Raw genomic sequence first — 72,089 nt, 5'->3', positions numbered from 1 at the left:
GTAATTTTAATTCAAAGAAGGTGCTCCAACCCATTAAAGTAGGGCCTCTCAACCTTTGTGCTGAAGCGCATGTCTGCCTGGGATTGGCTTGATGTGACTTTGCAAAACACAATGTTGCCAAAGACCTATTTCAAAATCCCTGCAAGAAATGCACTCCAAATTGTTCATGTTGCTTGTAACAAAACTTTTCTATTGTTCTAATAACTCCGTAAATCTTAAAATTTGCATTCCAGGAAGCCATTTCTCCTGAGACGTGTGTAACCCCTGCTGCACTGCTTATTTTTCTTGCGTTGGGTGGGGTATGTGTGTGCACCTGTTTGCACCCGTTATCTTAGGAAACATGGAGTCATTTGCTTTAAAATATACATAATGTACACATTATAGTCACTTGCTTTAAATGTACATAACGTTTACACATAATCTGCACTACAGCATTATACTTAAGGATTATTACAGTAACTGAAGAGGATGTGTTCCAGGAAATTTGCATCCAGAAGAGGCATGTGGAAGATAATGTGAGAAGCGTAGCTGTGAGTTTTGAAATGTTAAAGAGAGTTACAATGCCAAGAAACCAATTAAATACTGTCCAGAGTTAAGTAATGGCGAACATACTGGAAACCTAAGCCTCTGAAAGTCGAGGAAGGCTAAAATGCTGGTTTTATAAATGTTGCCTGTGAATGAATGGCTGGATGGAGGAATGGGTTTGGTTAAGGCCGTGGTTCTCAGCTGGGGGTTTTGTCCAGGAGACACTGGTGATGAAACATTTTTGATTGTCACTCCTGGGAGGGTGTGGTGTTTAACTCCTGGTGTATAGCTGGTAGAGCCAGAAATGTTATGAAACATCCTACAGTGACCAAGACACTTTCCTACAACAAAGAATAATCTTGGATCAAAATGTTAGTAGGGCAGCTGTTAGGAGTGTTGGATGAGGGTGCTGGGAAAGGAGAAGAAAAAGATGAAGAGAGAGAGACCAGTGGATCAGCATATGCTTGCTTAGAGGGTACTAGAATGGATCCTGGGAACCATAGCCTTTAGCTGCGACCTGGGGTTGGTGGTGGGGTGTAGTGGGGAGACAGCAGTTCTTTTCTAGCCAAGACTGAAAGGATTTCCTATTAAGAAGGCCTGGTATAGTTTCAAGGGTCTCCTTTGCTTCCCTGAGTAGTTTTTCCATATTTAAAATTGCTTCGACAGAGGAAGACTCATTCCAAAAATAAAGAGCTAAATTGAAGGTGACAAACATTTTTGTGGGAAAAGACTGTCAAGCCAACAAAGAGAAATGGCTCTTAATAAATGATTTCTGGTTTTGATTAGGAACAGAGAAGGACTTTGAGGGCTTGAAGTTGGTAGTGGGCCACCGCAGAGCACGGAAGGGGATACAGAGAGAGGCTTCACATTGTTTCCTGGGGAAGTCCCTATTTCCTTGGAACTTGTATGAGCAAGTGAACCATGATCAGAAGCAGCTTTGAGGTGAATAAGTTTAAAAGCAGCCTAGCATTTGTGTAGGAATATCTTTTCCCCTGGAGAGATTTGTATTTATGAGTTGGGTGGAAAAAGATGATTAATATTTCAGACTAATAGAGTCCAGAAACGTCTTCTAACAATTAAAATAACTTGTGTTGAAATCTTCCAGGCTTCCACCTTTTCTTAGGCTGATTGAGAGGGTGGTGGGGAATAGCTTTGGAGTCTGTAGGAAGGACAAGCAAATCCACACTTGAAAGGCAACTGTGTTCTTTTAATATTCCAACTTCAGGACAATGTTTCTGTTTAGCTTCTTAAAGCATGTTTTGAGGTTTCTTTGAGCCAGGAAATGTGGAGGCTAACAATTGTGAAGATGTATAGTGCAGTTCCTGCATTCAGGGAGCTTATAGTTCCAGTTAAACAGCACAAAATAGTAAGTCCTGGTGAAAGAAGCCTAACAAAGGGGGCTACAGAAGTAGAGGGTGGGGCATTGGCTCTAAACCCTTGAATATAGGATTTTTGGTAAATGGGGGAGGAAGATTGAGGAGGCAAGAGGAACAAGGATTTCGGAGATGGGAAAGTACAGAGGAACAAAATCTCTGATAATTCCTGCAGGGAAGGATCATTGATGAGAGGTGTCTGGGAGAGGGTGGGAGGAAGAAGGGTGAGTGATGTGATGGGAAATGGGCTGGAACTCTAGGTTGGAGGGAAGATGGTAGAGGGCATTGAGAACTGAGGAACTGGTCTGCATGCTATGGATTAATAGCCAAGGAGGGGCTTTGTACAGGTGAGTAGCAGGATCAGATCTGGGTTTTGAGGTGATTTGGCTCTAGCGAGGGTGTTGGGGGGCTGGAGCAGAGGGGAGGCAGAGGCTCTAACAATATTTTGGTATCCTCATAGCATCTCTTATATCTTTGACCTCAGAGACAAACACACAGTGATTTATGCGGTTACAACTCAGTGTCAGTTTCTGTGGTCATAGTCCCTTTATATTCTGGAGTTTTCTTTTACTTCAGGGTTTAGATTCATGCTAAAATTTACATTCCCTTAGAATTATCCTCCTTAAATAGTCTCATGTTTACAACATAATTTTTAACCCTTTGGTATCATTTAAGTTTCTTTCTGTATCTATTTTCTGCTCATTGGCTAAGGAGCCTGCCTTGCCCAGAATACATGAAATTCATTGTAATTAAAAGTATCTGGAGTTTTAGCATAATTATTCTTGGTGGAGGTTTTCAGCTGCACTATGCAGCTTGCTAGATCTTAGCTCCCCAGTCAGGGATCACACCCATTCCCTTTACAGTGGAATGGTGGAGTTCCAACCACTGGACTGCCAGGCAAGTAAGTCACTCTTGTGTTTTGTTTTTGAGAATCCATCCTTGCCCTTTGTGACCCAGTTAAGGACATAATCGTGATAGTCTCTGGGGACAATACTCTGTATCCTATGAATATTGATTTCAGGAATGATACAGCTAGGTATTTGTATAGGGAATTAATTTTTCTTACTCTAAGGAAAATCATATGATGGATATTAAACTGATTACTCTCTTGGACTGAACGAGAACTCAGTACAAGTATGCTGCTGCTGCTGCTGAGTCGCTTCAGTCGTGTCCGACTCTGTGTGACCCCATAGATGGCAGCCCACCAGGCTCCCCGTCCCTGGGATTCTCCAGGCAAGAACACTGGAGTGGGTTGCCGTTTCCTTCTCCAATGCGTGAAAGTGAAGTATGAGTAGGACCTAAAAGCCTTGTCCTCCTGAAACCTGAAATCTTGATTAGCCTATACTGAGCTGCCCGATACATTGATGTATAGATTCCCCTCTCCCATAGCGGTCAAGATGGCGTAATACACTCGCTTTCCTCAGGAGAATAATGGGCAGCGACTAAAGGCTTCTCAGTGGCCCCTCACGACAGTGCTGTACGTCTCCATCTCTTACTATCCCAGAAACTTCTGAAGATCATTTGGTTAGAAGACGAAAACCATGTTACGAGGGAATTCATGGTTCTGGCCACAATGGAGTAACAGACCTAACTAAACTTTCTGAATAGATAATTAAAAGTAGACGAAATTTGTGAAACAACTACTTTGAGAAACTGGACAACAGGCAGTACAGGACTGATCCCCAAGAGAAAGAACATAGCAATGAACCACCACTTTCAGACTTTCTCCTGAGGGTGTATCTTAGCTGACGAAATCCCTCAGACTGGGTGGCTTGAGCAACAGGAATTTAGGTTCTCACAGTTCTGGAGACTGGGAAGTAATCACGGTGCTATCAGGGTTGGTTTCTGGTGGGCCTCTCTTCCTGGTGTGTAGACGACTGTCTTCTCATGTGTCCTCACGTGACATTTCTTCTGTGCCCATGTGGAGGGAGAGAGAGAGCTTTGGTATCTCTTCTTAAAAGGACACCAACCTTATAGGATTAGAGCTGTACCATTATGACCTTGTTTAACTTTATCTCTGTAAAGGCCCTGTCTCTGATATGTAGTCACACTGAGGGTCAGGGCTTCAACATATGAATTTGGGGGAACGCAGTTTGTAATGGGCACTTTCTGTGCTCAGATGCAGAGAAGGGGGGAATCCCAGTCAAAGCACAGTCCTGTTACTCAGTTGAGGTGGCAGTTCACGGAGGGGGCTAGAATTTGCAGGGCAGAAAGTTGAGGAAAGAGTTACGCAAAGGAACAGCCACACAAGTCTCCACAGGTGTTCTCTTGAGTGTTCTGCTGAAACCTCTTAAGGCTGGGCAAAGAATAGGGAGTTGCAAGCTGAACACCAGAGTGCAAAAGGGCTGGGAAACATTCATGTTCTGAGCTGCCAGAATGGAGAGAGAAATTTAGGGCATTCAGTAGACACCTCAGAAAGGTCGCATCTTGGCAGTAGAGCTAAACTAGCCCGGAGTGAAGATTACCAAACTCCCACCCATAAGCTTAATAACAAGCCCTGAAAGCAGCACGATCCAGAAGTAACCTGTCACATTGAACAGTCTTACACCCTGAAGGAACTAACAAAACTAAACCCTTCACAATGTAGAGTTTGCAATGGCAATCCATTTAAAAAGTTACTACTCATTGAAGGAATTAGGAAAATATGAATCGTAGCATAAACACTGATAAGTAGAAAACAATCAGAAATGACTGCCAATAGGATTAGAAAAGATTTTTAAAAATAGTTTTTATCCATCTACTCAAATACTTAAGGAAAAACATGGATATGGTGATGAGAGGATTTGGAGATACAAAAAAAGAACCAAATGGAGATTGTAGCAGTGAAACAATGCAATATCTTAGATGAAGAGTTCACTGGAGGGGCTTAAAAGATTGGACACTGATTAAAAGATCTATGAACTTAAAGACATTGCAAAAGAAACTAAAGAAAGAAAAATCCAAAGTGGTTACACTATTTTGCATTCTTAACAACATTACTCCAGTTTGTCAACATCTTCACCAACACTTATTATTTGACTTTTTGATTATAGCCATCCTAGTGTTTTGTGAAGTGGTATTTCATGGTGGTTTTATCTGAAATTTTGATAGCTAATGTTATTGAGCATATTGTCATGTGCTTATTTGCCATTTGTATATCTTCCTTGAAGAAATGTCTTTAAGTTATAAGCGTTCTTCATATATTCTGCATATTAAATTTTATCAGATATATGATTTGCAAATGTCTCATTTTGTGGGTTATCTTTTTATATTCTTTTTTCTTTTTTTAGGCAGCTTAAAATTTTATTGGAGTATAGTTGATTTACAGTGTTGTATTAGTTTCAAATGTACAGTGAAGTGAATTATTTATATATTACATTTCAAGGGTATAGCAAAGTGAATCATTTACATATTACATATATCCACTCTTTTTTAGGTTCTTTTCCCATATAGGTCATTACAGAGTATTCAGAAGAGTTCCCTGTGCTACACTGTAGATCCTTATTAGTTTTCTATTTTGTATATAGTAATGTGTGTATGTCAATCTCAGTCTCCTAATTTATCCATCCCTGCTTCTCCATAAATTTATTTTCTATGTCTGTGAGTCTGTTTCTGCCTTGTAAGTAAGGTGTGTGTGTGTTTTTTTTTTTGTACTAGGTTTTAGATTCCATGTATAATTGATATCATGATATTTATCTTTCTCTACCTTAACTTCAACCAGTATGACAATCTCTGGGTCCATCCATGTTGCTGCAGATGGCATTACTTCATTCTTTTTATATTTTAATATTCCATTGTATATATGTACCACATCCTCTTTACCCATTTCTCCGTCAGTGGGCATTTAGGTTGCTTCCAGGTCTTGACTGTTATAAATAGGACTACAGCGAACATTAGGATGCATATATCATTTCAAATTATACTTTTTCTGGATATATGCCTAGGAATGGAAATGCTGTATCATATTGTAACTCTATGTTTAGCTTCTTAAGAAACCGCCATACTATTCTTCATAGTGGCTGTACCAATTTACATTTCCACTAGCAAGTGAGGAGGGTTCCCTTTTCTCCACACCCTCTCCAGCATTTATTGCTTGTAGACTTTTTGTTGTTGTTGGCTGCACTAGGCAGCTTGTGGGATCTTAATTCCCTGACCAGGGATCAAACCTGAACCCTCAGTATTTAAAGCATAGAGTCCTAACCACTGACTGCCAGAGAATTCCTTGTTTGTAGGTTTTCTGATGGTGGCCACTCTGACCAGTGTGAGGTGATACCTCATTGTAGTTTTGGTTTGCACTTCTCTGATAATCAGTGATGTTGATAACCTTTTCATGTGCTTTTTGGTCATCTGTATGTCTTTGGAGAAATGTCTATTCATTTTAAATTGTGGTGTGTTTTTTTTTTTTTTCACATTGAGCTAAATGAGCTGTTGGTTTATTTTGGAGAATCCCTTGTTGGCCGCTTCATTTGCAAAAATTTTCTCCCATTCTTTGGGGTTATCTTTTTGTTGTGTTCATGGTTTCCTTTACTGTGCATAATCTTTTAAGTTTATTTTTGTTTTTATTTTCATTACTTTAGGGGGTAGATCAATAAAGATTGTGCTGCAGTTTACATCTGAGAGTGTTCTGCCTATGTTTTCCTCCAGGAGTTTTATAGTATCTGGCCTTACGTTTAGATCTTTAATCCACTTTGAGTTTATTTTTGTGTGTAGTGTTAGGAAGTGTTCATGTAAGTGTTCATATAAAAGTGTTCTTTTACATGTAGCTGTTCAGTTTTCCCAGCACCACTTATTAAAGAGATGGTATTTTCTCCATTTTATATTCTTGCCTCCTTTGACGTAGATTAGGTGTCATAGATAAGTGCTTAGATTTATCTCTGGACTTTGCATCCAGTTTCATTGATCTATATTTCTGTTTTGGTGCCAGTACCATACTGTTTTGATTACTGAACCTTTGTAGTATAGACTGTAGTCAGGGACCCTGATTCCTCCAGCTTCATTTTTTTTTTTCCCCTCAAGGTTGCTTTGGCTCTTAATGATGTCCTTCAAAGCAGAATTTTTTTTTTTTTACTATTGGTGAAATCCAACTTTTCTTTTTTGTTGTTGTTACTTTTCCTATTGGTATCATATCTGAAAAGCCATTGCCTAATTCAAGGTCATCAAGATTTATGCCTATGTTTTCTTATAAGAGTTTCATAGTTCTTACAATTGGGTCTTTGATCCACTTTGCATTAATTTTTGTAAATGGCTTAAGGAGGCTTCCAAGTTCATGTTTTGCATGTGGAGTTCAGTTGTCTCAATACTGTTAAAAAGACTGTTTTTTCCTCACTAAATTGTGTTGTCACCTTGTCAAAGGTCTACTGACGATAAGTGTAAAGGGTTTATATCTGTATTCTCATTTTTTTTTTTTTTTGCCATGTCACACAGCTTGTAGTATCTTAGTTCCCTAACCACGGATCAAACCCATGGTCCAGCAGTGAAAGCGCAGAGTGCTAACCACCAGACAGCTAGATACCGGGGTCCAGCCCTGGCTGTATCCAGGGTATCCAAAGCGTGGACGGCGAGGCAAGAGAGATATATAGATTTAGAGAGAAATAAGGAAAGAATTTGCAGTTAAGAGAATAGAGGAGAGAAAGAGGCTTATATTCCTTGGTTTACGCAGAAAATCAATAAAGTCTCGAGACAAGAGAGTTGCACTGTCTACATAGGCCGCAGGCGCCCTCCCGGTCTCCTGAGGGAGTGAAGACGCAGGGCGCCTTCCCGTTCAGATCTTAGAAGCCCAGGGAAATAAGCAGACACGGTGGACCTCTGTGCTCCAGATGGGAACTAGCCTGAAAGAAGAGTAAGAAAGAAAAGACAACACGGGGAAACCAGACTTTCGAGAAACTGGCCCGTCTCTTTATTTTTCAGGAAAGCTTTTATGCTTTAAGCTGTACATAGAGATAAATGTAAGAAGCAGAGTCACCCAGGGTCAGCTGCTCTGACTCTTATCTAAAGACAGAGTGTTCTTTGCATACCTTTGTTCTTACAAGGGTCTTACATTTGTTTACAATATCTTCTGGTCTGAAGACTGATTAACATTTTATGGCCCCATTTTTCTATTGATAAAGGTTAGTCAATCAGAAAACTTGTTTTCCCTTAAGATCTACTTAGTCTTAAGATAGTAATAAAGTTATATTCTTACATGGCAAGGATACAACGATTTATAACAAAGAGGAGTACAGTGATTTATAATAAAGAGAAAATTCATTAACTCAAAAGTCTAGTATTGCTAACATCAAAACTATTCTTTTTCTACATTCCAATTACATTGATTAATACAATCCCAGGTGCCTGAGGATATGGAGGCCTGGCGGCAATCATTAACTCAGCAATGAAACCCTTCACCAACATGATATTTATCTTTAGAAAAACTCTATGCTAACTAAGACTTTCAAAATACTCCAAACTCTCTGTGCTGTTTATGGTTGAGAGGTTGTAAACAATCATGTGCATAGTAGCAAGAGTGTGGATAATCCTGTCACACAAGCTAGTCTGCCAGCAGAGAGGTTTGACCTGAGACACTCCTTTTATATGCAGGAGACTGTTAACTGGAGTTCTAAGTTAATTTTCCAGAGAAAGGTGGTCAAGGGTAGCCCCTGTTAATGTCAGAAGAGTGTAGTATAACAGACAGATTTTGGTTTCAGGGGTAGATGCTCGAGCAGATCTAGGGGACTTCTTGAGTCTTGATCTGCCTCGCCTGCATGACCTTGTCATGGGTGGGGTCAGGGAGTCACTTTGCCCATTAGGGCTCTTCCTCATGACCTTTGCCATGGGTGGGATCTCCTGTGCTGGCTCCCGGCAGCTAGGGAATTCCATGGATGTTCAATTCATTTCTAGCCTTATGCCAGCTTGCCCTCGTCTTCTATTGCTGATGATCTCTTTGCTTATATTTTTCATTTCTTCGTATATCAGTTTAGTATTTTGTGTTTGCCTGGTAATCTGTCCATCTCATTTATCTGTTTTGTTAGCATACAGTTGTTCATAGTATTCCTTTATAATCCTTTTCATTTCTGTAAGTTTTGTAAATGTCTCTTTTGTTTCTCTTTTAGATAATTTGAGTCTCTTTTCTTTTCCTTGGCCTGTCTGGCTAAAGACTTGCCAATTTTGTTGATTTTCTCAAGGAAACAACTTTCGGTTTATTGATTTTTTTTTTTCTGTTGTTTTTCTATCTGCTGAAAACCGGTAATAAAGAGAAGAATCTTATAAAGCAGCCAGAGGAAAACAAGACTTGCTTGCTTTCAGTGGAAGACTTGCTTGCTTATAGAGGAAGAAGAACACCTACTAATACAGAACCTAAGGATACTACACTTAAAATAGCTGCGTTGAATTTCTTTTAAAAGTTTTGTTAAAAAAAACCATGTTTCCTTTGAGTCTACATACTATCAGTTTGACCTTTGCATGAGACAGTACACTTTCCCTGTCCCCAAATTCTCAGATGATACCATGTCCCAGAGTTCATGGTAGAAGTGATGGTTTTTCCTTCAAGCACAAAAGGAAAAAACGAAGCAAAGCATAGTGCGCCGTGGTCCTAGTGTAAGCAGGAGTCTGCACTGATTATGACACTTTTATGGAATTTTTTTCCTCCTTCCTTTTAGCCTTAATCCAGTCATTATCAGCCTCAGCTGTGCTTTCAAATCAGCTGGGGAGTTTTTAAAAAACCACTGAAGCCCATTTCTATCCTGCTTCTGTTGCTATTTAGTTGCCAAGTCATGTCCAACTCTTTGTGACCCTGTGGACCATAGCCCACCAGGCTCCTCCGTCCATGGGATTCTCCAGGCAAGAATACTGGAGTGGGTTGCCATTTCCTTCTCCAGGGTATCTTCCCAACCCAGGGATCAAACCCACGTCTCCTGCTTGTCAGTGTGTGTGTGTGTATGTGTGTAAATACATATGTGTGTATGTGTATACATATAAATGTAAACTATATGTGTATTGTATATGTATGTATATATGTATGTTGTGTTTTTTTCACTATTATGTGAAAATTTTTAAATATATTCTGAAGTGAGAACAGTGATCTTTAAACTGAGTGTATGAAGAACCCTGGGGGTGGAAGACTTCTCCAGGGAATCAGCTTTAGCTGAATATCCAGGGTAGAGTTGACATCCCAAGTATACTTTGTACAGTTTCTCTATCATATGAGGTGCAAAATTGAGGTGGTTCTTGGTCATGAAACAGATACTGTTACACACACACAAATACACACACATACAAACACTGTTGGAAGAAAAAATTTTCCCGTTACCTTATGTCCTAGTGGTTGCAGCCTGGGTGTTAATTGACAACTGCCTGTTTGAAGATCATGTCAAGGGGTTTGCAGTTCTTTGCTTTCAATAAAATTTTGAAAGGGTAAGTCATGAATGTCCACTAAAATTTTACTTTCAATTATCAAAATTTGTCATTTTAATCAACCATGTGCTACTAGTAATTGTAATGTTAACTCAGTCAAAATGTTATTTGAACACTTTAGAGCCTTAAGATCATAGGAAGTTAAGTTTAAACATTTTTAATGTAAATATATACTTTGGTAGTCAAGAAATATGAGATGATCAGTAATAAATCTTTAGGTATAAAAATGTTTCAATAACAGTCCAATAAACATCTTTGAAAGAAGTAGGGCTGAAAGTGTAAGTTCAAGATGGGAGCTGGGAGGGAGGTTCAAGAGGGAGGGGACATATGTATACCAGTGGTCAATTCATGTTGATGTATGGCAGAAAACAATACAATATAAAGTAATTACCCTCTAATTAAACAAATTTTTAAAAAACAGTGTAAGTTCAAAAAGAAAAAAAAGAATGTTACGAGTGAGCTCATATATTTTTTAAGGGAAAATGACAGGTCATATTGCTGTGGCCTTTAGGTTCCATTGGATTCATTTTAGAAAGTAATGTTTTACTTCAAAATGTCAAGATTCATAGTATATTGGAAATTAGGTCCTTCACAACTGCTTAAACTTATGATGAATCATAGATGTCAACTGAAAAATGTAGAAGGGAGAACGTGTACTAAAAAAATTTTTTTTAAGGGCTCGAGAAGGGAAAAGTGAAAATCATTGGTCTAGATTTCTTTGTTTCCTTCTGGAGGGCCAAGGACCATTCACTACAAGGTATTTTTATTTTAAACTTTGTCTTCATAGTTAATGAAGCAGAAACTGATTCATACTTTACAACTTCACCTGTTTTAGGACTGATAACTAATAAATGCTGCAAAAAACAAAGTACGTTTAGGGAAATTGTGTGGGTAGGTTTTGTTTATGCACTTTCTATCCATTCCATGTCCTTGGAGGAGAAACAAATATGTCTGTGTAGTACAAAGTTACTTTTGCTGTCGTTAATACTTATCAATACAGTTTATTTCATAGGAATAATGAAATCATTCCATTCTGACGTCAGCCTTCATTTCCTGTCAATTTTTAGTCTAATTTACCTAACTTAACTTTATAATTTATTTCTAATTCTATGAATTCTCAGGAGAAAGGTGGGTGCATTCTTTGGTTTGGTCAGAGGGGCTGTGGAAACGTGGGGCTCTGCACAAGCTTTGCAAGGTTCCTGTAGCAGATGAGGGTTCCCATCACTGAGCACAACCTACTCCAGGCTACACACTGTACGCTTACTCTAATGGCCACCAACAGCCATGGCAAGTTGATTCCGTCTTTTTCAGTTTACATCTGAGAGAGCTGAGGCTGACAGAGGTAAGTAGCCCAAAGGCACACAGCTAGTTGGTGGAGAGCTAGGATGTATCCCTGGGATGGTCTATTGGATGACTTCCACTTCAGCATACTGCCCTCTGGGCTCTAAGAGCAAAGAAGAGCACTCAGGTGAGGAACGGAGGGAAGAATACTGGATGGAATCTGAAGTCCTGGGCTTACTTTCCAGACCTGGGCTCACCTTCCTGGCTAGTTGTGACATCATGAGAAGTCACCATCTTCCTATCTTAGTGTCATTGGAACTTTGCAGGATTATATGAGATTTAAACTGCAAGCAATACAGGATTATGTAGAAGCATTATTTTGTACTGTCTCCTAGCTCTTACTTTGTTATAGAATTAATGGGAAACCATCATATCACCTTTTGGTCACACAGTGTTCATAAAACATCATTCAGTTTTGTGGGATTGGGGCCTGGGTTATGTTTTTCTGCCTCTGTTAAATCCTACAGTGATTGTATTGTCAAAGCTTGGAAGTGTGTAGAAGTGTGGAGTATTCCTCCCTGATTTTTGCATTGGGAAAAGAACCCAGGTAGTGGATGGATATTAGGAAAATATTTGCACATCTTTTTAGATAAATATTACCTGTGTGCATTCTAGATATTGATCTAAAATAAACAGACTGCCAGAAATCTCTCCCACTAAAATGGGTTTATTTGGGATGAGCAAAGAATTATAAATTAGAGTCCGCAACCATGTTGGGCCATGTGCAGGTTTCCACCCAATACAAGGTAAAGAGAACTGTTTTACAGATGGGGAAAGGATCCTGGGAGAGTATAGGAAATAAAAGAGTCCATGGCTTTTCACTGGGTCTTTGCCAGGAAACAATTCTTCTAGTTGGGCTCCGCTACCTTGTAGGATGTGAGAGCTGCCCTTTTTGTACAGATGACCCATGAATTGAATGAACTTGGGTAGAAAACATCTATGTTGTTTGTGTTGAGCTCTGAATCTGGTCTCTAGAATTATGTAAGGGTAGAGTTACAAAATAATACAGTGTGTATTAAAGGAATATCACTTGTTCCTTAAGGAGAAAAATTTCTAAGTTCCAGTCTGGTTTCCCACTCTACTTTCAAGAATTCAGTTAAAGCTTTTACTGACTTATAGAATTGTTTCTCCCCAATAACTGCTTCAACTGTCTTTCCTATGTTTGTTTGCCTGCTTCTGGATAGTCTTTTTTCTTTTTTAAGAACAATGTCAGATATTATAAACATAAAGAATAATTAATGAGGGTCCATAAACTTACCACCTTACTTAAGCAATAGTCAAAGGCCCTGCAGTCCTCTCCCCGTACACACACCTCCAGTGGCGAGCACCAGCCTAAAATTTGACATCTGTAAATCCCATGCCTTTCTTTATACTTTACCTGCATGGATATGCCTAACTAAATGATATAAATGGTTGCTTTTGCATGCTTTAAAACTTTATATAAATAGAATAATGCTAAACATATCCATCTGCCCTCTTGATATTTTCATTCAAAGTGAAGAGTTTTTGAGGGTTGTTCATATTGATTTAGGTAGGTCTAGTTCATTCATTTCACTGCTGTATGGAATTCCATTATATGGAATATGTCAGTTCAGGTTGCTTAACTAAGTGCCACTGACTGGATAGCTTACAAACACAATTATATTTCTCACAGCTCTGGAGACTGGAAATGTGAGATCAGGGTTCCGGCATGGTCACATTTTGATAAGAGCCCTTTTCCAGCTTACAGACTAATTTTCTCTTTGGATTGAAGCCCCTCTACCCTCAGTGCCTGGAGTAAAACCTGTGACCCTCCACCCCTCTCTTTGCATGTTTCTGGAAATCATTCTGGCTTCTGTAAGTGCTTGGTCAAGGGGAAGGGTTTGCTCGAGTCATCTCTGGCCGTCTCCTGCCAACCTGATGGGGTGGAAAATTCCTCAAAGGCCGCTGAGCACATTTCACTTACTCATCATCTGCACACAGTGACTCTATGGGCATCATTTGAATTACCTGTGATTTCTGCAGTCACCCTGCTTAAGGATTACTAGTTGCCTTAGGCGGGGGAAATTCTGTGATTATTCTGAGACTAGTTAGCTGACTCGCTCACCTTTGTGCCTCCCTCTTCTACCCGACATGACATTTAGTTCCTGGGCTGGGACAGGTGATCTGTTTTTGGTGCTCCCTATAATTCTGCCTCTGCACTTAGCTCATTGTTTTGTCATGGTCTCTTTTCCCTTGAGGATAGAGAAATGTGATTTTTAGCTTTGTATCACTAGTGCATGGCACAGTAGGCATGTAATAAATGCTTATTAAACAGGTGAAGAAATGAATGAGTGGTATGACCTCTAGATCTGGAATGAAAACCTGGTTTATTAGCACATTCAATCTGAAGAGAGACAGAGTGTGTGCCAGGTGTTTCTGGTAGAAATTTGTAATCAGTGGCTATTCACTCTTGAGAAAACCAGATTTTCCACAGGCTGGTAAACTGAACTACACTTGGGGCAGAGTCAGTTTTAGTGTATTCTCAAACTCCACCATTAAGTACAAATAGAGCAGTGAAGAGACACCCAGAATTTTGCTCCCTGGCTATGTACATCCCAGGTAGAGACGTCATTCATTCAGCATTCATCAGGTGTAAATATGTTTTCACATAAACAAGAGAGAAAGAGGCTGGTTTTTTCCCCTAGTGTGTTGTCACTTTGCTTACTAGTTTCCCCACAAAAAGCCTGTGTTATTTGGAAAATGACTCAATGGGGCATCATCTCTGAGGAGTCTGGATGGATGTTACATAGTCATTTTCATTTCCCAAGACAAGTATGTAAAAAGTGGATGCAGATGGTAGAGTCATTCTCCCCGCCCCCCATAGGACTGACTCCTCTCCTCTATGCATTGGTCAATGCTGGGTCACTACAGGTGTGACAGAGAAATGTACGTGATTCTCTTCCTGGCTGTGGACACAAGTTAAGTCTTTTTATCACCTGAGTTTGATTTCCCAGTTTGGCTCAAATCAAGGTTTTCCTAATTCTTGGATTTTACTATGTGTCATGGGGGAAAAACTGACACAGACACTCCCTCCAAGGAAGCATATAATTTGAGGAGTTCCCACTAGCTCATTGGCTATCTTTCCATTATAGGTTGTCTTGGGCCAGCCTTTAACGTAGGCTTCGTCAAAGAGATGCATTTAAAATAAATTATTATGCATTTATATATTTGGCTGTCCTGTGTCTTAGTGCAGCATATGGGATCTAGCTCCCTGATTAGGGGTTGAACCTGGGCCCCCTGCATTGGGAGCACAGAGTCTTAGCCACTGGACCACCAAGGAAGAGTCCCAAAGGGACGCATTTTGGAAATAATTTTACTCGTACTATTTTCTTATTACCTGAATTATATTCACCTATTTAAAAATTGTTTTTCTATATTGACTATATTCTGAAAATATTTCTTATATTGTTTCTGGAATAAGGTAGAGTATAAACAAAATATACATACATGACCTTTGTTGTCTCACAGGAAAATGAAACAATAGAATGATCATGATAAATTACTTGGATTAAGTAAAATCTTAACTACCCTTTGGGTATTTTCTAACATAATTTTAAAAAAGGACTGTGCAGTTTCTATGTTTATAAAAAATTATCATTAAACTATAATACTTGCTTCTTCAAAACATAACATTGGCATCCAAAATGTTACCAATTTTATTTAGATACATCTATTGAAACAACTTAGACTCTGAAAGCTTTTGCTTTATTCATTCACTCATTTTTTCATAAAGTGGTAGTACATTTACCAGTGAAAATGGAAATACTAAAGTTTCACGAGATATTTGTTTCCAGTTCACTAAGAAATAGTGTGCATTTAATTTTTTGACTTATTTTGTAGCTCTCTATTTAATAGAGGTTAACTTTCTACAGCTTTTCTTGGGGAGTAGAAATCCAGTTTTCTTCCTCTTTCAAAATTCTTATTGGCAATGACTAAATTCCCTTGTTTGAGAGGCTTCTGTTTTCGTTTTCCAAAAACACACCCATACACAAATACAGGAAAAAGACTGGAAAGAAAGCACGACATTAGAGATGGATATCTCCATCTAGTGAGACTGCTTTCAAGATCTTTATGCTTCAGTGGTGATCACTTTGTAACGTATCAGTCAGTCAGTCAGTTCAGTCGCTCAGGCGTGTCTGACTCCTGCGACCCCATGAATCGCAGCACGCCAGGCCTCCCTGTCCATCACCAACTCCTGGAGTTCACTCAAACTCATGTCCATCGAGTCAGTGATGCCATCCAGTCATCTCATCCTCTGTTGTCCCCTTTTCCTCCTGCCCCTAATCCCTCCCAGCATCAGAGTCTTTTCCAATGAGTCAACTCTTCCCATGAGGTGGCCAAAGTATTGGAGTTTCAGCTTTAGCATCATTCCTTCCAAAGAAATCCCAGGGCTGATCTCCTTCTGAATGGACTGGTTGGATCTCCTTGCAGTCCAAGGGACTCTCAAGAGTCTTCTCCAACACCACAATTCAAAAGCATCAATTCTTCGGCGCTCAGCCTTCTTCACAGTCCAACTCTCACATCCATACATGACCACTGGAAAAACCATAGCCTTGACTAGACAGACCTTTGTTGGCAAAGTAATGTCTCTGCTTTTTAATATGCTATCTAGGTTGGTCATAACTTTCCTTCCAAGGAGTAAGCATCTTTTAATTTCATGGCTGCAGTCAAAAAGTCATATCAATTCACTGTAGAAATGATGCAAGATTACAGAAAAATGTAGCTGACCCCTGAGCAGCTGGAATAAGGGGCGCCAACCCTCCACATACTGAAAAAAAAAAAGGAGGGAGAGTATTATTTTTAGTCACGCCTCCCTACCTTCAGTTTCTCTGCATCCAGCGTGCCTCAGGAGCCACAGTCCCTCTGGATCGGCAGTTCTGCATCTGTGGATTCAACACACTTGGGAACAGAGGAGTTTGTGGTGGTACTACTGAAAAAATTCCCCACACAAGTGGGCCTGAGTAGTTCGAACACCTGTTGTTCAAGGGTCAACCATATAAAGATTTTATGTGTTTTATTGACATAAAACATTGGCACATGCGCCTGGAACTAACATAGTATTGCAGGGCAAATATATGTCAATAAAATAAAATCCACAGATGCAGAACTGCCGATCTAGAGGGACTGTGGCTCCTGAGGCACGCTGGGTGCAGAGAAACTGAAGGTAGGGAGAGGTGACTAAAAATAATACTCTCCCTCCTTTTTTTTTTTTTTTTCAGTATGTGGAGGGTTGGCGCCCCTTACTCCAGCTGTTCAGGGGTCAGCTATATTTTTCTGTAATCTTGGATCATTTCTACAGTGAATTGATATGACTTTTTGTTTTTTTTTTTGCCCACCCCTTGTGGCTTATGGCAAAACTCTATTAGTCTTTGCCCTGCTTCATTCTGCATTCCAAGGCCAAATTTGCCTGTTACTCCAGGTGTTTCTTGACTTCCTACTTTTGCATTCCAGTCTCCTATAATGAAAAGGACATCTTTTTGGGGTTTTAGTTCCAAAAGGTCTTGTAGGTCTTCATAGAACTGTTCAACTTCAGCGTTACTGGTTGCGGCATAGACTTGGATTACTGTGATATTGAATGGTTTGCCTTGGAAATGAACAGAGATCATTCTGTTGTTTTTGAGATTGCATCCAAGTACTGCATTTCAGACTTTTGTTGACTATGATGGCTACTCCATTTCAAAAGTTGGCTTAAAGCTCAACATTTAGAAAACGAAGATCATGGCATCAGGTCCCATCACTTCATGGGAAATAGATGGGGAAACGGTGGAAACAGTGTCAGACTTTATTTTGGGGGGCTCCAAAATCACTGCAGATGGTGATTGCAGCCATGAAATTAAAAGACGCTTACTCCTTGGAAGAAAAGTTATGACCAACTTGGATAGCATATTCAAAAGCATAGATATTACTTTGCTGACTAAGGTCCATCTAGTCAAGGCTATGGTTTTTCCAGTGGTCATGTATGGATGTGAGAGTTGGACTGTGAAAAAGGCTGAGCGCCAAAGAATTGATGCTTTTGAACTGTGGTGTTGGAGAAGACTCTTGAGAGTCCCTTGGACTGCAAGGAGATCCAACCAGTCCATTCTGAAGGAGATCAGCCCTGGGATTTCTTTGGAAGGAATGATGCTAAAGCTGAAACTCCAGTACTCTGGCCACCTCATGCTTTGGGTTGACTCAATGGAAAAGACTCTGATGCTGGGAGGGATTGGGGGCAAGAGGAGAAGGGGACAACAGATGATGAGATGGCTGGATGGCATCACCGATTCGATGGGCGTGAGTTTGAGTGAACTCCGGGAGTTGGTGATGGACAGGGAGGCCTGGCGTGCTGCGATTCATGGGGTCTCAAAGAATCGGACACGACTGAGCAACTGAACTGAACTGAACTGTGGCTTATGGAATCTTAAGTTTTCTGATCATGTACAGAAACCACACTCTCCACAGTGAAAGTGCAGATTCCCAACCACTGGACTGCTTCGAAATTCCCTGGTGTGACTTTCGTTAGCAGGAAAACCTAGCAAGGAAATGCACTCTGGAATATGCTGCTCATTCACTATTAGAGCTGCATGGAGGCCAATACACTGGACGTGTCTCTTATGTTTCAATCCCCTAGGGCTTTGCTGACGCTGCTGCCAGCTTTACCTGAAGCAAAAAGTTTTCTTCTTTTTTTAAAAAATAATTTTTTATTTATCTTATTATTTACTTTTGGCTGGGCTGGGTCTTCGCTGTTGCAGGCGGGCTTTCTCTAGTTGCTGTGAGCAGGAGTTATGGTGCACCCGCTTCTCACTGTGGTGTCTTCTCTTGTTGCAGAGCACAGCTTCTAGCACGCTGGGGCTTCAGTAGTTGTGGCTCTTCGGCTCTAGGGCACAGGCTCAGTAGTTGTGGCACATGGGCTTAGTTACTTCTGGGCATGTGGGATAGAACTAGTGTCCCCTGCACTGGCAGACAGATTCTTATCCACTGCACCACCAGGGAAGTCCAAAAGTTTTCATTTTTTTACTCATCTGTTACAGTGATGTGCATATATGTATCTTCTCAAAGATGATAATTTTATCTGTTCAAAATTGTGCACATAAAATGTAAAATATGCATAAGCAAAATAAAATGATAATCGAGATCAGGAATAAAAGAATACAAGGATTTGTAGTACTACTGTAAGCTTTAAGTATATCAATAATTCCTTTGAAATTTACAAATGGGCAGACCTACACATTTAGTGTTTTCTTCTCCCTCCATTTATGCAGTATTACTATATGACAACTTTATGGCTGCTGCTGCTGCTAAGTCACTTCAGTCGTGTCCGACTCTGCAACCCCATAGACGGCAGCCCACCAGGCTCCCCCATCCCTAGGATTCTCCAGGCAAGAACACTGGAGTGGGTTGCCATTTCCTTCCCCAATGCATGAAAGTGAAAAGCGAAAGTGAAGTCGCTCAGTCGTGTCCAACTCTTCGCAACCCCATGGACTGCAGACTACCAGCCTCCTCTGTCTGTGGGATTTTCCAGGCAAGAGTACTAGAAGAGTTTAATTTTTTTCTTATGTCAAACTGTAATTGATTTATAATATTTTATTATTTTCAGATGCAAAGTGATTTGGTTATATATAATCTATACATTTATGTATATTCTTTTAAAAAATTATTTTCCATTATAGGTTATTACAAGATATTGACTATAGTTCTTTGTGAAAGTGAAAGAAAGCGAAAGTGAAAGAAAGTGAAAGTGAAGTCACTCAGTCGTGTCCGACTCTCTGCAACCCCATGGACTGTAGCCTACCACGCTCCTCTGTCCATGGGATTTTCCAGGCAACAGTACTGGAGTGGGGTGCCATTTCCTTCTCCAGAGGATCTTCCCAACCCAGGGATCAAACCTGGGTCTCCCACACTGTAGGCAAATGCTTTACCACCTGAGCCACCAAGGAAGTCAATAAATCCTTGTTGTTTAGCTATTTTATATATGGAAATGTGTATCTGTTAATCCCATACTCCTGATTTTCTCCTCCTTCCCCTTCTCCTTTGGTAATCATAAATTTGTTTATGTCTGTGAGTTTGTTTCTGGTTTGAAAATAAGTTGATTTGTACTATTGTTTTTAGATTCCACTTATAAGTGATACCATATGATATGTGTCTTTCTCTGATTTGCTTCACTTAGTATGATAATCTCTGGGTCCATCCATGTTGCTTGCTGCAAATGGCATTTATTTCATTCCTTTTTATGGCTAAGTAATATTCCATTGTATATATGTACCTTATCTTCTAGGTTGCTTCCTTGTCTTGGCTATTGCAAATAGTGCTGCTGTGAACACTGAGGTGTATGAACTTTTTGAATTAGAGTTTTCATCTTTTCCAGATATATGCCCAGGAGTGGGACTGCTAGATCATATGGTACCTCTGTTTTTAGTTTTGTGTTTATTTTTTTTAAAGAATCTGTATGCTGTTCTCCAGCATGAAGTGGCTGTACCAATTTATATTCCCACCAACAGTATAAGATGGTTCCCTTTTCTCCACACTTTCTCCAGCATTTATTATTTGTGACTGGAGTGGGGTGACACCTCATTGTAGTCTCAATTTGCATTTCTCTAATAATTAGTGATGTTGAGAATCTTTTCATGTGTTTCTTGGCCATCTGTATATCTTCTTTGGTGAAATGTCTATTTAGGTTTTCTGACCATTTTTTTTTTGATTGGGTTGTTTGTTTTTTGATATTGAGTTGTATCAACTATTTGTATATTTTAGAAATTAAGCTCTTGTTAGTTGCATTGTTAGCAAATATTTTCTCTCAGTTAGTAGGTTGTCATTTTGTTTATGGTTTCCTAGGAAAGTTTAATTTTTTTGAAGAGGTTTTTCTTGTGAAAAATGAGAAAAAAATACCCTATGAATTAACAGAGTAGATTATTAAAAAAAAAAAACACACCAAGCTTACTTTAAACAGCCATGTGAAAAAACAGGCATTGATAAATAAAATCTATGGCATATCCCAATATACTTTGGGATGCCGATATCCAAAGTAAAAATTATCACTGTTGTTTTAACAACTGAAACCCTTAAATAACAACTGCCTTTAAAAAAATTTTTTATAGAAGTTAATTTACAATGTTGTGTTAGTTAATGGTATATAGTAAAGTGACTTGGTTATACACATATGTTTTCTTTTTCATATTCTTTTCCATTATGGTTTATTACAGGATATTGAATAGTTCTCTATACTATACAGTGAGACCTTCCTGTTCATCTATTTTATATATAATACTTTGTATCTGCTAATCCCAAACTCCTAATTCGTCCCTCCCGCACCCCCTTCACCCTTTGGTAATGTGTTTGTTAAAGGCAGCTTAAAAAAAAAAACGTGGTGAATGGATTAATACCAAGGCCAGCCCTCAGTCTCCAGTAGCTCACCCCCTTCCTGCGGCCCAGCACTCAGCCCTCCCTGGGACACCTCATCCTTCCACTCCTCCTGTGCCCTTCAGCCCTCCCCCATGCTTCCTCAGCAGCCTCTTAGTAGGAAAACAATATGATTTAGTCCTCACACTAACTGATGAATAACTAGCGGCTGGATTTACTTCCTCTTGCTACACACACTTAACACCAAATCTTTTATTCACTGTAAGGAATGGCCCCCTCCAACGAGATTCCTCCCTCTCCCAAGAACAGATACCTGCAAGTCAGGGAAGTTCAGGAGAGGGCAGGCTGGGCATTCGTCTTTAGGGTTCTCCATCTAAAGACTCTCACCTCTGCTTTCTGCTCTTAAGTAATTTTATCACTGAGCAGAGGCTGCTGTGCTGTGCTGTGCTATCCCTGCGGATCCAGCAACATCCCTCCTCCCTCCCCTCAGAAGGGGAAAGACACGTGGTCCCATAATCCTTTGCCAGTGGGATCCCATTATATTTCCCCAGGGAGAGGCCCCTGCCTGAGGTGTGGGAGGTGGGAGAGGAACAGTGGCCATTGCTCACTTGTGGCAGGAGGGTGGTCTTTGGAGGATGGCAGTTGCTTGCCATTTCTGCATTGGAGTATGGGTAACTCCTGCCACTCTCTCCCTTGGTGCTGTTGGCTTTGTGGCTTCCTGAGATTCCCTCATTTTCCCAAACAGCAGGGCTGTTCCTTGACCTTCACTTTCCCAGCCTTTCAGGAGGTTGTGAAAGCACCTGCTCCCTCCCTGCTTTCTGTTTTCCTGATGGAACTCTGACTGAAAAATAAGGCCTTTGGCTGACTTACTCATTCTCTGTTGTCCCCAAAGTCAGTGGTCTAGTTTTCCGACCAAGAGTGCAAACCAGGGATGACTCAGGATGTGCTCCAAATCTGTATTTCCTAGTCATTGTAGACACTTTTCTTGAGATCTCCCACACTGCCTCCCAGAAAAACACAACAGAACAAATGAAAGCACCATCGTCTTCGTTAAATGTTTTCATTTATCATAGCTGCTATTGTCGTTATTATATCTTGCTTCATACCAGAATTGTGACAAAGGGCAATTAGTTTTAGAGAAAGTGAAGAAAGGTAGGAAGGTTGCTTTAATTTTTCCCAAACCTGGCTGGAGGGGAAATTCACACATCCTTCCAGTTTATGAAACAGGCGTCGGATCTTTATTAAACTGGCCAGCAGAAGAAGGTCATCCCCGTTCAGGTATCGGAGCGCTGGAATCTCCTTGGCATTTAGCAGCTTTTCAGCAAAGAGAAAGAGAAAGGGAGCTCAGGGTTCCGTGTGGAAATAGTGACTGCAGAAGCAGGAGGTGGGAGGAGGCGAGAGGCAACACTAGTTAGGGGCTGGAGTCCCCTGTGAGTCTGCTGCTGCTGCTAAGTTGCTTCAGTCATATCCAACTCTGTGTGACCCCATAGACAGTAGCCCACCAGGCTCCCCCGTCCCTGGGATTCTCCAGGCAAGCACACTGGAGTGGGTTGCCATTTCCTTCTCCAATGCATGAAAGTGAAAAGTGAAAGTGAAGTTGCTCAGTCGTGTCCCGCTCTCTGCGATCCCATGGACTGCAGCCTACCAGGCTCCTCCATCCATGGGACTCTCCAGACAAGAGTACTGGAGTGGGGTGCCATTGTTATCTATAAATAGGGGCAGTGGTATTAATTCTGATCTGAACAGGAATGAGCTCTGGAGATTTGAGAGACTAGAGCAGACCAGACCAAACAGAATTTGCATACTTTCTTTCAAATGCTTACAATGCATTCAAGTCATTATAACAGCATATACTATTTCACCAGCATCTATGGAGCAGGGCACAGAAATGCTATAGTTATCCTGTCCCTGGGACACACCCAGTGTGGAGTGAGTGCTGGCCTGGAGGCTGGGAAGGCGGTGGGGAGCACCTGAGCTGGGCTTTCCAGAAGGCCCTGGGATGACCGACACTCCTTTTCTTCTCCTGAATGCGCCCCCACCTCCAGGAGCTGCTGCACATGAACATTCCCAAGACCCTTCCTTGCCCTCTGTGCCACCCATGTCCTCTCAGCCTTGGGTGACTCAGGCTGATGCTGTCTCCTTGAGCTGCAGGAAGGTCAAGGGTCCCAAGCCTTGCCTGGAATGTTTCCAAGGCTGAGCTTTAGGACCAGCCCAGGAGGGGCATGTAGTTTCAGTGGGGTGGGCTAAAAAGCAAGCCCATCTGCTACCTCCTGCAGGCAGAGTGACCACTTATTCACCTGCCAGAGATGTGAGATCACAGTATTCTTCTGCATTTTCACCCCTCCCCACCTTGGAAGGAAGAGAGAGAGAAAGGAAAGAGGGATGGGGGAAGGAGGTTGAGATAGCTGAGAAATAAAGGGTTAATCACCATTTTTAGTTTTCCTTCAAATCCCATAAAATGGGAAACGTTTTCAGAGAGTAAATCAATAGGAAATAGGAAAGATTTTTATCAGCAGGAATAATCTTAAGGAATTCCTGAAGATTGAGAAGCAGCTGGGACCATATCCACTGAGAGATAAATGATCAAATGAAACCACTAGTCCAGAACACACATATTCTGAGCTCAAAGTCAAGTTTATATTAGGATGGCATTTCAGGCAAAGAGCATTAAGAGAGACACATATTGATGATGTTAAATTCTTTTTGTCAAAATAGAAACAAAACCCCTCAGTGATACTCTGAGTCACATAATGGACACAAAGCTGAAGGGCCAATAGGTGAGCTGGCCCAGGGGTGAAAGGTATAACTCACCATGAAGACAACACTTTGAATTTCCTAACCACAGAACTTCAAGACAAGACAAAGCAAAACCTGATAGGAATTATAGAAAAAAATGGACAAATTCACAGTTGTACTGGGAGATTTTCAAACATCTCTCAGAAATAAACCAACAATATAAGAAGAAAAGGATATAGAGAGAAGTATGAATAGAACAATTAAACATACATTATACAATTTGCGCCAATAAGCATTCAACCATCTGGGGGGTCAAATATACATGGAACAGTCATAAATTATGTCGTCAGCTACAAAGAAAATATCCCTGCATTCTAAATAGCAAGAAAAAATACAAGCCATATTCCTTGACCATTTAGAAGTTAACGAGAAAAGGTAGCAAATTTAAAAAACCTTATTTGAAAGTTCAGTAACTACTGAGTTGAAGAAATCAAAATAGCACTCATAGACTATATAGAAGTGAAAGAAAACAAAAGCACTATATGCATGCCACGGTAGGGGTGGGGTGGGCTGCTGGGAGTTTACACAGGGTGGTCAGGAAAGGACTCTGAGAGCAGAACCTGAGGGAAGTGCTAAGTGGGGTATGGGGCATTTTAGGTTGCGGGAACAGCAAGTGCAAAAGCCCTGTGGCAGTGATGTGCATGGCTTTGTCCACAGCAGCAAAAAGGCCACAGTGGCTAGAGCAAAGTGGGTAAGAAAAGAGGACTACAGAGAAATATTTAAAAAGGAAGTCCAGATCATGCATTGTAGTGTAGGTGTTTTATAGGCTCTTCTAACATTACTCTGAGTAATGTTAGAAGTCACTAGATAGACCATTTTCATTAGTCGCTAGGTATTTTTTGATTTCCTCTTTGATTTCTTCAGTGATCCAATGGTTGTTTAGTAGCATATTGTTTAGCTTTCATGTGTTTGTGTTTTTTACAGTTTTTTTTTTCTTGTGGTTTATTTCTAATCTTATAGCTTTGTGATTGGAAAAGATGTTTGATATGATTTCAATTTTATTAAATTTACTGAGGCTGACTTTGTGGGCCAGCAATCCTGGAGGATGTTCCATGTGTACTTGTGAAGAATGTGTTTTCTGCTGCTTTTGGATGGAATGCCCTATAAATATCAATTATGTTTTCAAAATATCACCCTTACTATCATGATAGAATTGACTTTGGGAAGAGTGGATGCTGGGACCCTTGGGAGGAGGCTATTGTAATAATTTAAACAAGATACATTAAGTAGATACATGAGGCAGATGAGGTAACAGTAATGAAGGATGCAAGGAGTGTTGGAATCTGGTGACATCTTGGTGGTAGCATTTAGAGGACTTGCAGATGAAAGACATGGACAGAGAAGAGAGAACCCACCCCAAAGTTTTGGGTCTGAGCAAATGAAAGAAAGGTGTTGCCACTTCCTGAGACGGAGAAGACCGAAGGAAGAACATGCCTTCCAATGTCAGTTTGCTCTGTGAAGTTCCTAATACCCTTTAGATGCCAGATGGAGATGCAGGATTGGAATCAGAGATATTCAAGTTTAAAGTTCCTGGGAGATCCACCTGGAGATCAAAGGAGGGGTTATCAGCAAGCAGATGGTATTTCAGGACAGAAAACTAATGAGGGAGTTAGTACAGAGAGGGAAGAGGTGAGCCCAGTGACAGGCCCTGGAGCCTTTCAGTATTTAAAAGAGGGGAGGTGAAGAAAATAGGAAAGGAAAAATGAGAAGGAGTAGTCCCTGAGGTGGAAGCAAAATCAAGGCAGAGTAATTCCTAGAAGCAAGAGAGGAAATGCTTCCAGGGGGAGAGGGGTGAGAAACTATGTGTGCCCATTGTCACTGAGAGGGCATTAGATTTAGCATATAGTAACCGCAGTAAACGTGTAATACTATGCAACAACCAAATGGACAAATTTATTTGGATATCTAGACATGAAAGATATTCCATTTAACTCGTGGAAAACAAAAACAAATAGAACAAGTCTAATAGTACAATCAGTGTAGTCAGATGCAATTTTTATTTTTAAAAAGATGTATATGAATAATATATGAATATATAGAAAAGAGAAATACACACCAAATTTTCAATGTGATTACCTTTGGGAAGAGGATTAGAATAGAAGAAAGGATGGAAGGGAGGAATAACGTTTTTAACTTTTATGTCTATATTATTTGAATCTTCAAATATAACAGTGTATTCACATGTCACTTTTGCAATTTTAAAAAACTGAAAGGGTCATTATGAGGATAATGAGAAAAGCAAACTTTTTAACATCAGATTCTTTCTTTTGCACCAACTGTCCTTCTGATTAAAACTCATTTCAAAGGAGAGAGGCGAGGAGAAAGAGACAGAGCATTTTTGACATCTTTGCTAAGGATGCATTTACCATGAATGTATCGAACCCAAAAGAGGCTATATTGTAGATTTCTAACCAAGGAAGAAACTTGTTTGGACTTGCCAGCTGACTGCAGTAGCTAGATCGACTGGAAGCAGCTTGAATATTGCTTAGCACAGTGTGGACCCTCGCTCTCTGTTGACTGAATCTGAAGTCTCCCTTTTGTTTGGTGTTTATGAAATATCCCTGCCTATATGGAACCCTGAAGTCATATTTCCACTTACTTAAATGTATAGACATTTTAGAAACTGAAGATGTCTTTGGAGTTTGGAGCCACCTCTTCCTTGCATGATTGATGAAACAAGGTCCTCGGAGCTTAGGATACTTATTCAAAGTCACATATTATGTGTGTTCTATATATAGTCCCTCAGTCATGTCCGACACTTTGTGACCCCATGGACTGCAGCACGCCAGGCTTCCCTGTCCTTCACTGACTCCTGGAGCTTGCTCAAACTCATGTCCATCGAGTGAGTGATGCCATCCAACCATCTTATCCTGCGTTGTCCCCTTCTCCTCCTGCCTTCAATCTTTCCCAGCATCAGGGTCTTTTCAAATGAGTCAGTTCTTCCCATCAGGTGGCCAAAGTATTGGAGTTTCAGGGTCAACAGCAGTCCTTCCAATGAATATTAAAGTTTGACTTCCTTTAGGATTAACTGGTTTGATCTCATTGCGCTCCAAGGGACTCTCAAGAGTTTTCTCCAGCAACCCAGTTTGAAAGCATCACTTCTTCAGTGCTCACCCTTCTTTATGGTCCAGTTCTCACATCCATACATGACTACTGGAAAAACCATAGCTTTGGCAAGATGGACCTTTGTCAGCAAAGCAATGTCTCTGCTTTTTAATACGCTAAGTTGGTCATAGCTTTTCTTCCAAGGAGCAAGTGTCTTTTAATTTCATGACTGCAGTCACCATCTTCAGTGATTTTGGAGCTCCCCAAAATACAGTCTTTTACTGTTTCCATTGTTTCCCATCTATTTGTCGTGAAGTGATAGGACCGGATGCCATCTTAGTTTTCTGAATGTTGAGTTTTAAGCCAAGTTTTTCACTCTCCTCTTTCACTTTCATCAAGACACTCTTTAGTTCTTCTTCACTTTCTGCCATAAGGGCAGTGTTATCTACGTATCTGAGGTTATTGATATTTCTCCTGGAAATCTTAATTCCAGCTTGTACTTCATCCAGCCCAGCATTTCACATGATGTACTCTGCATATAAGTTAAATAAGCAGGGTGACAATATACAGCCTTGACGTATACTATACTATACTATACTTCTTTCCTGATTTGGAACCAGTCTGTTGTTCCATGTCCAGTTCTAACTGTTACATCTTGACCTGCATACAGATTTCTCAGGAGGCAGGTAAGGTGGTCTGGTATTCCCATCTCATTAAGAATTTTCCATAGTTTGTTGTGATCCACACAATCAGAGGCTTTGGCCACAGTCAATAAAGCAGAAGTAAATGTTTTTCTGGAACTCTCTTACTTTTTCGATGATGTTGGCAATTTGATCTCTGGATCCTCTGCCTTATCTAAAATCCAGCTTGAATATCTGTAAGTCACAGTTCACGTACTGTTGAAGCCTGGCTTGGAGAATTTTGAGCATTACTTTGCTAGCGTGTGTTAAGTCGTATGGCTCAGATGGTAAAGCGTCTGCCTGCAATGACCTGATTGACCCTGGGTTCAATCCCTGGGTCAGGAAGAACCCCTGGAGAAGGAAATGGCAACCCACTCCAGTACTCTTGCCTGGAAAATCCCATGGACAGAGGAGCCTGGTAGGCTACATCTATGGTGTCACAGAGTTGGACACGACTGAGCAACTTCACACTTTGCTAGCATGTGAGATGAGTGCAACTGTGCAGTAGTTTGAACATTCTTTGGCATTGCCCTTCTTTGGGATCAGAATGAAAACTGACCTTTTCCAGTTCTGTGGCCACTGCTGAGTTTTCTAAATTTGCTGAGTGCAGCACTTTCACAGCATCATCTTTTAAGATCTGAAATAGCTCAACTGGAATTCCATCATACCTCCACTAGCTTTATTCATAGTGATGCTTCCTAAGGCCCATTTGACTTTGCATTCCAGGATGTCTGGCTCGAGGTGCGTGATCACACCATCGTGGTTATTTGGGCTATGAAGATCTTTTTTGTACAGTTCTGTGCATTCTTGCCATCTCTTCTTAATATCTTCTGCTTCTGTTAGGTCCCTACCATTTCTGTCCTTTATTGAGCCCATCTTTGCATGAAATGTTCCCTTTGTATTTCTAATTTTCTTGAAGAGATCTCTAGTCTTTCCATTCTATTGTTATCCTCTATTTCTTTGCATTGATTACTGAGGAAGGCTTTCTTATCACTCCTTGCTGTTCTTAGAAACTCTGCATTCAAATGGGTATATCTTTCCTTTTTTCCTTTGCCTTTCACTTCTCTTCTTTTCTCAGCTATTTGTAAGGCCTCCTGAGACAACCATTTTGCCTTTTTGCATTTCTTTTTCTTGGGGATGGTCATGATCACTTCCTCCTGTCCAATGTCACGAACCTCCATCTATAATTCTTCAGGCACTCTGTCTATCAGATCTAATCCCTTGAATCTGTGTATATACATGTAATCCCTTTTATATACATGTAATCTATTTATATACATGTAATTTTTATACATCTAATCCCTTGAATCTATACACATACATGCATATATATATATTTCAGCTTTACTGAGACATAATTGAGAAATTCTGCATCTCTACTGGGGCTTGCTTGGGAAATTCCATGGACAGAGAAGCTTGGTGGGCTACATCCATAGGATTGCAAGACAGTTGGACAGGACTTAGCAACTAAACAACAACAAACATCTCTATTGAGCTATCATTTATTAAGTAGTTGGTGCCAAGAAACATGCTAAGCACTTTATATTCTCATTGAATCGTCACAGCAATCAATAATATAATAGAGGAATCATCCCCATTTTATAGAGGAGGGAACTGAAGTTCAAGTTCACCAGCTTAGCTAAGTGTTGAGGTTTGAAACTATGTCCTATAACCTGAAGTCTGTGTTCTTAACCATCGTGCAGCATTGCTGGTCACTGAGAGTGTTCTTTGGGCCATGCCCTGGGCGGTGTAGAGAAATCAGTAAGAAAGAGACTATCCTGCAGGAGCTCACCAGCCAGTAGGAAAGGCAGCCACGAAGGCAAGTAAGGCGCATAGTTCAATAGTTCAGCAAGCACACACATGGACAGAGATGAGTACATGGACAACCTAGAGAAGGACATGATTGACCTTGTTTGGACAAAGGGCAAGGAGGTCTGGGAAGTGTCTCTAAGGAAACAGGGCTTGTGTTGGGTCTTGAACATGGTCAGAACCCAGGTCTCCTGACTCAGCCAAAGGCTTTCAGCTAGAACACAGAGAAAAACAATACAAAATACTAAAACCCAAACCTCAAAGCTGCACTACCCTGGTGGCTCAGATGGTAAAAGCGTCTGTCTACAATGCGGGAGACCCAGGTTCGATCCCTGGGTCAGGAAGATCCACTGGAGAAGGAAATGGCAATCCACTCCAGTTCTATTGCCTGGAAAATCCCATGGACAGAGGAGCCTGGTAGGCTACAGTCCATGGGGTCGCAAACAGTCGGACACGACTGAGCGACTTCACTTCACTTCACTCATAGAGTAGACACTCAGTAAATGTTATTTGGAATCAAGTTTGAACTAAAAAGGAATTTGAGGAAGAAGAAACAATAAGGCTGTCTCAATTCCATATGAATTCAATTCCATATAAAGCTTTCACTGTTTTTTCCTTGAATTTCAAAATTCACAGTGGTGCACCGTAGATTACACACGAGCATAATCTGTCAGTAATAACACTAACTAACATTATTTTACTCTTATTCTAAATGCTTTAAAATGTTTATAAAAATGGACCTACCTTCACTTTGGTTCCGACACTGATTCTTGCCTGTTGGCCCATTCCTAGAAAAGTGATTGAAATCTTGTCTTGTTCTAAGATGCGGATTCCAACGTAATGGTTCAAAGCCAGAAACACAGGTTTAAATGAAACAAAGGGTGAGGAAGTGACGGAACTTGACCAATTCCAAGCCCTTACTCTGTTGCCAGCTTGATCTGAATATTGACCACCCAAGATATTGATGTATACCCTGAGGAGAAAGGAAAGTAAAAATCATAAACAGGAACATTATAATTCAACCCTGAAATTAGCTCTGCCACTTGCTAACCAAAGAGAGCAGCAGTTTATACTAGCCAATAGTCTACGGCTTCCTTGATGGCTCAGTGGTAAAGAATCCACCTGCAATGCAGGGGACACAGGAGACACGAGTTCAATCCCTGGTTCAGGAAGATTCTCTGGAGTAGGAAACAGCAACCTACTCCACTATTCTTGCCTGGAAAATCCCATGGACAGAGGAGCCTGCTGGGTTACAGTCCATGGGGTCACAAAGAGTTGGACACAACTGCACACAACACGATGTGCATATGAATAGTGGAAAACCTCATACAATCATAGGAGCCATATTACTGCGGCAGAATTCTATACTAATTTGAAGTACTGGGTGTAGTTTAAGACCTAGTGATAAACCAAAATGCATCCAGAGGTGGAACCAGGATGATAAAGGGATCTGGAAAATGATGTGCTGGGGAGGATTAAGAGGGAGCAGGGAAGATTTAGTGTGGACATGAAAAAACACAAGAAGGCAGGCTCTACCTGGAAGATGGCCAAGGACTGGTGCTTAGACTTTTCCTGTGCCAGTATGGATATCAGTGAGTGTAAGTTCTAGGAAAGGCTGTATTGGCCTCAGTACTGAGACTTGTTTTCTAACAGCAACTGGGGGGCCAGGACTTCAAGGATATCAAGGCTGGTGTGGGTAGAAAGGGCTCAGGGAACATTTTTGAGATCACTGTGGTTGAGAAGAGCCCAGTAATGGAGGAGAAGGGGGAACTGACACCAGCCAGGCGCCCCAATCTCTTAGAGTCGCTAATGCCACATTTTACTATATTACCAACAGAAGCAGCCCTGTACCGTCTGAGGTCTGGTGTCACTAGAGACTGCCATTCTATTCCATGACCTCCTCTGCACACTCTATCACATTCTTCCATCTCGGCTCACCATGTATTTCTCAGGGAGGGAGGATAGGTAGGGTTCTAGGTACTTAGAAAGTTGGCTTAATTTGATAATAAATTATTTTTAAAAAATCAGATGAATCAGCCTTGAGGGCCCCCTAGAATAGGATAACTCACGTCTTATTTTCCCAATTTTGAGTAGCAGCAGTAATCTAATAGCAAAAATACAAATGAGGAATTGAGGTGGTTATCTTACTGTTTCTGGGAAGGAGATTTAGTTTTATCATGCTATGTGGGCGAAGAAAACATTTGGTTAACATTATCTAGATAAATTGTGTGCCATTTATATAGTATGTAGTGGCAAAGATTCAGGGTGTGCCTTCAAGAAACTTCAATTCTACAGGAGAGGTGGGCTTGCTACACAAGAGGCTATGAGGGTGTTAAGGAGCCATGTCAGGGGGCCCAGAGTTCATTTGGTGGGTAGGAAGGGTTCATTGGTACAGAAAAGTCCTAGAAGCCAGTGAATATTTGGTGACAATTAATATTGTGCCTTACCAAATAAATGTAATACAGAATTACTGCTGTTATTGTTCAGTTGTCAACTCGTGTCTGACTCTTTTGCCACCCCACAGACTAAGGCCTGCCAGGCTCCTCTGTCCATGGAGTTTTCCAGGCAAGAACACTGGAGTGGGTTGCCATTTCCTTCTCCAGGGGATCTCCCAGACTTGGGATCAAACCCAGGTCTCCTGCATTGGCAGGCAGATTCTTTACCACTCAGCCACCAGGGAAGCCCCACAGAATTGCTACTGAACCCTGAAGGATAAGTAGAAATCCTCCAATATAATTGGGGATAATGGTTTGACTACTTCTTTGAACTAAAAGTGCAATATTGATAGCTCCATGTGTCCTAACTTTCTCAAGTACTGGCAGAGTATTCAAACTTTTGTCAATTTATTGGCAGAGTTTCTCAAGATGAGATTGTTATACTTGTAAATAGTTTAAAGGCAGAGAATATCTCTTTCTAAAAGACTTAAAAAGTTGAAATTGTATTTGAAGTTAGAACTCAAATTTCACTTTCTCAGGCTAAATGAAATAATACAAGGTCACAGAGCATATAAATAGTAGATCAAAGGCATCAGGACCTTAATCGCTAGAGATTTTATATATTGCTGTTAAGAATTAATTTTTAAAGACTTATATAGTTGCTCATAGGAAAAGTGCTGTTCATTGCAGCTATGGGGTGCCTTGTTGTTTAGTCACTAAGTTGTATCTGACTCTTTTTGTGACCCCATGGACTGTAATCCACCAGGCCCCTCTGTTCATGGGATTTCCCAGACAAGAATACTGAAGTGGGTTGCCATTTCCTTCTCCAATGGGATGCCTACCTGTTAGGACTATATCTCAAACAACAGAGTATGACAGCTGTCCGTTGCAAATTATTTCCATTGATGAGGCCAGCATTTAGTCTAAAGAGAGACTGCTGGGTTTATATCTCACATCCCTAGAGTGGTCATATAATTTATCTAGAGGGTTTTTTTCCTAATATTAAAATTGTACAGCTATATTTTCTTGCTGCTTATAGAAAAAATATGATGAGCTTTGTTTTATGTAACTGCCTGGGATTTTTCCACTGCATATGGGATGACATAAATAAAAAACTTCTCTGAATTGAACATTCCTATCCTATGACCACTAATTTAAATAAATCTTCTTAAATTCATTTTTGTCTTTCTAGTTATAAGATGAATAAAATCTGGCAATCTAATGTATAGCACAGTGATTTTCATTAACACTGCAGTTATGTAGTTGAAAGTTGCTAAGACAGTGGATCTTAAATGTCTTAGAAAGAAATGGTAATTATGTGACATGATGCAGTTGTTAGCTAACGCTACAGAAGTAATCATTTTGCACCATATAAGTGTATCAAATCAATAACCATTGTACACTTGTAACTTACCCAGTATATGTCAGTTATATTTCAAAAAAGTTGAAAAAATAAAAGGAAAAATAAAATTTCATGAAACTCGAGAAACAAAATAACTGCAGGAGGAATCTAGAAGCCTACCAGACATTTCCATTGGGATGATAGCAGGAACTTCTGCCAGAAGAATCTAGCAATGCCAGGATTGCAGGGTTAGTGGGCATGTCTTCTTGGACTATACAAGTGAAACCATTTATCTTGTTGGGCACTCGGATGATGGCTAGGTTTCCAGATGGGTAACTGAGATCAGTTAAGGTCATTTGAGTTATTCTAATGGTCTTTGACTAGCCTGAGAATAAATTTAATTTATGAGAGAGTCCTTTGAAGCTATAAAGTGTCCTGAAAATGAATGGGAAGCACTGTTAATTACTAAAAAATTTTATGCTTTCTGTGTGCATCAAAATATATTTATGAGACACAAAAATCCTCACCAAAAATACCAGCAAATGGAATCTAGTAAAATATAAAAAGGATTATATGTACAACGACAAACCAGAGTCTATCCCAGGAATGTAAGGTTGGATTACCATCTAAAAATAAATTAACGGAAACATACTACATTGATAGAGAAAAGAGCAAAAATAGAGATGATCATTGCAATAGACACAGAAAACGCATCTGACAAAATCCAATACCTTGTTGTGATAAATGACTCAATGAACTAGGAATAGAAAGGAACCTCTTCAACCAAATAAGGCATGTCTAACAAAAACCCACAGTTAATGTCACACTTAACTGATGGCAGACTAGGTGTTTTCCCCCTAAGATCAGGAAGCAGACAAAAACATCCCCTCTCCCCACTTTCATTCAACCTCATGCTGGAGGTTCCAATCAGGAAAATATTATGGAAGAAAAAGAAATGAAGGCATCTACATTGGAAACAGAAGAAGTTAACTCCTATCTCTAACTGCAGATAACACGCTCTTGTAAAAAAGAAAATCCTAAGGAATCTACAAAACAATGTCATAGAACTAACAAAAGAGTTCAGTAGGATTGTAAACTAAAAGGTCAATATATACGAAAAAAATTGTATTTCTAAGCAGTGAACATTTTGAAGATGAAATTAAGAAAATAATTCCATTTACAATAGCATCAAAGAATGAAATATACTGAGGATAATTCACGGACTGTTAATATTCAGTCCAATCTAAACTGATTGGAAGTCCAGCAGTGAAGTAAACACAAAATTGATTCTGAATCATTTTGAAAATCAGCCTTAGTCTTCAAAGGAGTGAAAAGGAATTAAAGCCAGGGCAGGAAGTGATAAGTAATGCTACAAGTTGGAAAGTTATTAAAAATTTTTTTGATATAATGAAAGAAAAACCTACTCTCTTTCTCATAGGGCTTGGGGAACTAAAACTTCTTTACACTTCTTATGCCATAAAGTCATTTTTCTGGGTTCTTGATGGGGTTTGACTAAACATTTAGGCAACTATGGCTAAAAATGACTTTCTCCTACAAAGTGAGGCCCTTGGTTCACCAAAAACTCCTAATTTCATAGCTTTGTTTTACTTTCCCAGAGATATTAAATGGCCTTTGTGTCAAAATAGCAAATGGCCTGGCCATCAGGCAGAAGTTCAAATGATCAATAACTTAGTGTTCCATAAAATGGATATTGAATTTTTGTATTAAAAAACAACGTACTGCTCATGGATGTGTAGACTGGTACACATTTTCTGGGGGACAAAATCTAGTAAGGCTTTTTTCTTACCCAGAATTTCTATCTCTAGGTATTTAATTCAAGGAAGTAAGTGACAAGCATGCAGCAAAGTGCACACAAAGCTGTCCATTTAGCCATTGTATAAAACAGCCCCAAATTGTGAAACTGCCTTTGATCAGTACTAGTGGATAAAGGAATTATAGTTCCTCCCTATGATGGAATACCATATGCATATAAAGATGGTGTAGTATCTCTGTATTTATTGCATATTACATACTCATAATGTTTATGAGTATTTATTGTCTAATATTATTAGGTAAAGGGAGCAAGTTATAAAATAATGAAGAACTTGTTTAGAATTAATTTTTAAAGAATTGTATAATTGCTCCTAGGAAAAAATAAGGAAAACTTTATAAACAGATGTTAATAGCTTTGCTCTGTGTGATAGGATTTGGTCATATCTATCTTTTTTCCTTCATATTTTTTTAATCTCTTTTTTCTTTAGCTTTCTTTTTGTGAAGAAATAAGCTAATGAAAATAAGTTGTTGAAAGAAAGGATACAATATTTGCGTTGTCCCGTCTGGAAATGAAGTCAGAAACTTGCTCCCATGCTTGTAGTGCTTTTCAAAGAGCTCATTCGTCACGATCTACACACCACAGAAAACAAAAGGATGGTTATATGATGACAACAGACATCCTTTGCTTGCTAGATAGTGATACAAACCATTTCTTAATTTAAATTTTTAGTCTGGCATCAGCAACAGGGGACAATCCTTAGGAATCATTAAAGATTGTCCCTAAGCCGTGCAGATAACTTAAGAAAATCTTTCTGGCAGGAATCTGACATTACTTATCTCTTTAAGGGGTCTGTGTTTTTTGTCGTTTTTAATTTATTTAAAAGTTTAAAAAAATTTATTCAGTAGGACAAGATAGAAGAGAGTGCTTAGGCTTTAGTCAGGATTATATTTTAAGCAATTGTTCTCATCAAAACAGCAAACACTTAGAAAGAGCTTATCACATGGTAAGGTATTTTTTTTAATTGAAGTATAGTTGACGTACAATATTATATAAGCTTCAACAGAGTGGTTCACAATTTTAAAGATTATATTTCATTTATACTTATTATAAAATATGGGCTGTATTCTCTGTGCTGTATGGTATTATCCTTGTAGCTTATTTATTTTATACATAGTTGTTTGTACCTCTTAACCTCCTATCCCTGTCTTGCTCTGCCCCACTTCCCTCTCCGCACTGAAAAACACTGGTTTGTTCTCTACGTCTGTGAGTCTGCTTTTCATTATATTCACTAGTTTATTTTCTTTTAGACTCTACATATTAGTGATACAACGCGGTATTTGTCTTCTCTGACTTATTTCACTTAGTCAAATACCCTCCATCCATGTTGCAACAAATGGCAAAACTTCATTCTTTTTTTACGGCTGCTGCTGCTGCTAAGTCACTTCAGTTGTGTCCGACCCCATAGACGGCAACCCCATAGACGGCAGCCCAACAGGCTCCCCCGTCCCTGGGATTCTCCAGGCAAGAACACTAGAGTGGGTTGCCATTTCCTTCTCCAATGCATAAAAGTGAAAAGTGAAAGTGAAGTTGCTCAGTCGTGCCCGACTCTTAGCGACCTCATGGACTATAGCCTACCAGGCTCCTCCATCCATGGGATTTTCCAGGCAAGAGTACTGGAGTGGGTTGCCATTGCCTTCTCCGTTTATGGCTGAGTACTATTCATATCTATGTGTGTTAGATGTTCAGTTGTGTCCAACTCTTTCAACCCTGTGGACTGTAGCCCACCAGGCTCCTCTGTCCTCGGAATTCTCCAGGCAAGAATACAGGAGTGGGTTGCCATTCTCTTCCCCAGAGGATCTTTCCAACCCAGGGACTGAACCTGTGTCTCCTGTATTTCAAGCAGATTCTTTACCACCGGAACCACCAGGGTAAGGCCATTCATATCTGTGTGTGTGTGTGTGTGTGTGTGTGTGTGTAGCGTCTTCTGTATCCATTCATCTGTTGATGGACACTTAGGTTGTTTCTATGTCTTGGCTACTGTACAATAAATAATGCTGCTATGAACATTGTGGTGCATGTCTCTGCAAATTAGCATTTTCATTTGTTCATGTATATGCTCAAGAGTGGAAGCACCGAATCATATGGTAATTCTATTTTTAGGTTTTCGGGGAAACACCATACTGTTTTCTGTAGTGATTGCACCAATGTACATTCCCTCTAACAGGGTATAAAGATTCCCGTTTCTCCACATCCTTGCCAATATTTGTTATTTGTGTTCTTTTGGATGACACCATTCTTGCCAGCTGTGAGGTGATATCTTATTGTGGTTTTAATTTGCATTTCCTTGATGATTAGTGACGTTGAGCATCTTTTAATGTGCCCATTGGCCACCTTTATGTCTTCTTTAAAAAAAAAATGTCTATTTGGGTCTTATACCAGTTTTTCAACCAAGTTTATTTTTTATTTATCTAGTTTTACTTTATACACATATTGCTGTGAAAACAGAAGATTAAAAAAATAAACCAACCAGCTCTAGCACAATGGAGATATCCTATATCCTGACTGTAGAGGTGATTATATAACTATCAAAATTAATGGAGCTGTACATATAAAAAAAGTGAGTTTCACTATAAATTATACTTCAATAGAATGACTTTACTCTCTAGTATAAGCTGTAGCATCTGGTGTCTCTTCAAGGTTGTTCTTAAAATTGATTTGAGCAAAATACTAGTGAAATATGAGAAGATGAAGAAAGAAATACTGAGAGATATTCTGTATTATAGCTCTAAGCCTAACTATCTTATTATCTAGGTAATACTCAATAGGAAAATGAATTTGTACCCAACAGGGTTTTATAATGAACTAAAAATTCAGTTTAATTCTCTTTCTTCCTAATCTTGAATTATAATAAAATAGATATAAGAATTCCTAGGGCTAATCTAAATTTTCATGTAAATGTTGCCATTTATTTTGAAAGATAATATGTTTCTCATTTTTATGAAATATAAAATACATTCAGAGAAGCACTAAAATATGCTATTTTATTAATGGATAGTTATAACATGAACATCCATGTTATCACCATCTGGGTCAAGAAATAGAACAGTGCTAAAACTCTAGAAGTCCCCTGTGTGCTAATCCAAAGTCAGTGTTCTATAATATCTAAACAATATAGTTTCTTTCCCATTTTGAATTTTATGTAAATGGAATCATATGGTGGGAATTTTTTATATTTTGTTTCTTTTAATCAACATTACATTTGTAAGAGTCATATCTGTCCCAGTGTGTAGCCATAGTCCAATAGCTTCCAATTGTGTATAGTATTCAATTGCATGACTTCATCATTTATTTATCCATTGTATTTTTAATGGATATCTGGGTTGTTCCCAGTTTTTGGCTTATAAATAACGATACTCTGAACACTCTTTTGCATGTATGCTGGTACCCAGTTCCTCTCAGAACTTATATCCAGAGGAAGAATTGTTGAATTCCACTTTACAAAAGAATATGTGTCTTTCACTTTACAAAAAAACTGCCAAAATTATTTTCAAGCTGTTGTACCAATCTGCATTCCCACTACAGGCTAAATTGTAGTGACTGTTATTCTACATCCTTTCTAACATTCAGTAGTATCAGACTTTACAACTGATTTATTTAGCCAATATGATAGGTACGTACATACGTGTGTGTGTGTGCTTAGTCGCTCCGTCCTGTCTTGCCCAACTCTTTGTGACCCCATGGACTGTAGCCCACCAGGCTCCTCTGCCAGTGTACACTGATCTCTAACTGTGGTTTCAGTTTTCTTCTCCTAGGTTACTAAAGAGATTGAGCATCTTTTCATATTGACCATTTGGATTTTTTCCTTGGAGAAGTGGTCAAGTTTTTTTTAGTTCATTTTTTTCTACTAGGGAGACTTTTTTTCATGTTGATTTATAAAAATTATTTATACATTTAGGACAAAAGACCTTTGTATATCATATGTGCTATAAAATATCTCCCTTCTTGGCTTTTCTTTTAAATTTTAATTTATCGATTCCTTTATGGATACTGTTTTTTAGAATTAGTAAATCTTTCCCTAACCTGAAATAATAAAGCTATTCATCTATTTTAAAAAAAATCATTATAGTTTTACATTTCACGTTTAAGTCTTTAATCCACTGGAAATGAAATATTATTTCAACTTCATTTAAAAATATGGATATCTAACTGTCCCAGCACCAGGTGTTGACAACATTTTCCTTTCTCCATTATCTTGTAGTGTCACTGCTGGCACATTTCAGATGTCTGTGTGTGCATAAGTTTGATTCCGTATCATGGATTTTTTGTTTATCCTGCCCTCAAGCTACACCATCTTAATTACTATACTTTGTAATGTTGTTGTTGCTCAGTTGCTCAGTTGTGTCCGACTCTTTGTGACCCCATGGACTGCAGCATGCCAGACTTCCCTGTCTATCACCAACTCTCTGTCATTATCTGAGGTTGTTGATATTTCTCCCAGCCTTCTTGATTCCAGCTTGTGAGTCATCCAGCCCAGCATTTTGCATAATATACTCTGCATATTGAAGAAGGGAATGGCAACCCACTCCAGTATTCTGGAGAATCCCATGGACAGAGGAGCCTGGCATGCTACAGTCCACAGAATTCTCCAGCTCAGAATACTAGAGTGGGTAGCTGTTTCTTTCTCAAGGGGATCTTCCCAACCCAGGGATCAAACCCAGGTCTTCCACATTGCAGATGGATTCTTTACCAGCTGAGCCACCAGGGAAGCCCAAAAATACTGGAGTGGGCAGCCTATCCCTTCTCCAGCAGATCTTCCTGACCCAGGAATGAAATTGCATTGCAGGAGGATTCTATACTTATATAAAAATAAATTTATATAAAAAGATATTCAAAGCAATATTATTTAGTAAAACAAAAAAATGTTTAATAATTTTTATTTCCAATACCAGAAGAATGGTTAGATACTATATGAAAAGGCTCATAGATATTAAAATGATGTTAATGTAACCTATGGGCTTTCCTGGTGGCTCAGTGGTAAAAAAATCCCCCTGCCAATGTGGGAAATGCAGGTTTGATCCCTGAGTTGGGAAGATCCTTTGGAAAAGGAAATGGCAACCCACTGCAGTATTCTTGCCTGAGAAATCCCATGGACAGAAGAGCCTGGAGGGCTACAGTCCATGAGGTTGTAAAAGAATAGGATACAACTTAGTGACTAAACAACAGCAATGTAAGCTATATAATATCATAGGAAAATTGTTTAAAATTAGGGCAACCCATTCCAGTACTGTTGCCTGGAGAATCCCATGGACAGAGGAGCCTGGTGGGTTACAGTCCATGGGGTTGCAAAGAGTCAGACACCACTGAGTGAGTAACACAATAACACAAAGTTAAAAGTAGAAAAAAATTACATATGTAATATAATTACAGGTCTGTTAACAAAAACCTATGCTTAAAAACTCTGGAACAGTGCTGTCTAATAGAACTTTTATTGACCATAAAAGTTTCCTATAACTGCCTTGAAATATGGCTACCATTAGTCACACACAGTTATTTAAAACTTGAAATTTAGCTAGTATGACTGAAGAATTAAATTTAAAATTTATTTTATTTTAATTCCTTTAAACTTGGATAGCCATGTGAAATATTTGTTACCACATTGGGTGGTACAGATCTAGATAATATTGAAATATTAATCATGATTTTGGGATGAGGCTGAGACTTCTGGTGGTTTTCTATCATTGATTTTAGGTTTCTAAAGGGTTTCAAATGTTCCTCACTATACAGTGTTCACATTTTAAAGTAAAAAGGCTTTAACTAAAATAGCCCCTCATAAGACACATGTAAGGTATTGTTATAAAGTCTGTGTGCGTGCATGCTAAATCACATTAGTCTTGTCTTACTCTTTGTGACGCTATGGACTGTAGCCACCAGGCTCCTTTGTCCATGGGATTCTCTAGGCAAGAATACTGGAATGGGTGGCCATGCACTACTTCAGGGAACTTCCCAACCCAAGGATCGAACCTGTATCTCCCACAGTTCCTACATTGCAGGTGGGTTTTTTTTTTTTTACCACTGAGCCACCAAGGAAGCCCATTATTCTAAAGTAGAAGTTAAAAGGCCAAGTCTGTACCGATTCTTTATGACTAATAGTTAAACGTGTCCTGTAACCAAGCCACCATCTTCATCGAGACAGCTTTTATAATTTTAGGTAAAACTGGTTTTTAAAGAGTAGCAAATAGAAAAATTACAAGCTAATTACCTTTCCACATGCTATCCTAGAATCACAGCAAATAATGGATATATTTCTTTTGTCCATTTGATAATCAGTTAGTTCTTCCTTAACTGACTCTCCTTCTGGAATATCCACGGAAAATTGATAAGAGATGGTTTTATAGTGTTTCGCATCTAATGGGACAAGAATCACATGCAAATACATATATGTTTAAAACTTTCCAAAATCTCTCTTCTAAAATGAAATTTCAAATTCTATTACAAATGCATTGATTCATTGGACACTTTTTTCCATTGGACATTTTTTTTTAATGAAAGAAGAATGAGGAGCTTCATTAAATTAAATTGAGGGGCCCTCTTTTGTTAAAAAATGAGAACATTCTCATTTTGTTGGAAGAACAAAAATGATGATTTTCATTATGTGGAATTTTTTGGCCGTAGGTTTAGTATGAAAGAGTTGAATCCTAAGGAACTTTATACTAGGGGTTGAGTTGGGAAAAAAATGTTCTCAAAGTATCTTTTCAATAGCTCTGAGTTTCAGAGGAGCCTGATGCTCAGAAATATTAAAAATAAAATTTAACTCCAATGTGCAGCCTATAAGGAGAAAAGCAAAAATATAACTCTAGAACTTCTGATTCTAAAATTGATGCCCCTTCAGTTGTATTAGTACTGCAGCTATACTGACCAGCTGACCAGTGGGGCCCATCTATAAGTAAGGAATTTGATTTATTTTTGACAGACTTTCCATATCCTAGCTTGAAACAAAATGGAATGTATGTTTTACTAAAAGAGAGACAATGAACTCAAAAGCTCTTTCTAGCTCTCTGTAAAATGCTCTATGTGCTAAGTCGCTTCAGTCATGTCCGACTCTTTGCAACCCTATGGACTGTAGCCCACCAGGCTCTTCTGTCCATGGGTATTCTCCAGGCAAGAATACTGGAGTGGGTTTCCATTTCATCCTCCAGGGGATCTTCTGAACGCAAGGGTTGAACCTACATCTCTTATGTCTCCCGCATTGGCCGGCAGGTTCTTTACCATTAGTGCTAACTGGGAAGCTCCCAAGTGCTCTCTGGTGGTGGTGGTTTACTCACTAAGTCCCGTACAACTCTTGCAACCCCATGGACAGTAGCCTGCCAAACTCCTCAGTCTATGGGATTCTCTAGGCAAGAATGCTAGAGTGGGTTGCCATTTCCTTCTTCAGGTGATCTTCCCGACCAAGGAATTGAAGCTGGGTCTCCTGAATTGCAGGCAGATTCTTTACCGACTGAGCTACGAGGGAAGCCAGTCGAAGTCAGTGTTCTATGCTGCTGCTCCTGCTAAGTCGCTTCAGTCGTGTCCGACTCTATGTGACCCCATAGACGGCAGCCCACCAGGCTCCCCCATCCCTGAGATTCTCCAGGCAAGAACACTGGAGTGGGTTGCCATTTCCTTCTCCAATGCATAAAAGTGAAAAGTGAAAGTGGAGTTGCTCAGTCATGTCCGACTCTTCATGACCCCATGGACTGTAGCCTACCAGGCTCCTCCGTCCATGGGATTCTCCAGGCAAGGAGTGGGGTGTACTGGAGTGGGGTGCCGTCACCTTCTCTGCAGTGCTCTATAGATGCTGCTAAATTATTTCAGTCAATAACAGCAGTGAACTGAAGACTCATAACTTCAAAAGCTAGGTGATAGAAAAGTGGGGTTTTCTGATTTTTAGGCATTTTGACTGAGGCATTGACCAAAATGAAAAATTTTAATATTATTTTAAAAATACATCAGTTTTTGCCCTTGGTCAAACACATGAGCTCTCTGATGTATAACTGATCTATAACATCAGCTTTGAGGAACTTACCTTCTTCAGAGAAAGCAGGCTGTTCTTTTGTTAATATTTCATAGTGTTTGGCCATTTGTCGCTCTTGTTTTCTACAAAATTAAAAAAACATGATGCACAAGTCTGAAATGTGTTCCAAGTTTAAAACAGTATACTATAGTGTGGTGGGAGAAGGAGGAGGTGGTGGTGAATCACTTATAGATGACTCCAAAGCAAGACCCAGAGCCTAAATTCCAGGAGGATAATGGTCATTCATGACCCAGAAGGAAAGACCTGAGACATGGAATCAGCAGTTGTAGCCTTTCAGTGTGAGTCAGCAGGCCCTGAGAAAGGGGAATACCTGCCACCAGGCCTTCATTCGACTGCAGCCACTCCAACCACTGCCTCTGGTGAATCTAGAGGAAACTCTGAGAACGAAGGATTACAGGCCCCAGTTAGCTAAGGGCTATAAGAAATGCAAGCCAGCAGCTTGCCTTTTCCCGCCCCTACCCCGACAACCTCACATGTATTTAATTGGATAAAGCCTTCTCTAACTGCGAGATGCCCTGTGACCTGCAACCAGAGGATTATACATTCTGAAAAAGACATTATTCAAAGGACCATCTCCAACCTGGACAGAAGGACCCTTATCGGATGACACAGATTTACATCAAGATAAAGATGATGTGCAGAGAAAAACCCATGCCCCCAAAGAGATAACAGCCACTCCTCCAAACAGATCCAGCAGGAATAACCACAAAAGTCATGCCAGAGCCCCTTATAGAACAGGGCGAGAACTCCATGACCCCACCGAAGTAGGGTCTATGAGTTCTGTGTAAGCATTAAAGAAGTTACAGAAGACTGACCATCTGTCCCTCATCACCCCAGTAAAGATTTCTTGGGGTTCATGTCTCAAGGAAAATTTGAAGTAGGAGATAGATGGGTCTCTGGACTGAACAGCTGGTGATTTTCAAATAGAGCAAAACTGAAGTTTGTCCTCAGCCAGACAAGAATGACACGTATTTCCCTTCCTCCATTGATATGGAGGGAATAAACTAACGGGGGAATTTGTAGCAGTGAAAAGGAAAAAAGAGGAATGAGTTTTTCTTTTTCACTTCTCTGAGAGCAAAGAAGACAAAGAGAACAGTGAGCAGGCCTGAACACTCCTAGTTTATTTTACTTTAACTGCTCCTAATTCTGCACATCTGTAAGTTTGCTTTTCTGCCCCCTAACTGCAGGAGCTACACTTCACTTGACTCTATGCTAAATACATCCCCTATCCAGTGTCTACCTTTACAACAGCCTTTCCCTTGTAGTTACATGTCAGAAAGAAGGCCTCAGAGCCTCCAAACTGCCAGATGCAGTTACTGGGTTACTGACACCAGTTTATGACTGTCTTTGAAACAAAGCAGAAGGAAGAAATCTAGATCCCATCACGTTTGTTTCCTCTTCACCAACTCCTGACTGCGAGCACTTGCCTTAGGGGCACAGTTCTTGAGACAGGAGCATAAGGTGTTCCCCTCTGTGCCAGCTGAGAATAAAAGCCACCATTCTATTTCTTTCAAAAAAAGTATACTATAATTTTTTACTGTTTACATGCCATTCCTTATTCTTTGTATCTGTTATTACTTGTGAACCCACTCATTTAATCAGTGCATGTGTGTTTCTACTGTACTTAGTGGACAAATTTCTCTAATATATTAATAGGAATTCCCAATTTCCCTGAGAATTTGGGATGGGTAAATTTTCTACTCTAAAAGTCAGTGAGCTCACTGAGTTTCTGACACCTTCTGACGCTCATAACGTCCACCAGGAACTGCATGAGGTTTACTTTAGCCAATTTTTGTTTCTTCACTGGGAATGCATCTACAAAATTATCTGCTTTGAAAAAATGAGGTTTGTTTTTAGAAAAGGCTTTCTCGGGCTTCCCTGGTGGTCCAGTGGTTGACAATCCACCTGCCAATGCAGGGGACATGAGTTCGATCCCTGGTCTGGGAAGATCCCACATGCCACTAAGCCCTCAGACACACGACGGAGCCCACAGGACACAGTTACTGAAGTGCTTGCACCCTCAAGCCCACACTTTGCCACGAGAGAAGCCGCCACAAAAAGAAGCCTACGCACCACAGCGGGAGAGCAGCATCCGCTTGCTACAACTAGAGAAAGCCTGCGTGTAGCAACGAAGACCCGGTACAGGCAAAAATAAATAAGTAAATAAATCTTAAAAAAAAAAAAAGGCTTTCTAATTCAGTGGGCCTATCTGAGTTCCAATATCGAAGGCTCACTATTACCTCCGCAGAGCTTTTTCTTTCGCTTTGAGTCTGTCAACTTCACTGCCGTGGGCGGCATGAGGGTTAATACTGATTAATTCAGCTTTAGAGCTCTGGATTTTTTTGTTTTCTTCACAGATGTAGTCGACCAGATTTTGGAAATAACCACAACAGGAGGTCTGAAAAACAAAAACGTTATTTTCTTCTGCTCAGCCCTAGATGAAGGTAATTACAGGAGGGGAAAAAAATAAAACCCAAAATGGCTAATGGGGTTTTGGATAACAATCTATCATATTTTTTTAGGGAGGGGGGGCTAATAGCTTTATTGAGGTATAATTCCCATATCATACAATTCACCCATTTCAAGTGTACAATTCAATAATTTTTAGTATATTCACAGAAGTGTGCAGTGATCACAACAATCAATTTTAGAACGTGAAACCTGTACTCAGTAACAGTTACTCCTTCTCCTCCCCACATGGCTGCCACTAATCTATCTGCTGTCTCTGTAGATTTGCCTGTTCTGTATGTTAATACAAATGGAATGTGGTGCTTTGTAACTGGCTTTTTTCACCTAGTACAATATTTTCATTTATGTTGAAGCATGCTTAAATGCTTCATGTCTTTTTATGGCTGCATAAGACTCCATGGTATGGGAGGAGGAACAAGACGACGGAGGAGTAGGTGGACATGGAATACATCTCTCTCCCCTGATATACCTTCAGACACAGAAGTGCATGCAGAACACCAGCTGAGAGCTGACAGGAGTGTCTGACCAGCGGAAAAGAACATACAGAGCCATGCAAATCTCAGTAGGATGAAGGAACTAGGGGGAAAAACACGAGTGTTAGTAGGATGGACCTGCCCTTGGCAGGTGGGGGAACTGAAGGAGGGGTCCAATCCCCACAGCAGGCCAATTGTCTGAGTCAGAGGAGAAATATAAAGGCTGAGAGTGAAACAGCTGATCTGTGGCAGCCTAAATGGAATGAGAATCAGACAGTGTTTGCTGCAGCCATACGTACCCCGGACAGGGCCACAGGTCCCCTAGAAGGCACAACAGCTGGGAGCTGGAGTTTAGGGATTGTGGAGCAATCCCAGGGCGAGGGCTGCTGTTGACTGTGGAGAGACGGATTGAGGGGATGTGAGGGAGGAAATTGTGATGGGAAATGCCTGTGGAGGAAAGCCGGGCAGCCACAGAAGCAAGCCAATACTGCTGAGTCATGTGTGTGGGGTGTAGCCATCACCATAGCCTCTCTCTCCCCACATGCCAGCATCGGCAGCTGAAAATAGAGAGGCTGGCCCATCAAACGCCTCACCACTGAACTACAGAGTAGGACCTCAGCCGGGGGGGGGCCCCCCTATGTGCCTGACATGCCTAACAGTAGAGAAGGACCCCAGGCAAGGGAACCCTCTAAGTGCCTGAACAGGCAGAGCTACAGAGAAAGACTGCCCAAAGAGGCCTTCTGATTGCCAGCTATAAGAGGCTTGAAAAAAGACTGTTAGGGCCATAAGTCCTGCAGTGGAGGCAGTCCGTGTCCCTGCACACTTGGTGCTGCCAGGGTCCCTGCAAGCCAAAAAGATGCACCACTTTCATGCTCAACCCTCACTGGGGCAGAGCTGCCACAGGCCAAAAATGTCTTGCATCTATGCATGCAGGGTCACTTTGGTCATGTCCAGTTCTTCAAACCCTGTGGACTGTGGCCCACCAGGCTTCTCTGTCGGGGGCTTCTCCAGGTGAGAATACTGGAGTGTATTGGCCAATACTGGCTGCCATACCCTTCTAGGGCCCTATATTTCCTGCTGCCCTAACCACCAACTCCTCTGAGTACCTGGTGCTGCCAGAAGCCCTGGGACGCAAGCAGCACCACCTCCACACCTGGCCCTCACTGGGGCAGACCCAAATCCTCCAGGGCAGTCTCAGGTGCAAACCCCAGGGGATGACCCACACATTTGGAAATAAAAGCACAGCTGAAACCCAGAGGCAGTGTGGCTAAGGAAGAAGACCCAAAATCTTCCCACCAACTGTACAAGCTGCAGATTAAATCCACGTGATCAACTAGGCAGACTCTGTGTCTATGGAATATGTAAAAGGACATTGAGAGCTCCCCCAAAAGAAAACACACTAGTTCTGATAGCTGTGGACATTGGAGGCAAGAACACACAGGAGTAGGAGCAGATTAGACTCTGAGCTGCCCCCACAGCAGGTCTGGTGACCGGCACAGTGTTGGAGGGCATCCTAGGGAGGTGAAGTAAAGTAGACTGTGACTCCCAGCAAAGGAAAGGACTCTGACAGCAGTGACTCAAGAAAAACATTTATTATTCTTATGTTTTGACTTGTTTTACAGATTCTTTTGGATTCTTTTTTTTCTCCCCACCCCACTTCTGTTTTAGTTGTCAATTTTATTGGCACTATGAAATCTAATTAAGCTTTTATTTTTCTCATCACATTTTTTATTGTTGTTATAAACCTCTGTGTTTTTGTGGGTTTTTGCTGTTCTGGGGAGTTTTCCTTTTTTTTTTTTTTCCCTTTCTTCTTCCCTTTTTTTTTCCTTTTCTCTTTTTTAATTTTAATTTTCTTAAATCTGTTATTATTTTTTCTACATTTATTCCTTTGTTTGCTTTTCCTACTGTTCTTTTCCCCTTGCAGTTAATCTTTAATGTATATAAATCTTCTTTATCTACCTCTATTTATCTTTGCATATCTAGTCTTTTATTCTTTCCTTTACTCTCAACATATTAGTTAGTTTTGTTTTCATTGCTTTATTCCCATCTTGACACCTTGATTTAGTTATGTTTTCCAGTTTGTGCTTTAGTTTTGCTGTTAACTGGTAGATATAATTCTTGGTTTCCTTTGTTCACCAGATCAATCTATTTTACTTTATTTCTGTTGGACTGTTTTGATTTTCTTATGGGTGTATATTCCATTATTTTAATTATTATTTGCCTGATTTTGTAACTGCCATTTGTCTGGGGTTCATCTTTGGCTTCTTGTTTTGGGGTATTTGTTTTCATCCCACTTAATGCCATAACAAACCACTTGTGAAATCTTCGTTCCTGACAAGAGATCAAGTCCTGAGCCTTTGGAGTGGGAGCACTGACTCGAAGACCATAGACTACCAGAGAACTAACCCTAGGGAATATCAAATAGTGAGAACTCACACAAAGGAAACCACTTGAATACAAGACCTGGCATCACCCAACCACCAATAGCACCCTGTGCAGGACACCTCATCTAAACAACAAAGAAAACAAAAATTCATCAGCAGACAGGATTAGCACCTCACTCAGCCTTACCCAGCAAAGGGAAAAACAAAGAAGCAAACAAAAAACAGCACGAATCCCACCCTATTCAAAGCTTACACAGGCCACTGGACCAACTTTAGGAGGGAAGAAACCGAAAGAAAGAAAGAATTCAGCCTTGAAGCCTGGGAAAAGGAGACCTCAAACACAATAAGTTAAAAAAAAAATAATGAAAAGGCAGAGAAATACTACACAGATGAAGGAACAAACCAGAAAACACAGAAGTTCAAATAAATGAAGAGGAAATAGGAAAACTACCTGGAAAAGAATTCAGAATAATGGTAGTAAAGATGATCAAAAACCTTGAAAACAAAATGGAGAAAATGTAAGAATCAATTAACAATGATCTAGAAGAACGAAAGAATAAACATACAGAGACAAACAACACAATTACTGAAGTTAAAAATACTCTAGAAGGAATCAATAGGAGAATATCTGAAGCAGAAGAACAAATCAGAGAACCGGAAGATAAAATGGTGAAAATAACCTCTGAAGAGCTGAATAAAGTAAAAAGAATGAAAATAGCTCAGGACAGTCTCAGAGACCTCTGGGACCATATCAAATGCCCCAACATTCAAATTATAGGGGTTCCAGAAGAATAAGAGAAAATGAAAGAGAAAAAGAAAAGTTTTGAAGAGATTATAGTTGAAAATTTCCCCAACTGGAAAAGGAAATAGTCAATCAATCCAAGAGGCACAAAGAGTCCCATACAGGATAAACCCAAGGAGAAACATGCCAAGACACATACTAATCAAACTAGCAAAGACTAAACACAAAGAAAGAATATTAAAAGCATCAAGGGAGAAGCAACAAGTGACATACAAGGGAAACCCCATATGCTTAACAGCTGATCTTTCAGCAGAAACTCTGCAGGCCAGAAGGGAATGGCAGGATATATTTAAAGTACTGGAAGGGAAAAATCTACAACCAAGATTACTTTACCTGGCAAGGATCTCATTTAAATGATGGAGAAATCAAAAGCTTTTCAGACAAGCAAAAGTTAAGAGAATTCAGTACCACCAAACCAGCTTTACAAGAAGTGTTAAAGGGACTTATATAGTCAAGAAATACAAGAGAAGAAAAAATATCTGCAAAATCAACCCCAAACAATTAAGAAAATGGCAATAGGAACATACACATCAACAATTACTTTAAATGTAAATGGACAAAGACTGGTTGAATGGATAATAAAACAAGACCCATATTTATGCTGTCTACAAGAAACCCACTTCAGACCTCAAGACTCATATAGACTGAAAGTGAGAGGATGGAAAAATATATTCCATGCAAATGGGAAGCAAAAGAAAGCTGGAGCAGCAATCCTCATATCAGACAAAATAGACGTTAAAGAAGATTACAAGAGATAAGGAAGGTCATTACATAATGATCAAGGGATCAATCCAAGAGGAAGACATAACAATTGTAAATATCTATGCACCCAACATAGGAGCACCTCAATACATAAGACAAACACTAAAATACATTAAAGGAGAAATTGACAGTAACACAGTAATAGTAGGAGACTTTAACAACCCACTCACACCAATGGACAGATCATCAACACAGAAAATTAATAAGGAAACAAATCTTAAATAATACATTAGATGAAATGGATCTCATTGATATCTTCAGGACATTCCATCCAAATGCAGAAGAATACACCTTCTTCACAAGTGTACATAGAACATTCTCTAGGATAGACAACATCTTGGGTTACAAATCAAACCTCAGTAAATTTAAGAAAACTGAAATTGTATCATGCATCTTCTCTGACCATAGTGCTATGAGACTAGATATCAATTACAAGAAAAGAACTGTAAAAAACACAAACACATGGAGATTAAACAACACATTTCTAAATAACCAACATGTTACTGAAGAAATAAAAAGGGAAATCAAAAAATTTCTAGAAACAAATGACAATGAAAACTTAACAACTCAAAACCTATGGGATGCAGCAAAAGCAGTTCTAAGAGGGAAGTTTATAGCAATACCATCCTACCTTAAGAAACAAGAAAAACATCAAATAGACAACCTAACTTTACATCTAAAACAACTGGAAAAAGAAGAACAAGAAATCCCAAAATTAGTAGAAGGAAAGAAATCATAAATATCAGAGCAGAAATAAGTGGAAAAGAAATGAAAGAAACAATAGTAAAGATTAATAAAACTAAAAGGTGGTTCTTTGAGAAGATAAACAAAATTGACAAACCTTTAGCCAAACTCATAAAGAAAAAAAGAAAGAAGAATCAAATCAACAAAATTAGAAATGAAAAAGGAGAGGTTACAACAGACAGAAATACAAATGCAGAAATACAAAGGATTATAAGAGACTATTATGAACAACTATATGGCAATAAAATGGATAACCTGGAAGAAATGGACAGATGCCTAGTAAAGTTCAATCTTCCAAGACTGAACAAGGAAGAAACAGAAATTATGAAAAACCAAATCACAAGCACTGAAATTGAAACTGTGATTAAAAAATCTCTCAAAAAACAAAAGCCCAGGACCAGATGGCTTCACAGCAGAATTCTATCAAACATTTAAAGAGCTAGTGCTATCCTTCTAAAACTCTTTCAAAAATTGCAGAGAAAGGAACACTTCCAAACTCATTCTATGGGGCCACCATCACCCTGATACCAAAACCAGACAAAGACAACACACAAAAAGAAAACTACAGGCCAATATTCCTGGTGAACATAGATGCAAAAATCCTCAACAAAATTTTAGCAAACAGAATTCAGCAACACATCAAAAAGCTCATACATTATGATCAAGTTGTGTTTCTTCCATGGATGCAAGGATTCTTCAATACAAGCAAGTCAATCAATGTGATACATGATATTAACAAATCAAAAGATAAAAATCATATGATAATCTCAGTAGATGCAGAAAAAGCCTTTGACAAAATTCAGCACCCATTTATAATGAAAACCCTTCAAAAAATGGGCATCGAAGGAACCTGTTTCAACATAGTAAAGGCCATATATGATAAGCCTACAGCAAACATTATTCTCAATGGTGAAAAACAGAAAGCATTCCCCCTAAGATCAGGAACAAGACGAGGGTATCCATTTTCACCATTATTATTCAACATAGTTCTAGAAGTCCTAGCTACAGCAATCAGAAAAGAAAAAGAAATAAAAGGAATCCAGACTGGAAAAGAAGAAGTCTGTTTGCAGATGACATGATGCTGTACATAGAAAACCCTAAAGATAGTATCAGGAAATTACTACAGCTAATCAGTGAATTTAGCAAAGTTTCAGGATACAAAATCAATACACAGAAGTCACTTGCATTTCTATATACTAACAATGAAAAATCAGAGAGAAATTAAGGAATCAATCCCATGCACCATTGCAACAAAAAGAATTAAATATCTAGGAATAAACTTATCTAAGGAGACAAAAAAACTATACAGAGAAAATTATAAGATACTGATGAAAGAAATCCAAGATGACAAAAACAGATGGAGAGATATTCCATATTCCTGGGTAGGAAGAATCAATATTGTGAAAATAACTATACTACCAAACACAATCTACAGATTCAATGCCATCCCTATCAAATTACCAATGGCATTTTTCACAGAATTAGAGCAAAAATTTTCAAAATTCATATGGAAACACAAAACACCCCGAATAGCCAAAGCAGTCTTGAGAAAGAAGCGTGGAGCTAGAGGAATCAACCTTCCTGACTTCAGATTATACTAAAAAGCTACAGTCATCAATACAGTATGATACTAGCACAAAAACAGAAATATAGACCAATGGAACAAGATAGAAACCCAGAAAAAAACCATGCACCTACGGGTACTTTATTTTTAACAAAGGAGTCCAGAATATACAATGGGGCAAAGACAGCCTCTTCAATAAATGGTGCTGGGAAAACTGGACAGCTACATGTAAAAGAATGAAATTAGAACACTTCCTAACACCATATGCAAAGATAAACTCAAAATGGATTAAAGACCTAAACATAAGACCAGAAACTATAAAACCCTTAGAGGAAAACAGGCAGAACACTCAGTGACATATACCAAAGCAAGATCCTCTATGACCCACCTCCTAGAGTAATGGAAATGAAAACAAAAACAAACAAGTGGAACCTGATTAAACTTAAAAGCTTTTGCACAGCAAAGGAAACTATGAGCAAGGTGAAAAGACAACCCTCAGAATGGGAGAAAATGATAGCAAATGATATAACTGACACAGGATTAATTTCCAAAATATACAAGCAGCTCATACAACTCAATAACAGAAAAACAAACAACTCAATCAAAAACTGGGGAAAAAACCTAAACAGACGTTTCTCCAAAGAAGACACACAGATGGCTAACAAACACATGAAAAGATGCTCAACATCACTCATTATTAAAGAAATGCAAATCAAAACTACAATGAGATATCAACTCACACTGGTCAGAATGACCCTCATCAAAAAGTCTGCAAACAATAAATGCTGGAGAGGGTGTGGAGAAAGGCAAACGCTCTTGCACTGTTGGTGGGAATGTAAACTGATACAGCCACTATGGAAGGCGGTATGGAGATTACTTAAAAACTAGGAATAAAACCACCATATGACCCAGCAATTCCACTCCTAGGCATATACCCTGAGGAAAACAAAATTGAAAGAGACACATGTATCCCATTGTTCATTACAGCACTATTTACAATAGCTAGAACATGGAAGCAACCTAGATGTCCATCGACAGAGAATGGATAAAGAAGTTTTGGTACATATACACAATAGAATACTATTCATCCATAAGAAGGAACAACTTTGAGTCAGTTCTAATGAGGTGGATGAACCTAGAGCCTATTATACAGAGATAAGTCAAAAAGAGAAAGACAAATATTGTATTATAACATATACATATGCAATTTAGATCTAGAAAAATGGTACTGAAGAATTTATTTACAAGGCAGCAATGGAGAAACAGACATAGAGAATAGACTTAAGGACATAGGGAGAGGAGAGGAGACTAGAGGGTGAGATGTATGGAAAGAGTAACATGGAAACTTATATTACTATATGTAAAATAGATAGCCAATGGGAATTTGCTGTATGGCTCAGGACACTCAAACAGGGGCTCTATATCAATCTAGAGGGATGGGATGGGGAGGGAGATGGGAAGGAGGTTCAAAAGGGAGGGGATATATGTACACCTGTGCCTTATTCATGTTGAAGTTTGACAGAAAACAACAAAATTCTGTAAAGCAAAGATCCTTCAATTAAAAAATAAACAAATTTTAAAAATAAAATAAAATTAATGATCTGGGAAAAAAAAGATTCCTTAGTCTGGATGCTCCACGTTTCTTTACACTATCTTGATGAACATCTGCGTTGTTTTCACTTTCTAGCTGTTATAAATTATGCTGCTGTGAACATTTATATGTGTTTCTGGGTAGACATATGTTGTTAGTTTTAATGGGTATATACCTAGGAATGGAATTATTTGTTGGTTATATGGTATCTGTATGTTTAACTTTTTGAGGAGCTACTGTTTAGACTTGTCCAAGGTGGTGGCATCATTTTATATTTCCCTTCAGCAATGTTTGAGAATTCCAGTTTCCCTATACCCTTGCCAACAGTTGTTATTATCTGTCTTTTGGGTTATAGCCATTCAAGGGGGGTGAAATGGTATCCCACTGTGGTTATGATTTGCATTGCCCCAAGAGCTAACACAGAACCCTTTTAAGAATGGCAATTCATGGAATTCCCTGGCAATCTAGTGGTTAGAATTCCAGTGTTTTCACTGCTGGGGGCCTAGGTTCAATCCCTGTTCAGGGAACTAGGGTCCTCCAAGCCATGCAGTGTGGCAAAAAAAAAAAAAAAAAAAAAAAAGGTGGGGGGCGATGTAGTGGGAAGATGCAGAAGAACATGCTGCTTATGTTTAAAATAATGTCTAAAAATACCTCGGTAAACCTGCTCTAGAACTTACATGTTCTGGCAGTTCAGAGCTGCCGTAATCAGAGGAAACATCCACATGGGAGAGAAATGTTCTTAGGTCGCTCCCACAGAATTCACACTTGGGTGATTCCTCCTCTTCTTCTTCCTTCAGAGAGAAGAGAAAAAATGAAGATATGCCCACAATGGAGGCCCAGAGCCTCTCAGAGCAGGAGAAGCCAGAGCCCTGGGCAGGGCCAGCGAATCTACACTTCAAAGAGTGTGGCTGGAAAAGAGATCTGGCCAATCGGGTGCTGCCACCCCAAACCTAACTAATGTCAAGGCCTGTCTCAGAAGACCTGAAAGGTCTGCCTGGGATTCAGGTGGAACCAGCCCTGCCCAGAGACCAGTGCAGGGACAGCTCTGTGGAAGGCAGCCCCCAAGGCCTTCCTCAAGCTCAGGCCCATCTCTGGGTGTCAGGGGAAGAAAGCTCAATACAAGCTCTTGCGCTTCAGAAAAAGGAAGGTGCTGTGTTTGCAATGCAAGAGACCTGGTTCGATCCCTGGGTCAGCAATATCCCCTGTAGAAAGGAATGGCCACCCGCTCCAGTATTCTTGCCTGGAGAATTCCATGGACAAAGGAACCTGGTGGGCTATAGTCCATGGGGTCACAAAGAGGTGGACATGACTGTGCAATTAACACTTATGTTTGAAGAAAGAATTTCTTTCTTCAAGAAAGAATTTACATTACATGATGTATTTAATGTGTCACGATGCATTAGAATTGCTTAGTTCAATGTGCTGCACAAAATATCAGTGAACACCAATCACGTTGTTGCATCCACAGGGCATTCCTGTCAACTCCTACACACATACCTGTGCTGCCCTGCCTCACTTGTTGGTGAATCTTATTTTCAGCAAACAAGGCTGTACCTTTAGTGTGCCCCAGAAGAAGTAATCAAGGAGGTTCCAGTCTGGGGAGTGTGCAGCTCTCAGCACAAGTCCAAGTTTGGAAATAATCATACTGCCAGTCAGTCCCATACCTCTTCGGCCAAGCAAGGTGGTGTGCATCCTGTCAGAATAACTAAGGTGACCTCTCCCTCGCCCATTGAAAGCAGACATTAATTGGTCACTTAACACTATTAAATACAGGTAACGCTCACTGTGCTTCCAGGCTTATGGCCATTGTTATAGATTGAACTGTGTTCCCCCAAAGGCTATGTTAATCCTAACCCCTGGTATCTGTGAATGCGGCCTGACTTAGAATGGGGTCTCTGAAGATGTAATGAAGTCATCAGAGTGGGCAATAAAGCAATATGGTATCCTTGGAGAAGTGGGACATTTGGACACAGACACACGCTGTGGATGTAGCCACAAGCCAAGGAATGCCGATGACTGACGCCATCACCAGAAGCTCGGAAGAGGCAAGAAGGGACTCTCCCAGGCTGGACTTGTTGACACCTTGATTTTGGACTTTTAGCCTTCAGAACTGTGAGACAATACTTTTCTGTTGCCATAAGCCACCTAGTTTCTGGCATTTTGTTACAGAAGCCCTAGGAAATTAACACAGCCACCCTAAGTGCTATTCCAAGTGAGTGAGCTCTTAGCCTGCTTTTTTTTTTTTTCAAGTTCACTGTTCGGACTTCCCTGGTGGTCCAGTTGTTAAGACTTTGCCTTCTAACACAGGGAGTGTGGATTTCAGCCCCGGTTGGGGAACTAAGATCCCATATGACTCTCGGCCAAAAAACAAAAATATAAAACAGAAACAATTCTGTAATAAATTGAATAACAACTTTAAAAATGGTCCACATCAAAAAATAACCTTAAAAAATTATGTTCAGTATCTTTTGTGCAAATCATCATGTGCCTTTTTACATCATTTATGACAGAAAAAAAATGTAAATGAAAATTACCTTGAACTTAATGCCTAAATTGGAACTCTCTTGTTTGAATGTCAGAATAGGTGGTGGCCCAATGCTGGGTAATGTTCTCAGAGAGGGCTCAAAGAGTGTTATGAAGTCTTCCTTAAACTAAATTTTAAAAAGAGAGAAAGAAAAAAAAAAGGAAGACTGAATAAGTGATTTTTACCATGAGTATGGTGTACTAGGTGGGTTGATAAACATCTCTTACCTCCAGTTCACATAAAATACTTAGTTTCAGTTCTTCTGGGTCAATTATCCATTTTGCTGAAGAAAGAAAGGGACAGATTTAGAAGGAACGTTTAAAACTTTTATGCAATGTACTTTGAAAACCATTTTCTATAAAGTCCTAGCCCATCACACACACACACACACACACACACACACACACACACACACACACACACACACACACAGAGTCTAAATGCCCTGAAACCCTACCTTCACCATCTTCTTGCATATATTCTTTTTTTACTGGAATATAATTGCTTTACAATGTTGTGTTAGTTTCTGCTGTATTCTTAGGGGAGCTCTTTTCTAAAGGGGTTGGATGCCATCCAAGTCAAGGCAGGCTCCCTAAGGGCAGTTTGTCTTTGTCGGAAGGAGGAGTTGATGCCAAACATCCAGTTACCTCTTAACTTAGATGCTAGATTTTCAGGTTCATCCTCCTTCTTTACAGAGGGCACTTCCTTCCCTGAAAAAAAGAGTGTACATTCGTCAATCAGTCCTGACAAAGGAGGAAAGAAATCTCATAGAAAAGAAAATATGCCTCTTAGGAAAATAAGTTGCTTTATTGTGTTTATCTTTTAATGTTTTTCCTTTTCCCAAATAACATTTTATCAACAGTAAGTAACAAACAGAGGAGGTGCACCACTAATGAAACACATTAAAAATGTTTCCTGGAGCTTCCCAGGTGGCACTAGTGGTAAAGAACCCGCCAGCCAATGCAGGAGACATAAAAGATGTTTCCTTGCTGCTTTTGAGTCTCAGAATACTACATGAATGTATATTTTACTTGATTATAATCATGGTTCGCAGACCCTTTTGTGTTCTGCCTGTTAAGCATACCATTCTGTCTAATTTATGACCATCATTCTGCAAAAGTCTTCAGCGAGAGGAGTGCTGGGCTGGGGTCGAGGAGGAGCACCCCATTCAAAACAGTGAATTAAACCACCGTGACAATTCCCTCTGCAGATTCCAGGGCAATACTGGGAATGGGGAAAATAGCCATCAACACACAAGCCACTTGGAGTAAATGTCTAGAAGGTTAAGCAAATGAGATTGGCGTGATGAAAAACCAATCCAAACAAACCACAATGGGACAGAGGTAAAGGGGGAGGGTGGGCCCATTTTCCCAGTATAGCCAGAGCTGGTGCTGGAGAAAGAGATGGGTGTCAGAGGATGAGACCCTTCCTCTGTGGTGGTGGTGGTTTAGTTGCTAAGTCATGTCCGACTCTTGCAACCACATGGACTGTAGCCTGCCAGGCTCCTCTGTCCATGGAATTCTCCAAGCAAGAATACTGGAGTGGGTTGCCATTTCCTTCTCCAACTTCCTATGTGGAGGATCTGAATACTTTTATTTTTTCAAGTGGACCAGTTTTTAAAGTCTTCATTGAATTTGTCACAGTATTACTTCTGTTGTTCATGTTCTGGTTTTTTGGTAGTGAGACATGTGGGATCTTAACTCCCTGACTAGGGATCAAACCCATATTCCCTGCATGGGAAGGTGAAGTTTTAGCCCCTGGACTTCCAGGGAAGCCCTTGAACAACTTAAAAATAAGTTTTAGGCATTTTGCCCAACAGAAACACCAGCACAGATATTTTTTTAAAAAAAGAGTGAGCAAAGGTTTTCATTAAGGTATATTTTGTTATAGTGAAGAGGTCAAAACACCAAACCAAACCAAATCAAATGACCTTGAAACATCTAACAATCAGATGTATTACATAAGTCACAGTAACTATAGGTATATAAGGGAATGCTATGCAGTCATTTCAAGAAAGTAGATCAGTTGTTCCTGACATAGGAAGGTAAAAAATATTTTTTAATTAAAAAAAAGAGAAAACTGCTGCTAATCACAGGAAATATAATTGTCTGGTAGACTTTTAACTGATAAACTATTAGAATTAGAAAGTTCAGCAAGAGAATCAGATACAAGACTAATGCAATCAATAATTTTCCTCAGTTCAGTTCAGTTGCTCAGTCGCGTCCAACTCTTTGTGACCCCATGGACTGCAGCACACCAGGCCTCCCTGTCCATCACCAACTCCCGGAGTTTACTCAAACTCATGTGCATTGAGTCAGTGATACCATCCAACAATCTCATCCTCTGTCGTCCCCTTCTCCTCCCGCCTTCAATCTTTCCCAGCATCAGGGTCTTTTCAAACGAGTCTATACATGGACAATAACCAATTAGAAAATATAATAGAAAAAAATTCCAATTGTTATATCAATAAAAGACAACTGCAAAACACCTCAGAATAAATTAATTAGAGCTGCAAATAAGTTCTCTATTAAAAGGAACTATAAAAGAAGATATGAAAAAAAGTTGAAAATGTACATTAGGCTCCTGTTGTTAAAGTAATCAAACAAGGAAATTATTCCATGAGGTGGCTCTAATAATGCCTTGGTAGCCAACTGTTAGCAAAAGGGAAACCTAAGCCAGAGCCAAGGTTAATGACTCAAGGTTAAGAACAGCTAACTGCAAACAGCCAACTGGGCTTTCCCAAATAATGCAACCTTAGGCAATAGCCAGTCAAATAACTTCCTTGGTTTGCTCTTTCGACTTCTCTATAAAAACCTCTCCAGAGCTCTCCTCTGTGAAGTGCTCCTAACCATATCTGGTTTGGCGCTGGCCAATTCCAATCCATATCTGCTCAAATAAACTCTTAAATAAACTCTAAAAAAATGGAAAATGTCTCAGTTTATATTTTAATGCTGCAAAGCAAGATCAAAGAGTCAACTTGTCAAATTCCTCTGAAAAACCTCATCGAAATTACTTGGACTATATAGATTAATTTGGGAATAATTAACAAGTTTGCTGCTGCTGCTGCTGCTAAGTTACTTCAGTTGTGTCTGACTCTGTGCGACCCCATAACGGCAGCCCACCAAGCTCCCCCGTCCCTGGAATTCTCCAGGCAAGAACCCTGGAGTGAGTTGCCATTTCCTCCTCCAATGCATGAAAGTGAAAAGTGAAAGTGAAGTCACTCAGTAGTTTCCCACTCTTAGCGACCCCATGGACTGCAGCCTACCAGGCTCCTCTGTCCATGCAATTTTCCAGGCAAGAGTACTGGAGTGGGATGCCATTGCCTTCTCCAACAAGTTTTCTAATGGTAGGTTTAATATTATATTAACATATGATATTAATTCTACATCTGATTTTTATGTTAGATTGTGTCACTCCTCTGGGCAGGCCCTCCAGTGACTTCGGACTTCATTCTCATTGAATAAGATCTGGTCCTCACCATCTCTCTGACCTTTATTACCTAGAATTCACTTCCTTCCTCACTCCATTGCAGCCACTCTGGCTGCCTCCATTGTTTTAGAGGGAAGTGCTTTCTCTTCCCTATGCCTGGAACACTCTTTACCCAGAGACCATCATCACTCTCACACTTCGAGGTCTGTACTCAAATACTTCAGTTTCTCAGTGAAGATTTCCCTGAGCATCCTGTGTAAACTTTCACCCATCTGTCCAGCATTTCCCACCCCTTTGCCTGCTCTATTTTTCTCCTTAGCACTTACATCATCTAAGCCATTGTGCATTTACTTGCTTTGTGTATTATTTATGTCACCATCACTGTCACCTCCATCTCCCACACTTTAATAGAAGACCACTGACTGAGACAGGGGTTTGTCTGCTTTATTCATTGCTGTGACGCTAGCATAGGAAAGTGACCTGTGACAGGTACTTGACCTATTACAGGTATGTGCTCTGTGAACATCTGATGAACATATGATCCAACATACAACAAATAATAACATTTAAAGGAAAGGCTATTCATAATGATGACTTCTGAGGAATACACTGGGTAAGTTAAAAACTTAATGTTCCCATTATATTTTTCTTAATGGTTTGATGTTTAAAAAACAGCATGCATGTGTTACTTCTATAATAAAAAAATAGAGATATGTAACAAAATATGATGGCAGACTATCTCTTAATGTGAACACAGATGCTACCATTTACTAAAGACTCAGTGCCAAGGATTTTCAATGTTGAATCTCATTTTGATCTTCATAATGGTCCTATGAGACAAGGATTATTATGGCCAGTAGAGGAAGAAGGAGAGTCAATGAGGTTAACTGACTTGCCTCGTTGTCACAGTGTTGGTTTGTGTTGGTGCTGGGGTTTAATTCTACCTCTCCTGGTCGCCTACCCCCAAGCTCTTTCCAGCATGCAGTCCCACCTCCCAGCAAAAGCTTCAGAACCAAACCACTCACTGGGCTTCTCCATGCCAGCCAATTCTTGAAGCCAACTTTCTTCTGTTTGTATTGATACTGGAACTTTTGGATGCAGACTGTGATAGATAGCCCTGAAATTTAGACAAAATGCTTGCTTTCAGTATACCTAGAGAGTTGTTAGCAGTCTTTTAAAATCTGGTACATTTAACAATCAAATAACAAATGTCCCTAGAAGACCCTGATTTCTTTTTTCTTGGAAATATTTTCTTCCATTTTTATGTCTTCAGTAAAGTCTGTGTTAGTGCCGTATCTGTTCTTTGCAAAGTACTCCTTTCTAAATCTTAGAGGCTCCCAATACCATATTATTTCTCTCAGAGAGTAATTACTACCCCTCTCTCTGTGTATGTGTGTCATTATTGTTGGCTTTGGCAATGATGTTATGTGTGTTTAAACATTTATTTGAATTTAAATTAGAACATACTGTTCGTTTTAAAGTAGCTGTAAAATAATCCAGTCTTTTTAAAGGGCTGAAGTTAAATGCATTGTAATTAAGCATTCTGTATTCATCCCAAAAGTATTGTGGCGCTTAATCAGTCAGTTAACACTGACATAACAGGCAGCAGGAATTTACTGACTAGCTAAAATGACTGTTACAGGTAACAAGTAAATAGTAAATATTGCTTTTCAAGTTCCTTTGCCTCTTTGAGTTTCAGAGTTTTTTTTGTTTGTTTGTTTTGCTGTAATTTGGTGGCTCTTCTAAAAATATCAGACAAAATTTTCCCAAAGAGTTTAGTCAACTTTAGGACTTTTACGTTTTCACCTTTCTCAGTTCTCTTATGTCTCCACCTTCCTTTTTTGAAGCTTTGTTTCTGGTACATTGTGTGTTTTAATTCTGAAATGACTGTACTGTCTGGAGAACTGCTCTGTTGAAGCCACTCCATCTGGGGGAGTCCTGTCTGTCTAACTTCCCAGGGAAACAAGTTATGAGACCAAGAGTAAAGGAACACTGAAGAAATTTTAAGACAGGCAAGAACTCAGAAATTTAACTATCCATGAGATCAATACAAAATAATTACCTGAGTCATTTTCTCCAGCAAAAGGAAGAGGAATAAAAAGAAAAAAAGCAAAATGGAAATCAAGAAAGTATGGCCATTAGCCCAATTCAGAAAAATTGAAGACAACTAAAAACAACCAAGGGTTCAGAAGTTCTCCTTTTAGGAGCCAAGTTTTATGGACATAGGATTTCACTTTCTTATACATGCATACAGTCACAGTATTGGTTTCTTAGCAAGAAATTATGAGTATTGGTTATTGGTTTTCAACTTTTAGAATCAACTTGTACCCAAAGCACTAAGAACTAATAATAATTACAAAACACACAATCACAATAAAACTTAGTAAAGTAATATGACTCTATATGACTATATTATATATTTTAATTAAATCTGTTAAATAATTTATTGTTTATTGGGAAAGGAAAGGGTAAGAAGAGAGAAGGAAGTAGCAGTTCCTTAAGGTGTTAATTTTTTAAAAGAGTTAATAGTCACTAAAATTGATAATCAAGAAGTAGAGATTTAAATACTTTAAAGTCCTTAAGGTTAGAAAAATTAAAATTAATATAACTACTGAAAATGGAGAGGAGGGAAGTGGCGTGAGTTACATTCCTCAGCTTTCATGATGGGAGGTCAGTAGCTATGTTAAAAATTGATAAATCAAGTGATGAAAATCTGCTATTTAAATTCTACTGGAAACAAAACAAGCTGTTAATAGTATGTTAACTCTGGTGAGTGGAAGAGGGAACAGAGAGGGGTACAGAAATCTACAGGTAGATAATAGGCCAGAGATGGGCAAGGACCCTGTCTCTATCTGCTCCAAAGTGTCTAACAGTGTAGATTAAAAATTCAAATATATATATATATATTAGTTGCAAATGCCCTGGATGATCTTACTCTACCTTCCTGACATGTTCATCCCCAAAGTAAACATCATTTTCAAAAAATAAGATGAAAACTGAAAACAGTTTCTTACCTATCAAAATTCATCTCAGACATGTCTTTCCTAAATGTCTGAAATATTTTAGGAAAACCTGTTGAATAAAACACGAAACAATTTAGCCATTCTATTTGAATCAATGGTTCTCGAAAGGTCAATTTTGCCCCCTAGGAGACATTTAGCAATATCTAAAGACATTTTGACAATTTTTGATTGTCACAAAGCCTGGTAGGGGCTAACTGGCAGAGTCAGATGTAGACAGGGATGCTGTTAAATATACCATAATGCCAAGTACAGTCCCTCCTCCTGCCCTCAACACACTCAGCCCCAGGAAAGAGTGATCCAGACCAAAATGTCAATACTGGGGGATGGGCGAAGTCTACTCTAAGTAACTGCTCTGCCTCCAAGTGGCTGGAGTGGTTTCAGTACAGGAAGTTAGGCACAAATGAGAACTGTTTATTGGGGGGGGGGGGGGGGGGCGGGGAGGAGGGGAGGCAGAGCTGTTTCAATAGCACAGCATCCTTAAAGCACTACTCCTTCCTCTTCCTCGTGGTATGCGAGAGAGAGAGAGAGAGAGAGAGGCAGGAGGACATGATGACTATGAGAGAGAGGACACGATCACTGAATGCACTCGTACATGTTATAAAGCGAGCACTCGGTACACTACTGCCTGTTTCCTGTTTTAGGAGGATGCTTCCCCTTCATTCTAAACTGTGAACCATCACAGCCGCTCAGCGAAGATTTCAGTGTCTCTGATAGAAGGGACTGAGATAGGGGTGTATGGGAAATGGTGAGTGTATTTGGAAACTGACACCCCGTAGACGAAGGTTCTAGAGTAGTTGGACCAGCTCTCCCCTAGGGATCGGGAAGCCTTAGAAGAAAGGGCTCGGCGTGGGGGCCGAGGTGGGGGGAGCGGTACTTTTTTGGGAGGAGATCCTGGAGGGGGCGCTCTCGCTGGGCACAGACGTCTGGCTCCACCACGACAGGCTCGGCGTACTGAACGTCAGCGTTGGGCTCAGGCTGGGGCTGACGACGCTGGCTAAGCGGGGGCGAGGCCAGCCTTCCTCATTGGCATCTCCGAAGTCCCAAAACTTCCAGAAGTACTCCTCGCTGAACCTCCCAAAGGCCTCCAGCTCCTTCTCCAGGTCCGCCGCCGCCTGCTGCTCCTCTTCCTCCTCCTCTTCCTCCTCCACTACCTCCTCTTCTTCCTCCTCCTCCTCTTCCTCCACTTTCACCTCCTGCTCCTCCTCCTCCTCTTCCTCCTCCTCCTGGCCTTGCTCTTTCTCGGGCTTTCTGAAGCTGCGCTTCGAGGGCATGTTGGCCGTGGCGGGCAGGAAGCAGGATCCCCGCTAGCACAAAGGACACTGGCAGGTCCAGGCCCGGGGGGCGCGCCGACCTCTGTGCGTCCGTCCGTTTCCCTGGGCAACCGCCCGCAGTTTGGCCCGCGAGCCTGGAGATTAAAGTCGCAGGACCCCTCAGCCGGGAGGACTGGCGCTGGGGGGAGCGGGGCCGACGAGGAGGGTAGCCAGGACTCCTGCAGGTTCCTTTGGCATCTGCGTTCTGGACTCCAGCAGGAAATTCTAGCGGCCTGCTGCGAACTGATCCTCCTTTCTAATTTCTCAGCTTATTTGGAGACAGTCTTTAAATTTGTTTTTAATTAAAAAAAAAAAAAAGGAGATGTGGTTGACTTAAAATATTGTATTAATTTCTAGTGTACAACACGATTCGATATTTTTGTAGAACTTACTCCGTTTTAATTTGTTATAAAATATTGGGAAGCTAGTTTTTGGAGCCAGGGAAGGAGAGCGGCTACTAGTGATGGACCCCCATAAGGCCACTTGGTATTGCTGATGCCAGGGTTTGGTTTTGGAGTGGACAGGTGCTTCTCGGAGCTTATGATAAAACTTTATTTACAAAAGCTGGCACAGATCCACCGTGGTAGTTTGCTGGTTTGATTTTTTTAAAACACTGCTTTAAATGTGGGCTTCCCAGATGATGCTAGTGGTAAAGAACCTCCTGCCAATGCAAGGGACATAAAAGAGTTTCCATCCCTGGGTGGGGAAGATCCCCTGGATGAGGTCATGGCAACCCTCTCCAGTATTCTTGTCTGGAGAATCCCATGGACAGAGGAACCTGGCAGGCTACAGTATATAGGGTCACAAAGAGTTGGACACGACTGAAACGACTTAGCATGCACACCTTAAATATTGTTTATCTTGATTAGTGAGATTTTTTGATGCCAGTTATATTTTGCCACTGAGGTGAGTGCCTTGCTGTAGTCTGGGGCCTGATTAATGCTTGTTCTATCCATCCATACAGGGGGTGGACAAGGCCTGAGGCATCTGGCCACCAAGGCATCTCCTGTGACCTTGTTTTCAGCTCATTGTACTTTTTACCACCTGTCTGGAAACCAGCTCAGGTTTGGTTGCTCATTGCTCCAAACTTAGTGCTCAACAAGCAAGGGTTGGTGGAAAAAGAAAGGTGCTTTGCTTGGGAAGCTGGCAATCTGGGGAGGTGGTGAACTAATGTCCCCCAAACCATCTCCCAGTGAGCAGATCAGGGGCAAGAGCTTTAGAGGAAAGCTTTAAGGATGTACAGATAGGGGCTGTGCAGAGCAGCACAGTCAGCTCTTGACCACCATCTTGAAACTGGTCATGCTGTGGTTTGGTCTTGATTTTTTTAAGCATAATAATTCTCAGTTTCAGGGTGGTTTGTTGCCATTTTCTTGAAGCCAGCTCCTGGAATTGTGCTAGTCATAGATGTAGTACTGCGCAGAGTGCAGCAGCTTATATCATGGTTACAGTCTGGTCATTATGCTGTTTAGCTTTTTCCCTTTGGTGGTGGTTATAGTGTCTGCAAAATAACTCAGGAATGTGTCTCAGATACCGTTATCTATGTCCTTCAGGGCAGAACCAAAGATTCTGTGACTGCCTTTGGGTGATTTCCTGCTTAAATTGTTACCAGTTCTCTAGGCCTAATTGCTGTTTTTGTCACTACATGTCTACATCCTTTCAATCATTAATTCTTGAGCCAGGCTTTTGTGACTCAGGGGAGGCTCCTAGGGGACTAAAGCCTTTTTCTACAAACAAGAAATAGGGCACATGGAAGGGCTTTTGTACCTGGGAGAATCCTGTAGGATCCTGCTTGGTTTTGTTAGGGGAAGCACTAACTGAAACTGCCCACCCTGGCCAGGCACCATAGTAACTATTTGCATGAGTTGTTTTATGACAGGAGGTCCTGGTAAGGAACAGGGAACTAATAAGCTACCACTAACCAGGAGAGTTCAGAAAAGGTCAAAAAGTGACACCACGTGTCCAGCCACCTCCCAGAATCCTTCTCATTGGCATCCATCTTGGCTGAACAAGGCATGCACCACCAGGAAGGATTCTGAGTCAGAATGATTGGCTAAAGACAACCCAGAAACTAATTCCATCATCATAAAACCCAAGACTGGTAGAGCATTTCTCCTGGGTTCCCTTACCCTGCTGCTCTCTGTGCGGCTGCCCTTTCCCAATAAAATCTCTTGCTTTGTCAGCACATGTGTCTCCTTGAACAATTCATTTCCGAGTGTTAGACAAGAGCCCACTTTTGGGCACTGGAAGGGGCCCCCTTCCTGCAATAGTTTCATACTTACTAAAATTTGTGTAAAATATTTTTGTACACATAAAGTATACAGAATAATATAATGGACATCTGTTTACCTGCTGCTCGGACTGCAAGTTATAACTTCACCGGTACAGTTCAACTTCCTTTTAAAAGCCTATTAAGACTGACAAGTGTTCCTGGTGGGAAGGATTGTGTTCTTGCTGTTTAACTTTACCTCTAATAAAGGAAGCCAGCTGAGACTCTATGTGGCTGAGGACATTTAGGTGTTGTGAAAAGGGTCTGGACTGACCCTTATGTTAAGTAACCAGGGTTAGGCTTAGAGTCCCCTTCTGTGTTCTCTGCTAAATAACCTTACATCTTGCAGCCTCAGTTTCCCTGGGAGTATATTGGGAATAATAACATTTACCCCTAAGGTGTATGTAGCTTCCCTGGTGGCTCAAATGGTAAAGAATCTGCTTGCAGTGCAGGAGACCTGGATTCAATCCCTGGGTCAGGAAGATACCCTGGAGAAGAGAATGGCTACCTGCTCCAGTATTCTTGCCTGGGAAGTCCCATACAGTCCATGGGGTCACAAAGGGTCAGACACCACTGAGTGAATAAGAAAGATGTATGTGAAGACAATAACTGTGAAATGACTGCCTATAGCTGTAAGGACATTTCAGCCAAAGACCACCAGGAATACATATATAGTTAAATAAGTTGGGTTTATTACTGTTACAGCAAGATGTTTTAGTAAGAGAATGTCAGAAAGAATCTAATACAGGATTTCATGTTTGGTTAGATGATTTGTGAGAAGTCTAAGGAAATGAGCTTTTACTCTGAAGTGGATATTGTCAGAAAGTGAAGTATTCTGCACCAAAGACCTATTGTATAGCACAGGGAACGATACTCAATAGTTTGCAATAACCTATAAAGGAAAAGACTATGAAAAAGAAAATATATAACTGTACACTTGAAACTAACACACATTACTTTGTCAACAAAGGTCCATCTAGTCAAGGCTATGGTTTTTCCTGTGGTCATGTATGGATGTGAGAGTTGGACTATAAAGAAAGCTGAGCGCTGAAGAATTGATGCTCTTAAACTGTGGTGTTGGAGAAGACTCTTGATAGTCCCTTGGACAGCAAGGAGATCCAACCAGTCCATCCTAAAGAGCAGTCCTGGGTGTTCATTGGAAGGACTGATGCTGAAGCTGAAACTCCAATCCTTTGGCCACCTGATGTGAAGAGCTGACTCACTTGAAAAGACCCTGATGCTGGGAAAGATTGAGGGCAGGAGAAGGGGACGACAGAGGATGAGCTGGTTGAATGGCATCACCAACTCAATGGACATGGGTTTGGGTGAAATCCGGGAGTTGGTGATGGACAGGGAGGCCTGGCATGCTGCCGTTCATGGGGTCACAAAGAGTCGGACACGACTGAGTGAACTGAACTGAACTCACATGCCGGAAGGAGAGAGGGAACTCTATGGGCCTCTTTTTTAAAGGCATTAATCCCATTCAGGAGGGCTCTGTCCCTATGACCTAATCATTACCCTAAGGCCCCACCTCCAAGTACCATCACATTGGAAATTAGGTTTCAACAGATGAATTTTAAGGGGACACCAACATTCTAGTTTGTAGCCCCTTGTTTGAGGTTGTTATTCTTTGAGAATCTTTCTATCCAACAGGAGGACTACATGGCCTGGCAGTGAGCACCAGCCTAGCTTGCAATAATATGGAGGTCTAGCTGTGAATATCTGGTCAGTTCCCAACAGGGACTTTCAGCCTTGAGTCTTCCATCCCAGGGCACTTGTAACAACAGGGCTTTCAAGGGAGCAGAAAGTGAGAAGTTAAATGTCTAGAATCACTAAGCCATATGTAATTTATTTATTTATTTTAAAAATATATAATTTGGTACAATTTCTTAATTTTTTGGCTACTCCATGCAGCATGTGACATCTTAGTTTCCTGATCAGGGATCGAACCCATGCTCCCTGCAGTGGAGGCTCAGAGTCCTAACCACTGGACCACCAGGGAAGTCCCTAAGCAGTATTTTATGATTGTCAGATCAAACTAATATTTACTAAGGACTATGAGCCAGCTCTCTATTGCCTTGGCCAGGCAATGAGTAGGAAACCTGTGGTCCCTGCCCTCCCTACCTGCCAGCAGTACCTGAGCATGGGGCAAGAGTTCAGTGAGCTCACAGGCATAGGAGCAGAACAAGGCAGGAGAGAGGCACAAAACTGACATGCACTTCAGGGAGTCAGAGAGCTGATACACAGACTATTGTTGGAAGAAGTGCTCTTATAGGCTATCGAAGCAGTCAACACAGATGAGAGGACGTTTCTAAGGCTCTGGAAGGAAGGGAGAAATGTGGGTGTTTGGAGAGGAGAGTGAAAAGCATTCAAAAGCATCTCAGGGTACCTAGGGTAGGGAAGGGGGCTAGCAATGGGAAGTGTGGGTGGAGATTCAAGGTACAATAAAGATAAATGGATTAAGAAAACAGCCCAACACTTTTCTGGGTATTTTGATGCCGGAAGGGAACCTAGAAGTCACGAAACTCAGCCGACCATTTCTCCTTAGGGATGTGACCTGTCTGAGGAGAGGCAAGTTGGTTTCCAGGGTCCTCAGAGAGCAGAATGGGAATCAGGATGTGGGTTAAAGTTGGGGCTGGAAGAAAGCCCCCACCAAGGGTAAATGTGTTCTTCTGAGCTGCCTGCCTCTAGCAAGGTTCTGTGGCTGGTATAGCATTTTCTTAATTGCATGGAAAAGTAATTTTTTTTAAAGCATCCCTTATTTATAATCTTCATTAAGGCCTTTTTGAAAATCTTCAAAACCTTCTCAGACCTACTCACTGCACAAAGAACGATTTCTTACTTCCTCACAATGGAATCACTTTTTTGTTTTGGCCATTAAGAGGCCAGATGATTCTGGGTCTTTCAGCATACTGGAATGGGTTGCCATTCCCTTCTCCAGAGGATCTTCCCAAACCAGGGATGGAACCTACGTCTCCTGCACTGAAGGCAGATTCTTTACTGTCTGAGCTACCATGGAAGCTCTTTTAGTGTTCTCTCCTCCTCTATTCCCCATGCCTCACTGGAGCTGGGGGGCTTGGGATTTGAGAACCAGGCACCGCCCTACCTACTTTGTGATTTGGAGCTTAATGTGCTTCGGCTCCCTTATCTGAGATTCCAAGTCGGTATACTTGACATGCTATTTTGAGATAAAGTTTATTTTTGTTTTTGTTATGTTATAAATATATATTATAATTTTATTATTGAGAACTGATCTTGTATTGAATGTTTCATTTTTTAAGACCAAATAGTTTTTTAAAAATTGAAGTATAGTTGATTTACAATATTGTGTAAATTTCAGGTGTAAAACAAAGTGATTAAGATATAGTTATATATTTTTCTTTTATAATTTATTTATTTTAATTAGAGGCTAATTACTTTACAATACTGTAGTGGTTTTTGCCATACATTGACATGAATCAGCCATGGGTGTACATGTGTTCCCCATCCTGAACCCCCCTCCCACCTCTCTCCACATCCCATCCCTCAGGGTCATCCCAGTGCAGTGGCCCTGAGCACCCTGTCTCATGCATGGAACCTGGACTGGCAATCTGTTTAGTTAGTTAGTTAGTTAGTTAGTTCAGTCGCTCAGTTGTGTCCGACTCTTTGCGACCCCATGAATTGCAGCACGCCAGGCCTCCCTGTCCATCACCAACTCCCGGAGTTCACCCAGACTCACGTCCATCGAGTCAGTGATGCCCTCCAGCCATCTCATCCTCTGTCGTCCCCTGCTCCTCCTGCCCCCAATCCCTCCCAGCATCAGAGTCTTTTCCAATGAGTCATCTCTTTGCATGAGGTGGCCAAAGTACTGGAGTTTCAGCTTTAGCATCATTCCTTCCAAAGAAATCCCAGGGCTGATCTCCTTCAGAATGGACTGGTTGGATCTCCTTGCAGTCCAAGGGACTCTCAAGAGTCTTCTCCAACACCACAGTTCAAAAGCATCAATTCTTTGGTGCTCAGCTTTCTTCACAGTCCAACTCTCACATCCATACATGACCACTGGAAAAACTATAGCCTTGAATAGATGGACCTTTGTTGGCAAAGTTATGTTTCTGCTTTTGAATATGCTATCTAGGTTGGTCATAACTTTTCTTCCAGGGAGTAAGCGTCTTTTAATTTAATGGCTGCAGTTACCATCTGCAGTGATTTTGGAGCCCCCCAAAATAAAGTTGATCTGTTTAACATATGGTAATATACATGTTTCAATGCTATTCTGTCAAATCAGCTCACCCTCACCTTCTCCCACAGAGTCCAAAAGTCTGTTCTTTACATCTGTGTCTCTTTTGCTGTCTTGCATATAGGGTCATCGTTACCATCTTTCTAAATTCCATATATATGTGTTAATATATTGTATTGGTGTTTTTCTTTCTATATTCACTCTTGTTTCCTTCACTCTGTATAATAGGCTCCAGTTTCATCCACCTCATTAGAACTGATTCAAATGCATTCTTTTTAATAGCTGAGTAATATTCCATTGTGTATATGTACCACAGCTTTCTTATCCACTCATCTGCTGATGGACATCTAGGTTGCTTCTATGTCCTAGGTGTTGTAAACAGCACTGCAATGAACATTGGGGTACATGTGTCTCTTTCATTTCTGGTTTCCTCGGTTTGTATGCCCAGCAGTGGGATTGCTGCATTGTATGGCAGTTCTGTTTCCAGTTTTTTAAGGAATCTCCACACTGTTCTCCATAGTGGCTGTACTAGTTTGCATTCTCACCAACAGTGTAAGAGGGTTCCCTTTTCTCTGCACCCTCTACAGCATTTATTGTTTGTAGACTTTTTGATAGCAGCCATTCTGACTGGCGTGAGATGGTACCTCATTGTGGTTTTGATTTGCATTTCTCTGATAATGAGTAATGTTGAGCATCTTTTCATGTGTTTGTTAGCCATCTGTATGTCTTCTTTGGAGAAATGTCTGTTTAGTTCTTTGGCCCATTTTTTGATTGGGTCGTTTATTTTTCTGGTATTGAGTTGCATGAGCTGCTTGTATGTTTTTGAGATTAATTCTTTGTCATTTGCTTCATTTGCTATCATTTTCTCCCATTCTGAAGGCTGTCTTTTTACCTTGCTTATAGTTTCCTTTGTTGTGCAAAAGCTTTTAAGTTTAATTAGGTCCCATTTGTATATTTTTGCTTTTATTTCCATTAGTCTGGGAGGTGGTCCTAGAGGATCCTGCTGTGATTTATGTCAGAGAGTGTTTTGCCTATGTTTTCCTCTAGGAGTTTTATAGTTTCTGGTCTTACATTTAGATCTTTAATCCATTTTGAGTTTATTTTTGTGTATGGCATTGGCAAGTGTTCTAGTTTCATTCTTTTGCAGTGGTTGACCAGTTTTCCCAGCACCACTTGTTAAAGAGATTGTCTTTTCTCCATTGTATATTCTTGCCTCCTTTGTCCAAGATAAGGTGTCCATAGACACACAGATTTATCTCTGGGCTTTCTATTTTGTTCCATTGATCTATATTTCTGTCTTTGTGCTACCATACTTTCTTGATGACTGTGGCTTTGTAGTAGAGCCTGAAGTCAGGCAGGTTGATTCCTCCAGTTCCATTCTTCTTTCTCAAGATTGCTTTGGCTATTCTAGGTTTTTTGTATTTCCATACAAATTGCAAAATTATTTGCTCCAGTTCTCTGAAAAATACCATGGTAGCTTGATAGGGATTGCATTGAATCTATAGATTGCTTTGGGTAGTATACTCATTTTAACTATTTGGTTCTTCCAATCCATGAACATGGTATATTTTCCATCTATTTGTGTCATCTTTGATTTCTTTCATCAGCGTTTTGTAGTTT

General features: G+C 40.2%; 1 protein-coding gene across 1 annotated transcript; it reads right to left on the bottom strand.

Annotated features, from left to right (window-relative positions):
- Positions 1 to 22,006: 22,006 nt before the first annotated feature.
- Positions 22,007 to 67,146, bottom strand: ERICH6 (glutamate rich 6). Its single transcript, XM_069562748.1, has 14 exons — positions 63,552 to 67,146; positions 62,669 to 62,726; positions 60,680 to 60,771; positions 56,873 to 56,935; positions 56,453 to 56,508; positions 56,236 to 56,352; positions 54,379 to 54,492; positions 45,153 to 45,310; positions 42,904 to 42,974; positions 41,101 to 41,246; positions 35,385 to 35,470; positions 33,248 to 33,403; positions 30,035 to 30,263; positions 22,007 to 22,274 (listed from the first exon to the last, which is right to left on the bottom strand). The coding sequence occupies exons 1-14, from the start codon at positions 63,946 to 63,948 to the stop codon at positions 22,011 to 22,013; spliced, it is 2,007 nt and encodes a 668-aa protein (XP_069418849.1). The 5' UTR covers positions 63,949 to 67,146; the 3' UTR covers positions 22,007 to 22,010.
- Positions 67,147 to 72,089: the final 4,943 nt, after the last annotated feature.

The sequence above is a fragment of the Ovis canadensis genome, chromosome 1 (assembly GCF_042477335.2).
Source record: "Ovis canadensis isolate MfBH-ARS-UI-01 breed Bighorn chromosome 1, ARS-UI_OviCan_v2, whole genome shotgun sequence".
NCBI classification, from domain to species: Eukaryota; Metazoa; Chordata; class Mammalia; order Artiodactyla; family Bovidae; genus Ovis; species Ovis canadensis.
This window is presented reverse-complemented; position numbering and strand designations above follow the sequence as displayed.

Coding starts and splice junctions, on each gene's coding strand:
- ERICH6 (XM_069562748.1), bottom strand. CDS start 63,948: ATGCCCTCGAAGCGCAGCTTCAGAAAGCCCGAGAAAGAGCAAGGCCAG. Junction 60,772..62,668: donor TCTGAGATGAATTTTGATAG/GTAAGAAACTGT, acceptor TCTAAATTTCAG/GGCTATCTATCACAGTCTGC. Junction 30,264..33,247: donor CATCCCAATGGAAATGTCTG/GTAGGCTTCTAG, acceptor CTTTCTCCTCAG/GGTATACATCAATATCTTGG.